The sequence below is a fragment of the Strigops habroptila genome, chromosome 7, assembly GCF_004027225.2.
Source record: "Strigops habroptila isolate Jane chromosome 7, bStrHab1.2.pri, whole genome shotgun sequence".
NCBI lineage: Eukaryota > Metazoa > Chordata > Aves > Psittaciformes > Psittacidae > Strigops > Strigops habroptila.
The window spans coordinates 33,022,368-33,094,456 of record NC_044283.2 but is presented as its reverse complement, the minus strand read 5'-3'; the positions used below and the strand labels follow the sequence as shown (position 1 = coordinate 33,094,456).

The following is a 72,089-nucleotide window of genomic DNA, read 5'->3' as shown; positions in this document are numbered from 1 at the left end:
GTTCTACATAAAAGTATGCTAAGGCATTTCAACAAATACCAGCAGGTAAATTCCATACACAAATCACCTTATACAATAGTAATTCCTGGATTGATTTACTTGCAGTTTAAATATATATGCACATTTTTCCTAGTGTTTTCTAATTGTCAACATTTAAAAGGAAGCCAACAGGGTGATACAAAGGGATAGGCAGGGATGAGTATACATTTACCTTGCAAGATTTTGCACTTGCTGCTGCAAAACCACAGCTTTCAGACACTGGACACTAGCAAATTTTAAATACAAACCAATAATAAACTACAGACTAAATATGGGTATACACATCAGCAATCTTACAAATGGAAGCATATATGATTTAATGTCCACAGATCTATGAAGAAAAGGGAAGCAATGGCACATTTGAATCAAATTGCGATATTGATTTTTCTGACCACAGCCACAGATCTATTTTCTTAGTATTACATCAGCTAAAGACATAACACTCACATTTAAAGTTAATAGTTGATGATCTCCATATAGAATACATCTTAGAGAAAGCATTTCAGAAAAATACTGTGTGGCCTTCAGAATGCTAATAATTTTTTCCACTTATCTCATTTTTTGGTTTGTTTGGTTTTTTTTTACCAAAACACAGAGCGTTTGGATTAAGAAGATGACTTGTCAGTTCTTTCTTCAAGGGATGGTGGTTATATATAATTTTTTTTCTATTTTAGACAGGATAACAATTTTAAACTGTTACTCTGTTTATGTGCACAAACTCAAACAGATTCTCTGTTCATGAGCATAAACTCAAACTGAGAAGGACAAAGTAAATGATCAGGCACAACTAAGATCAAGTGATAGCCCAGGCTTCCACTTGGGCTTTGAGAGACCTAATGTAAGTGAACCAGAACTTGCCCAAATTAGGCAAGATGGGTCTGCTGAACCAGACTTGTCAGCAGAGAGGTCAGGTGGAACAAACTTCATTTAGGTCAGCATGTAGCAGCAGCGTTTTATAAAAAGGGGCAACTGATAAGGCTGATGTCTCTGATGAAGGACTAATATCCCCGTAGTGACAGGTGATGAATTTTCAAGACTGGAAAGAAATATGGCTTATCTGCTGACACAGACTTTGAAGTAGGCAGACTTGGCCTGATGGCAGCTAAGGAGAATCGAATTTGGTGGTAGAAGCAGTCCAACTAAATTCATTAGGGAGTCCTGTCTGAGCAAACACTATATTTGAGCACTACTGTGAAGTAACTGAGCCAGCACAAACCATGCAAGCTGTCATCTTTATTTTTTAAGCCTTGGTGATTTCTTTTTATGAAAACAATTATTTACCTCCCACTCCTCAATGAAGTTATAATCTTCTAAGGAACTACTAAGTAGATCAAAAATGAGGAGAAAACATTAATTCTTTGGATTTAGAGTTGAAATTCCCAAGGCCTTAAAGTTTTGGGCTGAGCATTAAAACCCAAATATTTTGGTTTATTTAAAAGAAAAAAAAAAAAAAAAGAACTGCTAGACATCATACTTTAATTGATTCTTGATGACATCTAACAAAGAAAGGGTATAGATCATGGTTTGCTTGATTTCTTTTTACAGGAGGTTGCCAAACTCACTTCCCATGTTTATAGGAAACAGTTTCACTGGTGTATTTCTGCATAATCTGCTTTGGAAAACTACCCGTCCACCTATCTTAACTGAAACTGACAGTCAGAAGTTGTTTAGTTAGGTTTCAAGACCATTATTCTGGTATAGCAAATTGACATTTTCAAATCAATTTTACATATAGCTGTTAATTCAAGTATAGAATCTTGCTACATTTTTTGTACATTTTAATACATTTCACATTTTTATAAACCTCAAATGTACTGTGTATTTCAGAGAGAGAGAGAGACAGAGAGAGAAAGACAGAGCATAGTTTTTATATACCTCCTCCAGCCTTACTGAGCAAAGTATTATTGTAGAGAAAAAAAAGGTTCTGATTCTGGAGCCACACATCCTAGTGGAGGGTATACCATACCATGACTCTAATGTAGTGGTACATAGAGATGGTGCCTTCTCTCCATCATAATTTTTATCATCTCTTAAGTACCATGTTTGATAACAGTCATGCTGGTACATGGACACAAGTGATCCTGCAGTCTGATTGCTCTGTAGTTAGGCTTTGAATTTCAGTGAAGATTTTCTTAGGCACCACTGGTACTCATCACAAACCACTCAGCAAACAAAGAACATCTCTTCAAAAGGTAAGTAAGAAGGCTACCTCCAGACCTACCTAAGAAGGCAAGAGTTCATTTTTTTCTTCCAGAGAATGTTGCAGTAGTAATTTAACTTACAGAAAGTGAACCTGAGTTGACTTTCTTGACATTTCTTGAGGTAAAATGCACAACCCACACAAGCATAAGTTGCCATTGGTTTTGTAACATTTGAGAAAGCTCAGTCTGGTTGTTTTGAGAATTAGACCAGGAATTAGACCAGCGGCCATATGTCTTGGTTCTTTCTGCAGGGCAGGTGTAGAGAAGGTTGGAATCTGAGGGTGATGAAGAGGAAAGAAGGACATGGTGAAAATGACCTTTTAGAATCTGAGAGGGAAGATGGATTTGTGACAGCTTTGAAGATGGGAAAACAAGAAAATAAAAGCCTGCTTTAGGGTTTGCAAGGGAAATGGGTGATCATTTAACACTACGCAATTTGTATTTGGTTCCTGCTGTCTGATTTACAAAACATGTTTGCAATGTGATTCTCCTGCTTTGGGTGAAGAAATCAAAGCCTCTTGCATAATTCTAGTAGAGAAACACAGTGTTTAAATAAGCCAGACTGCTGGAAGCTGTCCAAAGAACCTGTGATAACTCTCTGCAACAAAAACGTGACTGACTCATGAAACACAATAAAGAGCAAGAGGAGTCCTAACATTTGTGGAAGCAAATGATCTGTTTTCTATTAATTAATTTTTCATTATCTTTCAGTATATTGACAGATAAACAACCTTTGATGTTCCTTTAAGACAAAAAAAAAAAAAAAGCTACTTTAAGTAGCTTCCTCTTTCTAACCTACGGCAGGCAGAAAAAATCCTACTGAGTATTGAGTTTATTGGATGGCAGGACTAAAACCTACTTTCAGATGGAAGTAAGGAATGTGAGCTTTTAGTCACATGCAGGGGCCATTTGACAGAATGACGCAATGGATACGTCCTTTAGTTGCTATGGTGATGGCTCATCTGCTTATATGTCCAAGAAATAGGGCTTTTCATTATTTCCTCTAAGAAGAAAAACTGCTAACTCATAATAACAAAGTGATTTTTTTACACTAAAGCACAGTTAATGCAAATACTATTACTCAGTTTTAATTTGGGCATGAAATTAATATCCTAAAGCAAATAATATGAACAAATAACTTTTCTATCCTCTATCTATTTACTCCAGTAGCATTTTTCATCACAGCAACTGCTTACCTTTTCTGTGAATCTCCAATATATCTGCATTAAATTGGATTTCTGGAGTAACTGACACAAGGTCCCAAAATAATGTGGTAACTTTAATGAATTTTATTTCAAAGTAGAATTTAATTTGGTTTTGTTTTTTTTTTTTTTTTTTATGCAAGTCACCCAGATCTTAGAGCTGAACAGATTTATCAGCACTTTCTATTAATAGTATTCTGAATACTTACATGAATTCTGTTCAGCTGTGGCCATATTCTATTTCCGTTTATTTTCTTCGAGTATCCTCTGACCAGTCTCCATTAGTGGGAATGTTTACAAGAAGCTCATAGAAAAAATGCACAGCTGAAACGCCTGAAAATAACATTTGTTAATGTACAAAGGGAATATTTTTTTTAGAATTGCCTGCATTCACAATCCAGGACCAACAACAATAAGATGTGACTAATCAGATCAATTTCATGCGTCAGCTGGAAGCAACTATTTCATAGCACTTGGTATTTTAACTATTTGATCTGAGATGCAATACTATGCTTCCTTTCAGCATTAGAAAAACCAGTAGAAGAATGTTAAGCAAAAAAGCCAGAGGTAATCATGTTCTCTCTGCAAGTATTCAAAAAAACAAACAACAAATCACCAGAATTCTGTTAAGATTCTTTGCAGATACACCAGCCATGCCATAATTAAATGTAACTGATGTTTCATTTTAGTAGTCCTCATGCTGTTTCAGAAATCCAGAGAAAATAAGTAGCAAGAACAACATGACATGGAAAGTGTTACCGAAATTACAGACATATCTGCAAGACATTGAAGCCATCCTCTCATTCAACTCATTCAAAATCAGAATGCATGACCATGTAATAATATCAAATGAAGTAAGGGACTCTATGTCCTCCAAAAAGTATTTTTGTAGATTAATATATTGTTAATTGTGCTGTGACACTTATTTCCAGATGTCGCCTTGTTAAGTATGCCAGATAGAGAAAGTAAGAAATCTGAAAATACATTTTAGGTGGCCTGCAGCCCCAAATCTGGATGTAGCTATTGCAGAATAAGCCTGTTTGCTTTGAATTAATTGATATTTGTTTTGAATTACTTTTCTCCCAGTTATATTGCATTACATAGCATATTACAAATGACATTGTTACAGTAGCGCACAGCTATACTTTTTGAGTAGCGAGTCTTCCCTGATATAACAGGTACTTTTTTTAAAGAAATGAGAATGCATGAATTCTTGCAAATGCCTGTGAACATGTACCTCCTAGTCATCATCTTAAAGGCATTCTTATGTGATTTCCACAGATGGTCCATTTTATTATAACGATAGTTCTGAGTTTGCAAAAAAACCAATGATAGCTTTATGCAAATAGTAATGGTGGCGACACATACACAATGAAGCAAAGATTCATTGAGGAGAATTTGTGGGACCAACTAAGGATATTCTTTCAGAGCCAGTCCCACTGCAGGGCATCTGTGCAAATTCTGTGACATGGTAGGCTCTCCTATGTGTTGGATAGCATCTCAACCTCTCTTCCTAGTTTATAAGTTATATTTAAAATAAATAATCTGTATATAAATTGAGGTGGTTTTGTCAAAATTTTTTCCCCTCCAATTTCTAACTGTTGGCATATGGCTAATAATACAACTATGCTGATTACATGTTTTTCTGCAGAAATAATCCAGATAAACCACAGGTGAACTAACCATCTGCTTTATGTTTGAGCAACTACATCTTACACTGCAGTTCCTACCAACTCACCCATTTTCCCCTCAGATTAACTTAATAGCAAAATTTAGGTAAACAAATGTAAAGACTTCAAGGTCCCTTGCCATCTAAACTGTCTCTCTCATGAAGGTTGAAGACTCTGCCAATATAGTTCTCAAGTCCACGTCCAGTCACCTTTTGTGTGTCATCATTCTCTAGCTAAATTTCACTTGGTAATCTTGAAGCAGGGTTTCCAATCTGGCAGGGAAGCTCTCCTAACTGCACAAAATACTGACACCCTCACCTTGGTGCTGACGTTAGCAGACATACGCTAGGGACATGAGGGCCATCCGCATGGGTCGTTCGCCAGTGCTGAGAGGTCGGTGCCAGGTTCCTGCTGGTGACATTTCTGTTTCTAATCTAGCCTCAGCCTCTGCTTTAGCAGAGGTGATGTCGGTCACAGCTGGCTCATCAGAGTGCCTCCAGCCTACAGAAGGAGCAGGCACTCTGCTTGGCCTGACGTGTTTTGCCTGAAAGAGTAGGCTGGACTGTAATTGAAAATCACCTTCCTTTTTGTCTTTCCATAACAGACTGACCTTATCCACTTTTTTCTGATCCACATTCTTGTCAAGCACCCACATGCACACCCAAACCCCTTTTTTATTCTATAAATAAGCCATTGCCTGGCCTGTGAGTTGGCTGAGCTGAACCCACTTCCTGGGCTGCGCTGCTCACCTACTGCTACTCTTCAGCAAATGCTTGTGGTACACACCATACTCTGGCTTTTGGGTAGTATGCACCTATTCCAGCACTCTGCAAAACAGCCTTGGTCTACATATCCTGATATTCATCTGCTTCATGCAAACAGTAGATGTACCGGGCACCACATCGGAATATTTTGCAGCCAGCTTGATCAAGGTAAAAGGCAAAGTCCTGGTGCAGAATCCTGGCATTGCTATCTGAAGCCCAAGTGTTTGACTGGATAGGGCAACCAGGCAGCTGGTCAAGGGGTGGTGAATTGCCTATACCTGGGCAAGGCTATGCGTGCTTGCTGGCACCCTCCTGCTGCTTTCTGAGGGCCTGAAGCCGCTCAGAATGCACTTTTGGCTCAGGTTATGGTAGGAGTTGGAGCCACATAGCTAATGCACCAGTTGCTGTCTGGAAAACAGCCCCAGGGCCAGACACCCCACAGTGGTTAGCAGAAGCTCTGGCACAGCCTTTAAAATCCTATAAACGCTTGTCGACTCCCATGCTCTGCGGCTGCAGTGGTCTATGTACTTACATTGGCAGGGTGTATATATTGTGGTGTATGTAATTATATTTATCTTGTGGTTCACTGTGTGAAAGTGGTGGGAAAGCTTAGTTAGGTTAAAGCCAAGATTTTATTCTCTGCTGGAGTAGAAAGAGCAGTTATCATCTACACAGTGAGTTAATTTGGCCCATGGGTCTGATTCATCATTCTGCTACCTCAGTGGTGCTTTGATGTAAAAGCAGGGGATGATTCAAAATACAGCTGAAGAGCATTCCTTCCTACTGTGTTTTATTATGGTGCTTCCTGAGGTTCCTTCAGTCATAAGGTGCTTCACCTTATGACTGAAAGTTCAGCAATAAATAAGTTACCATGAGATCTTACCAAAGTTTGGATTCCTTCAGACAGGCAAGCTCATCAAACCTTACTACTGTGCATATCTCAGATCCTGAAGCAAATGTATGCAGCTACAGGCAGACTGACAATGGCAACGCTGTCTGTGGCCTCCAAAAAAAGCTCTCTAACAGTTTAGATGGCTGGGATCTTTCCAGTGCTTTTCTGAAATTTGCTGCCTGGAATTAAAAAATAATACACAATATAATTGCTATCCATTAGGTAAAAGTGCTGTATGTATTCAAAATAACTCATCCCGAGACTGAAATAGAGTTGCACTGTTACTTCTGACTAGTGCTTTTCATTTTTACAGTACCTATACTTTTGTAAGAAATGACAACTGAACTATTTAAATTTTTTGAAGAATTTAAATTTTTGTTCAATGAATCTTAAAAAAAAGTCATTCATCTGTTCATTATTTAAGTTTAGCTAGTTTTCTTAGGCACTCCAACCCAGTAAATTTTTAACCTTTTGTTTTAAATTAAACAAGTACTCTGTCACAAAGCTTTTTGCTATAACTTAAATAATTTTAAATTACGACATATCTTTTGTTGCATTAAAAATATAATTAAGTCCAAATCCAAACTACATATACATTTAATTGTCCACTGCATTCTAGTCAGTATGTCATACTGTGATGGAAGTGTGGGTTATAAGTTTTATAATTGCATGCTGGCCAAACACATGGAAATTTTTAAAAACTCTCTTGAATTAAAACAAGCAATAGAAAACAAATTAAATTATAATTTTATTTTATTTAAATCTCAAATATAAATTTACAAAAAATTTATCAACTCCAATAAGTAAAATTTTTTCCACAAGGATGTCTCCACCCTTTTCTACATTAGGAATATTCAACTTACGGAGGCTCTATAAATTCCAGAAAGCTTTAAAAAATGTATTTTTTAAAAATACATTTAAAAAAATGCTTTCATGTAATCACAATGGTGTTTCACTAAGTTAAAAGTTTGTATTAACACTACTCAAATATAAACACGTGACAAACCTATGCCTCAGTTTTCACATAAACTGGCTTAGAATCCTGCATATTCTTGAATTCAGAAAATAAGAATTCAGAAAATAAAAAAATCATAATCATTCTATGACCTGTTACAGTGTGACATGACAAAAGATGGTTAATAATGGGTAAAGAAAAACCAAGATTGCAACAATTATAATATTAGGTTAATAATGAGTTTCAGAATTTCATTAGTTTTGTAAAGTTTTGAGTTAATGATGGATATCTTATATGGTAACAGCATGTGGATAGTTACAGATAAACAGATATTTTCAGATTGATGTTTTAGCAAAAAAGGGTAGGAGAATGATGTGCAAGCACCTTCATCTAATTACGCTGGGGAATGCAAAAGCTAATGAAAAAAAGAATAAGTCCTCTTTATTTTTATACCAGTAGGTCTAAGAACCACTTCCAGTTGTTGAGTTAGTTTAGAAGAGTTTAAACTTCCAAATAAGCAGCAGATTAATTATTCCACTCCTGTATATTGGATGTCTCCAGCATTAAGTTAATTTACGGTGCAAGAAGCTTACTCAGTTCAATGCTTATTGCATCATGTGAGTAGATATGCATTTGTCAGGTGAAAGAATGGCTGCACATGAGTAATATGAGAATTTCATGTGCAGTTCCATACTGGAGAAGCTGCAGTTACAGGCTACATGCCAGAACAATTTGCTTAGCATGTGGCTCACTCCTTTGTTATTTTTGGAAACGTCCTACACAAGAGCTCAGAGGCTTCTCACCTATTATATGCACAGGATGAATTATCCATGGGAATTTGAGTGGACAAAACTAGTAGTTAGTGCTTTTTATAAAGGAAAACAGAACTAGAGAAATTATCTGAAAGTTTGTTTAAGGCTAGAAAAAAATCATACTGGCTTCATGTATGCAGGTAGTTGCATTTAGTTCTCAAGGAGAAACCAAAATTGCGTATTTTAGACATGTTAGACTGCCCCAATAGCAGAATTAAGCTTTGTCAAAAATAGACTAAAATTGTAATTTTTATTCAAGAAGGCATGATGAGTTTGGGTTTGTGTTATTTTGTTTTGAATTCTTGCTTCAGTTCTAATATGCTCCTATTTCTTTTTTTATGTGTTTTTTTTTTTATGGGGTTTTTTTAAATGTGTATGAAAATGTGCAGGGTTTAGGATTGCAAAGTTTATCCAATAATTGTTATGCATATTTGAAATTACTGTGTATTATTGGGTTGTTTTGCTTTTGATTTTCAAAGCAAGAATTTGAAGACAATGTAAAGGCAGTGATAAGTTCACCCAAATCAAAACCAAGAGCTCTAAACCACAGAAACTTTTAGCAATAATTCCTAATCCTGGAACTGCTACGTGAGGAGAATGCAGATAAAATTTGTCAAGAGTTGTATGTGGCTGTAAAATCCTGAATGATTTTATTAAAACAAATGCACAAGAGTCTCTTATTATACTGGCACGTATGTCTTCTCTGCTGGTTGCTACTATAGGCTATTCCTATGTGGAGTCTTGAGGTATCCTCATGCTTCCACAGTTAGACTTCTGGATCTGACTATGCTGTCCACATGCTGGAGGGACCTTGACAAGCTTGAGAGGTAGGCCAGCATAAACCTCATGAAGTTCAACAAGGTCAAGTGCAAGGTCCTGCACCTTGGTCACAGCAATCCCAAGCACAACTACAGGCTGGGAGGAGAATGGATTTGGAGAAGGACTTGGGGTTGTTGGTTGATGAGAAGCTCAACATGAGCTGGCAGTGTGTGCTCACAGCCCAGAAACCGACCATATCCTGGGCTACATCAAAAGGGGCATGGCCTGCAGGTCAAGGGAGGTGATTCTATGATTCTCCCCTTCTACTCCCCTTCTACTCCACTCTTGTGAGACCCCACCTGCTGTACTGTGTTCAACTCTGGGGCCCTCAATACAAGAGGGATGTGGACCTGCTTGAGCAAGTACAGAGAGGGGCCACAAAGATGTTCAGGGGGCTGGACCACCTATCCTATGAAGACAGGCTGAGAGAGCTGGAGTTGTTCAGCCTGGAGAAGAGAAGGCTCAGGGCACACCTTATAACAATACCTAAAGTTCCGCAGTACCCAAAGGGAGCCTACAAGAAATATGCAGAGGCACTTTTCACAAGGGCATGTAGTGACAGGACAAGGGGGAATGGCTTTAAGCTGATGGAGGGCAGATTTAGATTAGGTAGTAAGAAGAAATTATTTACTGTGAGAGTGGTGAGACAGTGGCACAGGTTGTCCAGAGAATCTGTGGCTGCCCCATCCCTGGCAGTGTTCAAGGCCAGCTTGGATGGGGCTTTGAGCAACCTGATCTAGTGGAAGGTGTCCCTGCCTTTGGCAGGGGGATTGGAACTAGATGTTCTTTAAGGTCCCTTCCAACCCAAACCATTCTATGATTCTATGACTTGCACTAAATACTTCCTGAAAGGGAATTTCACCAGCTGTCACTAGTTGCTGGTCTTGATTTGTACAAATGGTTGTACAGACCTGTTTTGAGGACAGTACATCAGTATTTTGCTCATCCAAATGTGCATGTGCTGGATGTGATATATGAGCTAGGTGAACTTAAGCCTTTCCTCCGGGTCTTCCAGTTGTCACACACTCATGATGCCCTCCAAGCCTTATAAGATCTATAGGATCCATAATCAAAAAAACTTAATTTTCTTGTACAATTGTCTCTGTCAATTTTAATACTACAACTGTTCAGGGTGGAAAAAAAAGTGAGATTAGAAATTACTTAAGGGAAAAAAGACCCAAATAGTTGTAAAAATAACATCTGTTATTTATTTTTAAAATATATATAATGTACCTAATTCTTAGGTGACTATTTCAGTAATAGTGTTAAGTGTATTTTACTAGGTTTTTTATTGTATTTTAATATAGAAATTTTCCTTAGTACTACATAGTAATACAATTCTCAGTAAAGACCATACACATTCAGTTCATTCACTGCAGTTTCCTCACAACTGATCCTACGTAGGATCATTTGCAAATAAAATTAAAAGAATGACAGAGTAGAGATATTAAAAGATAATTGAGTGATTTATTTTATTGAGTGATTTTATTGAGTGACCCAACTGTTCACAAGCTATTTTGCATTCAAATGATAAAAGAACACTGAAGTTTATTGAAGCTTCTTATGATGTTGTGCATGGGAGATGTACATGGAGAGTGTTTTTCCTGAGATATTTTAGATATGTGTCTTAGAAGAGGTCTTCTGATTTCAACATGATTACCATATTTGGTGATTTTCACCTACAGTTACAGGACAATATCACTCTTCAGTGAAAAAGAAAAATTATAAGTCTAGTCCTCCAGGTTTTAAGGGAGGATTGAAAATATGAATAGGATCACATCTTAAAGACCTGAAAATGGAAGACAAACTGAAGTATTCTATTTTGATCATTATTTGAAATAACTTCTTTTTTTTAGTGCCATTCACAGGATTTTGTGTGCTTGATTCATGTTCTTTTTAAAGAATTATGGCTGGCAATCCCAATTTTCAAAGTGGCCCATGGGACCCATTGCAGTCTATTCCTTTTAATTCTGATTAAGTCTCACTCCTTTTTCCAGAAAGAAATCAAATTCATGATGTGTATTTGAGTAGGGAGAATTTATCTTACACTATTTCCAAGTAAAAGCATATATGTATTCGATGGCTGGTTAAAAGAACAGTTTGTGCTGTCTCTGTTTTGTGCTGCCTACTGAAATATAACCATCCCGAGAGTGTAATTCCTGTTGCAATGGAGTAGCAATGCATATCAATATTGAAAAAATTTTTAGTGAGTGAAAGGAAAATATACTAGGTTAGTTCTAAAACAGAGGAGCGACCTTGAGGCAGGGAGAATATAATAAGTCAGGCTTGAATTTGGATGTAACTTACCCATTCTTTCATTGCTTGTCCATTTAAAAAAAGACAAATAGTGAAGCCCTGATGATACATTTCATCTGAATGAGACCACAGTGTCCTTCAGTCTCCCATTATAAAAATGACTGTCATGACTGGATAATATTTGCTGGTAACACTTGAAAAGTTTTCATTCAGATGTACTGTTCAAATACCAACCAATTCAAATTTTCTTTATCTGTAAGATATGCTGACATAAATGTGAGACAGGAAATTTCAACAGAAGGAATGGTGTTAGTTTAGTATAAATTACTTATGTGCTACTTCAGTTCATCTCCAGAGTTAAAATACTTGCTTTTTAGGAGCAGCAAGTCAGAAAATTCCAAATTTTCATGCCTGAAAACTAAAGAAATTCTGCCAATTAGATTCACTTTCTGTTGCTGCAAGCCCTGAAAATCAGAAAAAATTCACAGGCTCTACTCTCACAACTGCATTAATCCCTTGATCCCTGGTGTTAGCAATTGTGCTCTCTGTTGCCCAGGAAAGGAAAGAACTGGGACTCGAAGGCAGTAAAATGAGACAGGAGTGGCTTTTACTAGGTGGTTAGTGAGGTGCATGTCTACCAGAACTTCATAAACACCAGCAAAACCTTTCAGAGTCGTTTCCCTCTTGCACTAGGTGTGCACTGTGCTTCTGCTAGCACCAAGCCCAGCAGTGCAGCACATTGGATCAGGAGGTATATCCTAGAATGGGAAGTCAGCTGTGTCTGCAGAGTAGCCGCAGTGGTGGTCACTTTGGCTCTCCTCAAGCTTGCAGAAACAAGCATGTAGAAAATCACACTGATAGAGAAGGAGATGCACAACAGGGTACAGCCATTCTTTCCTGCTTTTCTACATATAGCAGTTCACAATTCTTATTGGTAACAATGAGCAACCCTACTCGTTTAGTTTATAAGATATTGTTCTATCCCACCTCCATGGAGCACACATGAACACACACACACACACATACACACGTTCAAAGGCGACTCCAAAATTTTATGTTGATATCTCCACCAGCTAGAAAGCATGAAGGTTGAATGAAATGAAAAGTAGAATAACAGGTGAAATGCTAGTCCAATGGTTCAGTATAGCTCAGTTTGTCATTTGGTGTTGACAAAACAAATGTAATACATACGGTTTTCAAATGCTTTAGTCATTCTCTATGGCTGTTACTTATTCTTTACTGAATGTAAACTTAATTTCATAGCCGCCTACAATTATGTATACCCAGCTGTATCCAGACATACATGGAATGCATTATCAGCGTTCTCCTTGAACATTTTCTTCTTCCAAAATAAAAGGAAGAACTGAAACCAAAAATGTCACAGACATGCTGGATGACTGTTTTCAGTATCATGGAACGCTGCTCAAAAGTTGTGATGCTGAAGAAGAAAACTAAAGAATAATGTAACTGATGAAGCTGAAACAACTCCTCTTGAATGTTTTCATGTGGCTACAGACACTGCTCTGAGTTTCCTTATTTCTGTACTTCTACTATAAATGGAACTTTCTCATATCATCTGCCCACACTATCATCATTCTGCCCTTAACTATGATTAGATGATTAGTTTTTGATAACTAGTATTCGGTTTAAACGTAACCCAATGACACTCTGCAGAGCTATTTATGAGAATGTTCGACAGTCTCTTGACCTGCCCTCCTGAATATCCCATCTGTGAAAAACAGTGACAGTTGTTTTTTTGATCAGTGTATTACTGTTTATATGCAAGCAATGTCCTAAGTACGAAGAGTATGAAAAATTCTTCTAATTATTTGAAAATAATTTTGGATATTTGTTCATACTTTATTTCAAGTTTCAGTACAAATGTTAGTCAACTGCTTCTTTGACAACAAACTGGATTTTTTTGTTTTGAATTCTTCTGCTGCTGAGGAATAATTCATTAGGTAGTATTATCTGTATTATGAAAACACTTCTCAAACATTGAGGAAATATTCTTAGAAGATATGTTTACTAAAAAAATAGAAAGAATTGTTGCTTTTCTGTATTAATAAGGAAACTTCCTGATTAGCTAATTCTTTCAGGATACTGTCCTAATTGCTCTGAAAACAATTTCTAACAGCAGTGAAGTAATTGTATAAGATAGATTTTGTCTTTTGATTACTGTTTTCCCAGACAACAGTTTTCTAGCAACATGTGAATCAAATGCATGATCTGTCTTGAAGGAGTAAATCAGAAACAATAGAAGAAAAGAGACAGGAGAGTCCTATTCAGGACCAGACTGGCTGATCGACTGGCCCTTAGATTCTCAACTAATAGCAGATATCTGTGTAATAGACCTTTAAGTCTATTTGGGGTAACAAAATGTCTGCCATGTATCTTCATGCTCCCTGACAAAAAATACCCCAATAAACATAGGACTTTTCACCATGGGCTGTCACTGTTGAGTTTCAAATGCTGTCCCCTGTAGGATGAGGGAGTCACTATTCCATTACTCCTATCAGACATGCCGTTAAGAATCAAAACAAGAGTATTATAAACAAATATATGCACAGAGAAACTGCACCCATGCTGGTCCTTTCCTTCAGGCTTGGAGATTTCACTGGTGTTATCAGTTGCAAAAAACTTTATAGCCTCTTCTTCATCTCAACAGATGGGAGCACAAAGATGACCCAGAAGTACCGTGGAAGGGTGAGTGAAAAACCAGGAAAAAGGAGTAGAAGCTAGGATGTTTTGTGTATAAAACTATACTTAATGTGTACTCATAAACATGACTTGAATCATATAATCAGTAAGGATTTTCTATAATTGGATAGTCTGGACTTGAAGTGATATTTTAATTGTAACTGCACTAAGAATAACTTGTATTTTTTTATTAGACCATTAAAACATTTAGACTACCACTAAAATCTTGGTTTCATATACAAGATGGGCTCCCTTTTTCCATACCAGCCTTTTGATGGTAATATCAGGGATGATTCCTTACCATTTGTTATTGTTGAGCTTTTCCTGAAACAAGGTCTAATTTCTTTCTTTAAAATCTTAAGTAACAGACATTTTTTGTCAAACGATTCAATACTTCGTGGTATCTACTCTGAATTTGATTTCCCCTCCTGTCACTCACAGCTCATATGAGATTTCAAGTGCAACTTCTTCTAGGGATAACTCCTCCGTCAGTACAGAACCTGTGTTCTTGACATGTGGAGGAAAAGCTGGGGGCATTAGTGGGTTTCATGAGCATTTAAAAGAAATAAAATTATTTTTAAGATTATATAGCAAATATTTTTATGATTATATAGCAAATATTTTTAAGACTATATAGCAATATTATATTTAAAGAATGGAGTCTCATGGGGTTTTATTCATGTTAGAAATTGTTATGTTTGTATTAAACTATAGATTCTTGAGGATGAGTAGTACTGAAAATATTGCATTTAATTTGTCTGTAAGAGGGACTGTAACTGGTATCAAACTACTCTTAAAAACACAAGTGGTCATAATAGATCACAATAGGACAGAGACATTTCAGAGTCAAGAACATCAGAGCATGTGTTGACTGGTTTGGACAGATGGAATAGGGACAGCCAAGCTGATAGCATGGTCACAACTGAGGAACAAAAGCACATCATCTGGGGTTGGAAAGCAGAAAGGATTAGTTTGGGAAGGAGATTTACTTCTAGAAGCTGTCCTGGAAAATTGCAGACCAGAAATGGATAGGAAATAGGAAAGGGATGGGTCCCTGCAGGTGTGGTAGACTGCTAAGACTCATGTTTTAGAATTAAATCCATCCAGGAGTGATGACTGCTACAGGACAAGTACACTATCTAAAACTTCCAGATAGAATTCTAAATAAAGCTTTCATGCTATGCAAGCCTTTCATACAAGGGAAAATTCAATGTCATGTCATGGCTCATCCACTTGCAACAAAACAACTAATTTGGGGTAAGTTTCTAACTCTGTCTCCTTAGAACGGTTGGAAATCACAATCATTTTCATCAGACATTTCTATGCTGATCATGAAGAGTCTGATCTTGTAAGGTGCTTACTTACGTTGTCATGCTCTCTTTCAATGAGCAGTCGACAAGGCTGCTGATTGTCTTAAATGAATCACTTTGACTCCTTTGAAGCAATAGAATCTGATTAAAAGAAATCATCACTGCAGGGTTAAAGATCATTACTCTTTCACTTTTGCAATGAGTCGTTTTGCAAACCTTACCCAAAACATACTTCAGAATGGCAGTAAACGCAAAATTAATTTGAAGAGGGCAGCAGGTACTACCCAAATTTTTCATCCATATTCATTTAAACTAAATTCTAAAGACTAACAATCTTCCCTCCCCCCAGAAAAAAACAAGACAATAATTTCTTAAAATTATTGCTTTATTAGCAGCCCATAACATCATCAACATGCATATTTCTGTGATTTAGATTCAATACATATATTTCAAAATATCAGATCTGAAAAATGCTCTCCATTTTTATCATAGGCCTATTCAATAAAATATATACCTTTGGTGTAATATGTTTTATTGTATATAGCAAACCATTTTTACTATCATCAAAAATATATTTTAGCACTTGTGAATTACAGGGGACTTTGATTCCTCAGATAACCCACAGTATTGGATACAGTATCTTGAACTGGCTCATAAATATTTAGACATGTCAAATGTACATTTTCTGTTGGAAATGGCAAGTGAAAGATCTTCAAGATGTCTAAATTTACTAATAATTAAGCTACTTAAGCTATCTTTATGCTACTTTGTTAGATGCATCATAAGACATTATTTTCATTGAAAATATGCTTTAAATAAGGCAAGTTTTGTAAGAATTTAAACAGTGGTTTTTGTTACAAAGAAAAGCTTTTCTTATAAAGGTGGTCATGACTCCCTTGCTATTATGAAATCACTACACACAAAGCAATAAAATTACAGAGCTAAACATCCTCCGAGGATGAGATCACAGTGAAGAAAGCTGTGATATACTTTATGCTGTTAGTCATGTTGTATCATATCGCATCATATAATGATACCACAATAGAAGAGAGCTGGTTATTTACACAGTGGTTCTGACTGGCAAATGTAAACAGATATGAGTCAAGCACCTCAGCAGTGCATTGACTTGTTAGTTCACCTTTAGGGTTTTGCAATGTTGTTCATTAGTTCCGTTCTCAACTTGACATGAGGCACCTATTTTTCAGGTAAGAAACTGCTCAGTTGATGAAGTGTCAATGAGATTTTCAAGTCAATATGAATTTGTTCCCTTTTAGTTCATTATTAAGTCAAGCTATGATCCAAGAAAGATGAAATGCTGTTAGATTTGTATGCAGTTCAAGGAATTAAATGACATAGAGTGACTGTTGGTTTCTAAGACATATAAGCTCAAAAACATTTCCAGTACAGCAAGTAATAATTTAAGCAAACTGTTTAGGTAAAGACCACATTTTAATATAGATTAACAGAAGTCTGATGACTATTCAGAAACTCTTAGTCCAGTTGAAATGATTGAAATTGGCTTGAAAAAGCTGAAGTGTACTCAGTCAGTGAAGGTATGAACACTTTAGCATTAAAAGGTATGACAGTTGGAGTGTCTTTCCAGAAAAAATGCTCCTTCTTTTTAAGGTCAATTTGAAGGTGAATTCTGTTGTGAATCACTTTTCTCCACCAGAGGACTTCATTGTAAACAGGGATATATTGTTGCAGCAGACAGCTTGTGTAGCTATTCTTCCTCACGTCACAGTATACGCTTCCCCTCAGTGAAGAGGTGCCTGCTGTCTGTGGAAAGTCCACTTAGCAAGTCCTGTTCTAAGAGCCATGTGTTCCTCCTTGTACCAGGGTCATAAGTAGCATCTTCTCTCTTTTGCTCTTTAGAAGTGTCTAATTGTTCTAGATTATCACACTATGTTCACCATTGTGGTAAACTAATTATTATTTTGGAAAGCTTATCTGTGGCAGATTACGAAATAACTTATAGTCTCAGGCTATTCTCAGGTGAGAAGGATGTTAAATTCTCATTCTGCAAATATTCTTCATTTCCCAAGTTTTCATGAGGTTAAGATTCTACCAACCAGACAAAACTGTCATCCTCATGCACCATTTGTCTTAAATGCATTAATCTTCTTCTTACAGAGGTTTAGAACTTCTGTACTGTACACAAGTGAGAAATAACGGTTCTTCCTTGCTTATGTTTCTAAGAGGTGTTTCCCCAGAAACTCCTCAGGGGTACTTCCTGATTTCATGAATTACTGTCTCTTCAGAAAGAATGGTGGTTTGTATTTCTCTTCCCAACCTTCCTACACCTTTTTTCATGCCCAAATAGCTTGAGCTGATGAATCATGACTCTTTTCTTTCCTTGCTGTTTATCCTCCTTCCCTTGTAACTTTGAAGATAATCAGCCAGATATATTTCTCCTCCCAAAAGCTATTTTAAAATTGAAAAGTCAATTGAGAATGCCATTCCTAGGAGGGGTGGTGAGGTTTAATCTCAAAAAAAAATTAGTAATCATGTCCATGTTACGAACAAAGCAATATAGATAGAGGTGCTTGTCAAAAATCCTAATGAATTTTCAATTACCTTGATTTCTCACTTCACATTTCCTAATATATTTCTTAATATATTTCTAATTTCATCTTTTAAAAGAAGTCCTTGGAGGTTTTAGAATCAGGACCACACCTGGCCAGAAGAAGCAGCCTGAAAGTGGTAGGAATAGTTTTGTGATTTCTTTTATTGAGCCAGGTGATGTGGACTCTTCTGTTTCAATCTATTTCAAGTGGTTTATCTCCATTTAATGGGGGAAAAGAGGGGGTAGGAAGTATCCATGCATAATTTTGTAATTCCCTCAAGGATATCATTGTGTTATTATACAGGAGATGTCCCACTGTATAATAGGATCTGTATGTCAATGCTCTGTAACTTGAGTTTCTAAATACCATGCAAGAAATTTGATCAAAGTGTTTTCAGTGTAGGAGATATTTCACTATAATATTTAACCATAGGTCTAATAAAACAGATGTTTTATTTGAATGCTGTTGAGTGACAATAATAAGATCCCATTTTTATACAGAGTCCACCTTCACTTGATTGTTGTTTGTAATTAATGGAGAAGGTTTACTTTTTATCCTATCTCCCACATCATTAGAACTATCCTGGAAAAAATTTTTTGCTGTACAAAAAGTGACTATAATTCTCTTGTATTCTCTTCTGAAGTTCTGGTTCAGGAGTCCATATATGATAGCATTAAGGCAGCTGTTGAAATATGCCATGTAATAACTAGTTACAAACAACCACTCTGGAATCCTAGGGATTACAGTGGCTGGGTTGACAGCCACAGCAAGGCCAATAAAGTTCAAAGGAGCCCAGCAGACCGCAAACAGTACAAATACCACAAACATGGTTACAAAGTTTCTGAAGTCATGTGGTCTCAGCCTGGGGTTGTTATCTGGTTTAACCCTTCGCCTTACCTGAATAACAAGGATCCATATTCTCAAGTAACAGAAAGTAACAATGGCTATGGGAAGCAGGAAATGGAAAAACACAACTGCTATTGTGTATGCTGAGCTCACTGATTGTGCAAATGTACATGAGTAAATCCTGGGGTCATACTGAAGTGATCCCACAAACAGGTTGGGCACAATAGCAACAAATGTTAGGACCCAGATAAGAACAACATAGCACAATGAGTTCTTGTCACTGTACAGCTTGTCATATTTGAGACTGTGGCAGATATAGCAGTACCGATTGATAGCGATGCCTGTAATATTGAAGATTGATCCAATGACACTTAGGCCCATCAAGAAGCCACTAATCTGGCAGTGAAGGTATCCCAGATGCCATCCATTGTGAAATACAGATGTGAGCACCAGTGGATATGGGTAGATTGCTACAACCAAGTCTGCAACTGCCAGGCTTACAACAAACACATTTCCTGTAAAATAAATATAAAAGGCAAGTATTAGTTTTTCTTTTGCTCTTTTCTGTCACTTCTGCTCTCAACATGTTAATGAGTAGCCTTAGTGGAAATCTTTAAATGTAATTATTGTCTGCTTTCTAGATTAAAATTCATTGTCATATATCAGAAATAAGACACTCATTATTAATCTAAAGAGGAAGTACCTTAACTTAAAGATGCTCTTTTTAAAAGAAACTGTCTTTGATTTTAATTACCATGACCTAATATTTTTTATAGTCTCATTTGGATTCTTCCAATCACACAGACTCAGAATTCACATCAAATAAAAACATTCACAACTTCAAGCTTTGTTTAGCTTTTAAATTGTCTCTCTTGAAAAATCAGCACAAATAATATTACTACTAATAAATTGCAACTCACATTTACCTTCTATATTTAATTCCCTTTCCTTACAATATCCCTTAACTTTTCCAGTCCTGAAATTAAAACCTTTTTTTTTCCCCATTTGTATTTCAAGCTTCCATTACTTTAATGTGACTTTTAAAGTGATTCTTTTTGAATCTTATGGCTAGCACTTAATTAAATTTAACTTCTATGAGCCTAGCTGAACACACACTAAGTTCTTTTTCCTAAATTAAAAGACATGCTCTTCAGTAAAAGAAGTAGTGCTGGGCAGTGACCTTGACAGTTCCCAAACACTATTGATGCCATGTTCTTCCCTGCCTCCAAACTGGAAAATTAAGCAATGATCCATGATCTTGCTTCACTTTTTAATTAAAACAAAGGAAGATCATTTTAGACTGTGTTAGTTCTTGACAGAAGCCCTCTCTGTACTTCAAAGACAATGCAACCATCATAACTACATGTTTTGAGTTTATTTTTGAGCATAGCTTTTATGTTCTTTTTCTTAGTTGCTTAAATGGTAATTCATCTGAATGTCTCCAAACCACTCTAGCTTCTAAGAAGGTCACATGATACATTGATATAGCTTTTGTTCATTTTTTAAAACTAATTACTATGTGTTTTGGTCTAGTTATTCATGTCCATATCTGCAGAAAGCTATAAATGTATATATATACATGCATGTGTGTAGGGAGATAAATGAGTGTGTATACATAGGTATGTTTGTGTCTGAGATTATATTTTGGAATTCTGAGATTATTCACTGAAGATGAAATATGAGCTCCTATTGCAACCTGTAAGGAAACATATTGCTAGTTTTATATAACATAGAATTTCATTACTAGTAAAAAGTGGGCTTGGTGAACTGCTTTGTGGGCTTATTTTAAGCAGACAAAATACAAATAGATAAAAATAGGTTAAAAGAAAAGGTAAAAATATCTATGGACCAATAGGGCATTTTAGCTGTTATAATTCTCAAAACTACTTTTTCAATATATTATCACAAACATCTTAAAAGGCATATCCTTTCACTAATTTTATGCATAAGATGGCTACGTAGAGATTTCAAATCTGCAAACACCTACAGAGAAAAACATAGAAATTAATCTGGCTCAGGATGCTACATATTCTCTTTTGTTTAAATTTTGATACATGCACAAAGTACCACATTTGATATTTATACTAATAGCAGCTGGGAAAAATGGCATCAGTTAAAAAATTACTATGCTAGTTTTCATGGATTTTGTATTTATAAACCACTTTCTCTTCATAGTGTCTGTAGTTGTTTCTTCTTTTGCCTGGGAATTCACTGCCAGACTGAAATATGCTTATCCTTAAGGCTTTGGAAGATTTCAGGTCATTTCAGAACAAACAACAGAGGTTCTTTAAGCAGAAGATGACAAAAGAAAAAAACATCACTTTCAGAATTTACCCTTGACATAATGGCAAGTGATACAAGAATAAAGAGACTAGATGAAACTCAGAGCTCTGTGCTTGTCTTACGAATCGAGAAGTGGAAAGTGAATGAAAAGCTGCTGTTGGCAAGTTGTTTTCCCTGCCCGAAACGTTGTAGGTTTGATGAAATGGAACCATATTTATGTCTCCAGGTGGACACAGAACCGGGACACTTATTTAAACGTAATACTTCAAATTCCTATTTATATTTGTTTATAAATTTTCTGCTTAGCTGGAAACTGCTCATCCCAAGCTTCTCTCTTGGCCATCCACTGCAACATCTGCTAGTGCTCTCCATTAATATTGCTAATATTATTTACCCACTTGAGCCAAAAGATTCAGCTATAAGCACAAAGCTAAAAGGGGTTTTTCCCATTGCTGAAAGAAGACAGGTGGTATATGTTAGTTTTAGCAACCCTGTGCTTAAGAAACAACTGAGTCCAGGAAGAATAGGCATTCTCTCTGAATCAGACAAATTTCAGGCTTCCATAAACTGGTGTGCCATGGTTTTCTCATCTTCTCAGCTGGCTGCTGTAGAGCAACAAACTGAAAGTCTTAGAAATACAAACTGTTTCATGTGAAAATTGGAGGCTAGCAGGATAGCCTGGCAGCCTATATCTTATTAAAAAAATCATGACTTTGGAAACTAAGTTGCAGGCAGCCAGCTCATGGTTAGTGTGTCAGCTGGATGACCAAAGCATGGGCTAGAAAATGCCTGGAAACCAGATACTTGCTTGCAGAGAGGACTTTTAACCTGCCTTTCAGGAAGGGTTATCTTCAAACTTGAGTTCAGATACATTTTCCTTGTGAGCACAACAACTTTATCATTAAGATAAAATAGAAAATTTAAGTAAAAATTCATTTGGGATTCGTATGTTTGTTGTATGTTTTGAGGTTCATTTTTTCAGACTCTGGAGTCGGACGTGAAATTATTAAAAAAATCATAAGCCTTCATGTGTTATACAGTATACACAATTTTAAAATATGAGATTTAAAATATGTGATTTAGACACCCACCATTAGTGGAAAATAGTGATGTTTTATCAAATTCCCATATATTTAATGACATATTGTGAAATTAAACTCTTATCTTTGTGGAACACTTGGTATTGTAGAGGTGAGTACCATAAAAAAAGATATAGGAAAAAACTATTATCTTCAGGGTTGGATTTGAACAGAGTGCTATAAACAAAGCCTGAAGCTCCATATTGAACCCTCTAAAAAAGCCACAAAACCAAAATTAATAACTCTTCTTTGAATAAAAAGTATTCATTATCTTTGGAGAGTGAAAAAAAGTGTGATTTATAGAACTAAAGAATGCGTTACTGTGCATTAACAGCAGCTAGCTGAATTGAGGTTGAATTTCTTGACTTTGACATAAGTCAAATAAACTTGAATAAATTTAAGCAAATACTGTGCTATGAATGTATGTGGGAAGAAAGATAATCCACTGGTAATCAGCTTTAGCAGGCTATGCTTTTAGATGCAGTCTAAAGTAATGTTCCATTAAATATTTTTACCACCCTTACTGAAAAAGACACCTTTTTCTGCTATTGTCTGCTCAGCAAACACATAGCAACATCATACATTCCTGCTGAATAGAAAACTGCATTAAAGCAACAGAAAACAAACAAATGCTCTCTGAGACAATTAGACTTTTCCACAGAAAACAAACAAGTGCTCTCTGAGACAATTAGACTTTTCCAAGAACAAAGTACAACATAAATTGAGTGTAAAAATTGTGACCCTAACAGATTATCAACAAAATGCTTATGGGTTTAAGTGTCATGATGTCAAAATGACTATGAGAGCATCAAATAAGAACTACATGATGTAGTTGTATCAATAGCAACTTGTAGCTGCATAACATATAAAAATTAGTGTGGAGGTTGTTATTCCCTACAATTAGTGCTAAGTATGTCCTGAAGTTAATGGGAATTAGAAATTTTCCAGAAATTTCTAGCAATGTGAATAAGTGCAGAATATTAATGGGAAAAAAAAAATACTTAGCCTGAGTGGTGCTGAATGCCCCCCATAAATTTAGACTGAAGGGCTAAGCACTTTGTCAGCAGATCACAAAGGACTAGTTCTTTCTGCAATTTTAGGAGAACTGAGGGAGGTGTGGTCTAAAGACCTCTTTCCTCAAGCGCTGAGATTGAAGTATTTTAACTCTTCCAAACCTTTTAACCTGAGAAAAAAACTATATTGTAAAAAAGTATCCATAGATATCTATGGAACAAAATAATGCTTTAAAGCATTAAGGACTCCAGCTAGAATTTTTTGGTACTAAGGAAATCTGCATGAATTTTAGAGATCTCATTTTGCTGGCAACATTAGCCAGGCTTCTATTCCCCTTTTTTCCAAGATATTCCTATATCTTTTAATATTGGCTGCTAGGTCACTATTTCTGTTAAGCTATTTCAAATTATTTCCTGTATAAACAGTGTATTGGCTTCTTACAACAAATGCTTTCCAGACACCATCACATTTTCATCATGTTACTACATGTTGAAGCATATAATATTCATGCTTCCTGTTTATGCATTTGTGCCTCAGGTTGCACCATATTTAGCTAAGAGAGCTTTAAAGTCTTTATGCTAACTGGAGATGTTTTTGCTTTTAGATAAGACTGAACAGTACATGCAGCTATCATTTGAAGTCATGTACGAAGTTTTTGTTTCAGTGGCCATCAATTCAGTCTTTTAAAGTTCAGTTGGTAAGCATATCTTTAAGGAAGGAGGATAGTGTAAACATCTACAGTGTTGGACCAATTACAAGATCAAACTTAATTTCTAACTACTAGGTCCATGCTATTCTTATCTAATAAATTTTTATCGCCTGACAGATACTGCCAGATATGCTGGTCATTTCTGATTGTTTCCTAACAAGGCTTAACAGGATGCTTTGCTATAAATTTAGATCAACTTTTCTAGAACTCCGGAGGTATTCACATATAATATTGCTAAGATTATTATATATGCAGTTTTTATATATTTAATGGCACCAATTTGTTATTTAATATTTACTTAAAGTACTGATTTTTGATCACTCTAATACTTCTACTGATTTTCTTCAATGATAGCTTACAGATTTTTATTTTTTTTTTGGCATTTTGAAATGTGTCTGATTAATCCAATCCTTTCTCAGAATGTTAATCTGGGTGTTTACGCTATCTGAAAACAAGGCTAAGATTAGGCACATGCCACTGAGGGCCTGGAGCAGTAGAATAATTAAATGTGGTACTTTATAGTTATAACTGAGCACAGCATCACACTTTTACATGTAGCAAAAGTGACAGCACTGACAGGTAGATATTAAAACACCTGGTTTAGAAAACTAATAACTTCCATTCACAACTAAAAGGTAGGAGTGACTAAGTCTCTGGTTATAGAATATAAGACATCACATGAAATAAGGGCTAGTTTATGAAGAAAGCAGAATTAGAAGGCTAAGCATAATATTCAATATGATATGCTTCATTTTACCACTATAAGCTGAACTTCTTCCATAAAAAAGCATTTTCTTAGGCCTTTGCTTCTCTCATGGCTGTTTCCGTGCACAAAATAGTGTCTCAATGACAAATACACTATATCTATTTCATATTCCATGAACATTTTTGCCCTGAATGTTGTTCCATTAGCACTGGTATTTCACTTGCAAAACATCGGGGGGGGGGGGGGAAATCAAGGCATTAAAACTGTTTTTGTGAGTGCCTAATGTAAGTTTAATAAAATATCCTACTTCTTGTATCTGGAGACAGAGTTTAACACTACAGACTCAATAACTAGTCTCCCTGGGAACTTAACAAGTCATAATGTTTCAAGAAAAAGATCTGTCTTTAATCTTTCTAGAATTAACTTAATATTGGAAACTTGCTGTACCTGGCAGCACAGTTTGGGATTCCACAAAGGTCCTGTGCAATAAAAATTGTTGAATGAAAATACATGTAGTGAAGACAATGACCACTGTTTCTTAAGTAAAATTCCAAATCCAAGTAAGGTTACCTAGACAAGCAGTCATGCAGACAATCCCAACTTCACTGAAGACAGATTTGAAAGGTTTAAGAAACTAACAGTCCCTGCAGCTCAGCATCAAAATAGCACAAAACAGCTGAGCAAAAATGTAGGAATAAATATTACATAAGCTCCAGTTACTCCTGGGAGCTTCATTCACTTTACAGATCATAATATCAACTCCCCTAGATCTCAAAAACCTATTTTTAAACTAGAGGTACTATTTATAAACATGGCCTGAATCAAGAAGTCCATGTGCACATTAAATTTGAATAGCATGATAGGCCTGTGGGTTTTGCTTCTCATTAGCAAATTAACCCTGATGCTGCCCATGGCGATGCAGGGAAATTTTAACTGGCGTAAAGACCACAATGAGCTTTTTAGTTCTAAGCATAAGTAGGAAAAACTTTCCTTTTAAGCTGAAGAAACACCTTGTATTATTTAACAATTTTTTTAAAACCTCATTCAATTGTAAACCTCTGTCACATAATAGAAGAGATTTTCAGACCCTATATCATCTAGTTACGACACTAATGAAACCAGCTGTGCTAATTACATACAAGGCAATTACCTACAGCTGTAATGACGTCACACAGGTAGCTTGTGAGCACCAAGATACTGCAATGACCTAAATAATCTCAGCTTTTAACTGCAGTTAATAGAAATTCAGGTTGCTGAATCTCACAGATCAACAGCTGGAGAACTGCTTAACAGTATATTTGAGAGATGTGGAAGAATAGATTTGTTAAAGACCATGTTATCAGAATACTCCATATTGTAATACTTTATTCCAGTGTGCTGCAAGTTGAAGAAAATTTGACATAATCAGCACAGCATAAATGAAAGATCATACTGATATGCTCTGAAAAGGTTATACTGTATTTAGATTATAATATTTATCATACAGAAACTTTCAGCGAAGCTGCAGCAGCAATTTAATTTGAAATGCCTATGCCATCTTCTGGCCAAGAAAATTAGATGCATGAAATGGCAGTGAGGAATTATATAGTAAACAGAATAAAGGAATGGAGGATTCTGGTGTCAGTTCCAAGTTGAATATAGCCAAAAAATATGTGGATGTGTGTAATTTTGCAGATATGCCAAATGGCATACAGTTTTCTGTGACTTTATCACCTACTATCTTTTTCTGTAGTCCCATGGCACACCTGTGAGACAGCTACTGCTCTCCTTAAAGTCTAAAAATATTTGTCAGTGCTATTTTTGGTGGCTCAGTCATGAAAAGAAAGTGATGTGAGATTTACTGTAATGCAGACAAACGAATTGAATCCATATGCTGGATGAGTGGTACAGATTTGGAGATGTATCTTGCCTCTGGCAGCTTTGTATGACATTTCAGGGCTGCTTTGAAAATGTCTCTTGTATTGAACCTCCCATGATAGGAGTACTTAGTTTATACTAGGCAGTAGATTTGGTAAGTGCATGGGATATTGAATATCTCAGTTCTGGTAAGACTGAGGTATTTCTGCGTGTGCCAAGAAGGGCAGTGCTGGATGAATTTATGTGACATGAAATATAAAGCACCTGAGAACTCAAAGCAGCAGTAAAGAAAAGGTCTAGACTACCATTGCACATTTAAGCACCTAATGTAGTTGACGGGAGTTGACTGAAGATCTTTGTGGATCTAAACTTAAAAATCTACAGGTGATCAGAGTTTGGGTTGTTTTTAAAGATTTTTAAGAAGTGCAGTTTTAAAAATTACTTTAGATAATAGCAGTTGGAGCTGCCAGTGAACCTCAGGATACTCTCATCTTTCTATAACATTATGCAGTGCCATGAAATATTTTGCTTTGAGGCTTTACATAGTAGGTTCATGTCCAAGATATTTTGCTTTAGATGTAGCAGCAAATTGAACAAGACTTCTGTTCTTTTATGGAAACCTCTAAAATTTCATCACAGTAATATCTATCTGATACATATTTACTTTGGTAACAAGATTGTATTAAAGTGGTACTGTCATACAGTTTTGTAGTTTTGTAATATAGATATAATAGATGAGGGTGGCTCTTGTTAAAGAAGTAGTCATGAGATTTGTCAAATCTCCAGTAGATGTGAATAAAATAAATAGTTTAATTGCTATTTGACAAAAGTTTGAACTGCCATATGTATATTTCTGGATACTCAGAATACATATTTCTGTAGTTATGTGCCCCATTCAGAGTGCAAATATATGGGGGTTTTTCAGTTATATAGGTGTTTTTCACAAAATGTAAAGTCAGATGTAATTCTGTTTAAATCATTCCTAACTTAGGTTATGTTTGTCCACTCAGCCAAGGGTGAACTAAGACATAACATAAAATATCTAGAAAGCTTGTAATGGCATTGAAATGAATCAACAAACCCTGCTGTCTTGCAGATGGAAGTTAGAAACCAGGATAGCCAGATATAGTGGTGGATGTCACAAGTTCTGTGATCTTGGTTTTGGCTTTGGTATCTACCTGGACTGTTTTTTATACAGTTCACTGGGCAGGTGTATTTTCAAGGTCAGGACATCTATTCCCTTTGAACATCAGACACTGCTACTGTGACAGCAGTATTTCAGAGACCAAATCGATTTGCCTGAGTAACTTATCCACTTTTACAGAAGGGAATTAGATTACCACTTCTGATTTGATCTTTCTATCTCCAATTTCTATGATTCATTTGAGAAGAAAAAAAATCCTGCAAACAACCTGTTTTCCAACAAGGTATTGCCTAGATGTTACAGAACATGAAGATTGTCATCACAGTTCAGCAAGCTGTATGAAACCAATTAGAATAACAACACTGCTGATGCCAGAGAATTGCGCTACTGAGATGCATCGCAGCAGAATCAGCATAAGAGTACTTTTTTCCCCCTTCACCTGTGTTTGCATTAGACACTGGAAATAAATGGAAGGAGAAAAATGATACTATCACTGTTAATCACAGCTCACATAAAAAAAACCAATATTACAGTTCAGAGACTAAAATAAATGAAACAAAAAAGGCAGAGAGGGATGTTTCTGAAATATAATTATGTTTTGTATTTGTACAAAATCTCATAGATCAGGCAGAATCAGTGTCAGAAAATGTGAAGATACAGCCTATTCCCTTCCAAGTTTTAGTATGTATTTTGAGAAAACAAGTAAGAGAGAACAAAAGAGTGAAGGTGTACCACATAACTTCTGAACCCGAAGAGTAGTGGTGAATGGTGTCACATCTAGTTGGTGACCAGTCACTAGTGGTGTCCCCCAGGGCTCACTATTGGGCCAGTGTTTTTTATCTTTATTGATGATCTGGATGAGGAAATCAAGTGGTGCACCCCCAGTAAATTTGCAGATACCAAGTTGGGCATGAGTGTTGATCTGCTGGAGGGTAGGAAGGCTTCACAGAGGGAACTAGACAGGCTGGATTAATGGGTTGTAGCCAGCTGTATGAGGTTCAACAAGGCCAAGTGCCAGGTCCTGCACTTGGACCACAACAAACCATACAATGCTACAGGCTTGGGGATGAGTAGCTGGAAAGCTGCTCAGCAGAAAAGGGCCTGAGGGTGCTGATTGATGGCCAGCTGAACGCAAGCCAGCCATCTGTAACAGTGTGGTCAGCAGGGCCAGGGTAGCGATCTGCACTGGTGAGGCCACACCATGAATCCTGTGCTCAGTTCTGGGCCCCTCACTACAAGACAGACACTGAGGTGCTGGAGCGGGTCCAGAGAAGGGCAGTGAAGCTGCTGAAGGGCCTGGAGCACAGGTCTGATGAGGAATGGCCGATAGAACTGGGATTGTTTAGTCTAGAGAAGAGAAGGCCCAGGGGGGAATTTATCGCTCTCTACAACTACCTGAAAGGAGGTTGTAGTGAGGTGGGGTTGGTCTTTTCTCCCAAGTAACAAGCGATAGGACAAGAGGTAATGGTCTCAAGCTGCACCAGGAGAGGTTTAGATTGGATATTAAGAACAATTTCTTCACAGAGAGGGTGATCAGGTATTGGAAAATGGCTGCCCAGGGAAGAGGTGGAGTCACCATCCCTGGAAGTGTTCAAAAACTGTGTAGATGAGACCCCAGTGACATGGTTTAGTGGTGGTCTTGGCAGTGCTGGGGTTGGCTTGGCTTGGTGGTGGTCTTGGCTTGGCTGGACTTGATCTTAAAGATGTTTTCCAACCTAATTGATTCTATCATTCTATAATTGACAGGAGACTTCTATACTGTATATAATATTGCAAACATGAAATCCCTTTTCTGAATGTCTTCGAAAGTTACAGGTTTATGTAGCAGGATTTTGTGGCTGAATATTTCTACAGAATTATTCACTGGAAGAAAAAGAAGTTAAGAAAAACCTCTCAAGACTACAAAATAATCAATTTTCTTTCTGTTATGACTAATAGCAGTGTCAGTGATCATTCAGCAGATCCCACATTTAACTACAGAGTCCACAGTAGACAGTGAAGCTAATGAAATGAGTTCATAAAACAGTCTTCCCAGCTCTTTCTCCTAAAATCAGCAATAGTAGGACATTTGCCAGAAAACTGAAAAATAGCACTATAGAAAATATCACTTCAATATTAACACGTTTACTCTCCTTTCCTCTATCCATTCTGTATTTTAGTCCTTTTCCTCCTTCTCCTATTTATTCCATCACCACATCTTTTCTCTCCTTACTGCCTTATAACCCAAAATCTTTTATGTTTCTGACAGCTTTTCTTCCCTTCTTTCTTCTCCTTTCCTCTCGTTGTCCCAAGTTCCTTAAAACCTGAGAAGATTTTCATATTACACTCCCACCTTAATAGTTTGATGATTTTAGGGGGTATTCATTCTGTCATTAACAAAAACCCAGCTGTCTCCAGTTCTTCCTGCCTCCCTTTCCTTTCTTCATTTGCTCTACTGTGCTACAGCAAAAATCCAGAAGTTGAATGGTCGCAGACTACAGAGGAGTAAGTGAAATGGTATCAAGTATCATGGGAAATTCACTTCAAAAAGTGCTATTTTCATAGAATCATAGAATCATAGAATAGTTAGCATTGGAAAGGACCTTAAGATCATCTAGTTCCAACCCCCCTGCCATGGGCAGGGACACCTCGCACTAAACCATGTGGCCCAAGGCTCTGTCCAACATGGCCTTGAACACTGCCAGGGATGGAGCATTCACAATTTCCTTGGGCAACCCATTCCATTTCCCTCACAGTAAAGAACTTCCTCATGTCTAATCTAAACTTCCCCTGTTTAAGTTTGAAGCCATTACCCCTTGTCCTACCACTACAGTCCCTAAGGAAGAGTCCCTCTCCAGCATCCTTGTAGACCCCCTTCAGATACTGGAAGGCTGCTATGAGGTCTTCATGCAGCCTTCTCTTCTCCAGGCTGAACAGCCCCAACTCTCTCAGCCTGTCTGCATATGGGAGGTGCTCCAGCCCTCTTATCATCCTTGTGGCCCTCCTCTGGACTTGCTCCAACAGCTCCATGTCCTTTTTATGTTGAGGACACCAGAACTGTACACAGTACTCCAAGTGAGGTCTCACAAGAGCAGAGTAGAGGGGCAGGATCACCTCCTTTGACCTGCTGGTCACGCTTCTTTTGATGCAGCCCAGGATGCAGTTGGCTTATTGGGCTGCGAGCGCACACTGGAGCCGGCTCATGGTCAGTTTCTCATCAACCAACACCCCCAAGTCCTTCTCTGCAGGGCTGCTCTGAATCTCTTCTCCACCCAACCTGTAGCTGTGCCTGGGATTGCCTCGACCCAGGTGTAGGATCTTGCACTTGGCTTGGTTGAACTTCATGAGGTTGGCATTGGCCCACCTCACAAGCATGTCAAGGTCCCTCTGGGTGACCTCCCTTCCCTTCAGCGTATCAACCAAACCACACAGCTTGGTGTCGTCAGCAAACTTGCTGAGGGTGCGCTCTATCCCACTGTCCATGTTGCCAACAAAGATGTTGAACAGGACCGGTCCCAACACCGATCCCTGAAAGATACCACTCATTACCGTTTTCCATCTGGACACTGAGCTGTTGACCACAACTCTTTGCGTGCAGCCATCCAGCCAGTTCTTTGTCGACCGAGTGGTCCATCTATCAAATTGATGTCTCTCCAATTTAGAGACAAGGATGTTGTGTGGGACAGTGTTGAACGCTTTGCACAAGTCCAGGTAGATGATGTCAACTGCTCTGCCGCTGTCCATCAGTTCCATAGGCCCATCATAGAAAGCCACCAAATTGGTCAGGCAGGATTTCCCCTTAGTGAAGCCATGTTGGCTGTCACCAACCACCTCGTTGTTTTTCATGTGCCTTAGCATGCTTTCCAGGAGAATCTGCTCCAAGATTTTGCCAGGCACAGAGGTGAGACTGACTGGTCTGTATTTCCCTGGGTCTTCCATTTTCCCCTTCTTGAAAATGGGGCTTATATTACCCTTCTTCCAGTTGCCGGGAACTTCACCTGACTGCCAGGATTTTTCAAATATGATGGACAGTGGTTTAGCAACTTTATTCGCCAGCTCGTTCAGGACCCGTGGATGGATTTCATCAGGTCCCATGGACTTGTGCACATTCAGGTTCGTAAGATGGCCTCGAATCTGATCCTCTGCTACAGTGGGCCTAAGGTCTTCATTTTCACAGTCCCTGCATCTGCTTTCCAAGACTTGGGTTGTGTGGTCAGAGCATTTGCTAGTGAAGACTGAGGCAAAGAAGTCATTAAGAACCTCAGCCCTCTCCAAATCCAGAGCAGTCAGTTCTCCTGATAGCTTCCGGAGAGGGCCCATGTTGTCCCTACTCTGTCTTTTATTTGCTGCATACCTATAGAATCCTTTCCTGTTATCTTTCACATCCATTGCCAGATTTAATTCTAGCTGGACCTTAGCTTTCCTAACCTGGTTCGTAGCTTCCCAGACAATATCCCTGTATTCCTCCCAGGCTGCTTGTCCTTGCTTCCACCTTTTATAAGCTTCTTTTTTCTCTCTAAGTTTCCTCAGCAGCTCTTTGTCCATCCATGGAGGTCTCCTGGCCCTCCTGCTGCACTTCTTTCTAGTCCAGATTCAACACTCCTGAGCACGTAGCAGGTGATCCTTGAATATCAACCAGCAGTCTTGGGCCCCCTTGACCTCTAGGGCTATATCCCATCGAACCTCACTAAGCAGGCTCCTGAAGAGGCTGGAGTCTGCTCTCTTGAAGTTCAGGGCAGCGAGCTTGTTGCATGCTCTTCTCACTGTCCTGAAGATCTCAAACTCAACCATCTCGTGATCACTAGAGCCAAGGCTGCCCCGGAGCGTCACATTTCCAACCAGCCCCTCCCTGTTAGTGAGCACAAGGTCAAGCATAGCGCCTCTCCTTGTTGGCTCCTCTATTACTTGCAAGAGGAAGTTGTCTTCCACACAATCAAGGAACCTCCTGGATTGCTTGTGCTGGGCTGTACTGTCCCTCCAACAGATACCAGGATTGTTGAAGTCCCCCATAAGGGCAAGGGCCTAGGAGCATGAGACTGTTCCTATTTGTCTATAGAGCACTTAATCCACTGAGTCCTCTTGATCAGGCGGTCTGTAACAGATCTCCACACTAATGTCCCCCATTGCTGTTCTCCCTTTGACCCTGACCCACAAACACTCTGTTAACTCATCACCTGTCCTCGGACAGAGTTCCATACTCTCCAGCCTATCACTGACGTAAATAGCAATGCCCCTTCCCCGTCTGCCTGGCCTGATGTTTCTAAACAGCCTGTAACCTTCCATTCCAACACTCCAGTCATAGGAGCAATCCCACCATGTTTCTGTGATACCAATGACATCATATCCCTGTAGCCATGCACACATCTCTAATTCCTTTTGTTTTTCCCCATACGACAGGCATTTGTATAGAGGCATCTGAGCTAAGCTCCAAATGAAGCCAACTCAATGGCTGGAGCAGCTGAAATGTCTCTGCATCACTCCAAGCATTTATTACAGGTGCTGGCAACTGACCGGGTGTGTTGGGATGGATCAATGCCCCCCTCTCCCAACACATCTAGTTTAAAGCTTTCTTGACCAGCCTGGAAAGCCTCCTACCAAAACAGCTCTTCCCCTTCTTTGTCAGAGCAGCTCCACCTGCCTCCAGTAGACCTGGCCTCCCAAATTGAGACCTATGTTCTAAATACCCAAACCCCTGACTATGGCACCACCTGCCAAATCCACCTAGCTTTTTTAAGGTCCTCCCCTTTATCCTGGAGAATTGATGAAAAAACTATCTGAGCTCCAGAGCCCTTAAGCGCCTCTCCCAGGGTTCTGTAGTCCTTCTTAATGTTCTCCAGGCTACTGCTATCTATATCGCTAGCACCCACACGGATCACTTTAAGGGGGTAATAGTAGGACTTAGTAGACCAGGCAGCATGTCTGCAACATCCCAGATCCAAGCCCCCGGCAGGCAACACACCTCCCTCGAGACCAGATCAGGCCGACAGACAGGTGCCTCTGTGCCTTTCAAAGTGGAGTACCTTACTACTATGACCCGCTGCTTTTTTCTGGAGGCACCAGTAGTGATCCTCTCTAGTGGTGCCTCAGCTGGTTCTTCATTTGGTGAGGTGTGTGTTTCCTTGTTAGGCCCCTGCAGAACTGTGAAGCGGTTCTGGGTGGGGACGTCAGATTTAGGAGGAAGCCCCTTGCTGTTAATTGACCTCTTCCTCCTTATTTTCTTGGGTTTTTTTGTTACTATTTCCCAGCTTCCAGGGTTAATGCCTTCCTTCTTTCCTGTATGAGTTATGATGGACACTTTTGGCCCCTGCAGAGTTTGGGCCTGGAGCAAGCAGTCCAGCTCCCTCTCAGCTTCCTTGACATCTTTTATCTTACCAACAGTCTCCTGCAGCTCAGCCACCTGCTGCAGGAGGACCTCCACCAGGGCACACCGAGTGCAGCCCTGCCCATTGTGAACCGTCGCCTCAAGAGAAAAGTGGAAGCACCTACTACACTCTGAGGTCTGCACTGCAGCCTCCCCTCTCACCAGCTCTGTCTGGGTGCCTACGCTGGCACGTGTATATCTATATATATAAAATAGTCTACGCAATTTTAATTACAATATTAGTAGGTGACTGATGATATCAAGATCTGTTGCTTTTCCATAGCGTCAGAAATGCATTTAGCACTGGAAACTAAAAGGACAAAGAAGTGGAACTTATATATGCATGGCAGCAAGACCAAGAATCTTAATACCTGTCTCCTCTTATGTTTGTCTATTCCTCTTTATGGAAAGGAAATGGGAAAACAACTTTGAATTAAGAAAGAGTGAAGTCCCCATAATGTGTAGTTCCTGTCCTCTATCTAGAGTTTTATAAACCCTGAGAAATTTACTCCAGTTACTGGACCAGAATAGACTGTTTTAGTCCATCACTAGAATACCTGCAGTATCCTTGATGCCTGTGTATGTCCACAGCCTGCCAGGAGAATCCCTTTCTTAGCATGTGCCTTTGTAACTTGATGAGCACCCACACCAACTGCACATGGTTTTGCACCTGTCACGCTGGGGGAAAAATATGGAAAGAAATACAAATTAAACCTAAACTGGTTACACTGAGTGTCAAGCAAATTCAAAACATGACTATTTACTAAGAGCTCACTCACGTGGAGGCATGTAACTTAGCATGCTGATGAATTCCCCAAGCAATTTTGTCCTTAGAAGTAGACTTCTGACTAGAAGAAATCGGCTAAAATAGTGATTTAGCTACTTTACTGGCTTCAGACAAGTTGAAGAAGCTTAAGTGAGCAAATAAGTTGCTCTGTGTATTGAAAATATCTCATAATTTTATCACCGAATTATTATTCCTCTCCATCTTGTTTTAGTTATTTGTCTGTCCTCTGGGTTTTTCTTTCATGAAGAGTGGTGTGGAATTTTTCAGAAAGCATTTTTTTTTCCTATTGTTTTAGTCTAAACTGTTTAGCAATGAATGTAGTCGAAGGACAATGAGACTATGGCACTAGCTGATTGATAGGAAAGAAATATATAAATGTTGTTGACTTTCAGTACCTACATATGTCTTCAGAACTTATCACTCATGGTTCTTACTTAACCTGTAGCACCAGAAAATCTGTCTAGTGCAATAAAATAAATTGCTGAAACCAATACTTGCTGTCAAAAGCATTGGATTTTGTATTATGGTAATTTCAGCAAGGTAGCATTTAAAAGCAGTGTTATGATATCTCACCTGAAGTATTTGTACCCATCGATTTTTGTTATGACTTAGAAATATCCTAACTGCTCACCTTGAGAATGAAACACAATTTGTAAAATCAATTCAATACTTCCAGTGCAAAAAATGTGTGAAAACAAAATAGATTTTGAAAACTATACTACCAATATAATCTTTGTCTCATAATATTATGTATATAATATCTTGGATGTGGGAGCTCGTTTGCTTTTTTTAATGCCTATTTTTTTGTCTTATAGTCCTTTCTATCTTTGTTTAAAGTTTAGAGAGGATTCTAAAAAGAAAGCCTTTAAGCAAGATGAAAAGCTATATATAGACAGCTAAAGATAGTATCCTTTTAAATATTCAGTAAAACTTTGCCTGTTTTCCCTCTGAACCTTACTGCTGAGTTCTTAATCTTTTTTTAGGTACAGGTTTTTAGTGTGCCAACATACTTCATTATTTAATCAAATTTAACAAACCAGAAGTCAACAGTTATACTTAGGAAGCTAAAAATGAAGAAGGCACCCAAAGAATGGTGGGATAATTATCTCCATTAATATTAAAAAAAAAAAAATTATCCCTATGCTGAAAGAATGCCAGAAAGAAGAGGTTCAGTACTGTACAACCAGTGTATGTCAAAGAAACAGTATATTTATACTGTGTTGCAAAACCTGACGTGAAGTTTCTTATGAAAAGGATGGTGTGGTGAGGCAGCCCTAGCTTCAGACAGTTGCTGAATGATTCAGGTGACTGAATCCTAAAAAAGCTGGGGAGAAAACTCTTTCATATCTCATATAACGTCTCCTAGATTTTCTTACTTTAGTTTCAGAAACATTCGTATTTAACTTTGTAGGTGAAAAGATTCCTTCAACAGTTTTGAAAAATGGCTTGAGCTCCTCAGAGATCCACTTCTGCTGTTTCCATGTATGAACACAAAAATGTCTGCTTTAGCAGATTAATGTATTTTTTAAAGTAACAGCAGAAGGGCTTCCCCAAAAGATCCAAAACTCTTCACTCTTTCATAAAATATGTAAACCCAGACTAACAGCATTCATTTACGTGAAGTAAAACTGGTCAGTCCATGATGCAGAAGCAACTATTCTGGTCACATGTAAGAAAACTCCTTCAAACTCTTACTGAAATTGTGTGTATCAGTTGCAACCACTGATGGGTAATAGCAGTATCTGCTGTCACTATATTCATCTCCTGATAAACTTGAATTCAGATTTTAGGAAGTCCAAGAAGATCTATTTTTTTACAAATTCCAATACTTGGAATAGGACAGTTTCAGTTCTTCACAATATTTTTTAGACATATTTTATTAACAAGATCAAACTTCCTGAAATTTCTTGTGGCTGGATGTTGAGCTGGTCTGAGCTTTAAAACAGATCAATTAGCCTTCTCCTTACAGTGAGCTCAATGAAGGAAACCATCTAAGACAGGAGAATGAAAACAAACCAGGTTCCCCCTGACTTTTTTTGTACTTTCAAGGCAGATTCTTTATTCCAGGATTGATTTCAGTCAGTTCAAGCACTCTGATGATCTCTTGTGGTCGTCTTTTCCCCATTTCTTATGACTGATCTGTTTTCTGTTCTCGGCCATCTCAGTCCCTGCTTTAGCTGCAAGCTCTCTTCTTGATGCCTTCCTGTGCCTGGCCTTCCTCCTGGCCAGTGCTTGCTTTCATTGACCCTGCACAGCTTCTTCTGAGGGAAAGAGTCATCTCCCCTTTCTCGTGAGGGATAACCTCACCCAGATATGCCTTTACTAGAAGAACTTACCACACAGAGTGAGAAAAAAGGAAACACATCCCTTTAGTCAGACTTAAGGGAGAGAACAGTAGTTAAACTTCTCATCTTCAAGACAGTTCCTGAAAATGTCTCTTTTAAGTCTGCACAGAATTAAAAACATATACCAAACTACCCAATCAATCAAATGAACAGTCACATCCAACCTTTTTCTTCCAGGATAAGAAGAAACTTAGTTATATGAGATTTTCATTAGATATATAAAAGCCAGCAGATGTACAAAGCGGGAGTAGGTTCAGCAGTGCTGATGAAGCATCTACCCCAGCTTGGTCACCAAACTTTGCCTCTGGTTATTAATTGTCTGCACATCAGGCCAACTTGGAGACAATATCATTGACAAGCAAGCATTGCTCAGAATAAGAACTTGTTCCACACTGCTGAACAAGTCCCTAAAATGGGAATAGGCAGTAAAATAGATGGTAAAAGTGACACTATGGCAAAACTCCTTCTTATGGCTGGATACTGAGACAAATGAAAAAAACACTGGAAGATAATGAGAGTTCTAGTGTAGAGAGAAAAGATTTTGTCACAGAGGAATATGTTCTTCTGGAGTAAATACATTAAATTTAAATTACAGGTGTTAAAGGGGAAATAATATGTCACTTTTCCTTCATTATTGTTCCCTTTTAGTATGTCTTATCCTATAGGACATGGTACTCTTTGCTCCAAGACCTATTTGGAAAAGAAGAAAGCTGTTGGGATGCTAGCTGTTCAGTATCTTTAGGCCAGCAAAACTGAGGTTAGGAATCAGATGTTAGCTTCTTATTATTTCCCTCTACCAAAGAGAGAATTTGATTATATTCCATGGACAAAGGACACAATAGAGCCCAGTATTTTGTACCAAATTGCAGTGGTTTCTTTAATTCTTTAATGAAGTTTTAGTGCATAAATTTTCACAAATCTAATACTGTAGCTCCATGTTCCATACCAAGCTCTTAGTTTTCTTTGGATTAGACAAAATGAAGAAAAACGAAGACAGAAAAATGTGAGCACCTTAACATAAGTCTGACAAATTGCTCTATTTTTCTTTTATACAAGTCAGAGAATCTACTCCTTACTACATGTCTAGAAGGAAATGTAGCTCACCAGTTATTTACAATCTCGGGAGCAGCACTAAGTGGCAGACACAGAATTGTCTCATTGTGAACTTTATAATTCCTTTTTGTTCTATGAAACTATACTCTTGCCTAGCATTTTTCTTCCTCCTTTTCTCAACTGTTTTCCGTATTCCTCTTTTCCAATATCTATGTATTTTTATTTATAACCACTCTGTGGACAAAATCTGTATTCTCAGTGTTACATAGGCAATGGTATTTAACAGTATACAGTTAAGAAAAAACACTTTTTTTATTACTGTATTTCCATTGCTGTCTTCATATAGATAGTTAACATTTAATGTACAGAAAATGACATTTTTTGTGACAATGAAGGTCTTCTCCCTGTTCTGCCCATATCTGAGTGAGCAAAAATAGGCTAAAATGCACAGGATGCTAATCACCCAAGAATAATAAAATTATGTTCTCCTTAAAGGACATCAAAATTGTGTTTCTGCAGTTTGTGGTAACAATCAGGATTATAATACTAATGAATTGCATGAACATTTGTTCACCATCTTGTTTGCTGTTGAGAAATGCTAGAGTCCAAGCACTAGCAGCTGTCTTTTCACAGTGAACCTGGCTACATTTGCTCTACTCTTGTGGAGAGGCTTTCCAAAATGCAGTTCCCTGGGGCAGAAGGAAAGTGGAGAAGGTCTTTCTCCATCTTCCTATCACAAATGCATCCATGAGCTAAAGCTCAGCGTGGTAGTCTAATGTGTTTAACATGCTGACTTTGTTTTCTGTGAATACGTACATAGAGCGTGTAAGATTTTGATCTATATGTATTGCTTGTGTCACTGTACTTTCTAATGAGTTTATGAACAATAATTGACAAATATGGGCCATATAAGTTGGGAAATAATCTTGGCTATGTAGTGGAAACTAAGTATGGACTACCATGCATTTGTGGTTCAATAAATAGGGAAGATTATTTGAAATCACTGCTGCCTCTAATTCATAATAAAAATTTAAATTTTAATGTAAATTTGATTATAGCTAGCACAAGATTTAAGATTTAAAATTCATGTTATCTATGAGTCCAAATTACAAATCAACCTCACAGCAACTTCAGTTGTACAGAGTATTTAAACTATGGTTTGTAGTATTAAACGAAAGCATTTGCATTTTTAGTGATAAGCCTATTGTTCATACATAAAATGATTCACTGAGAACACCAATTCCTATATAGTGATCTTTTAGTGTTCCCTAAAGCACCTTGCTCATTGAGACTATTAATCTTCATAAAAATAGAGAGAGGGAATCCCAATCCCCAAAAAAGCCAATAACAGATGTCTAGTGAAATTCTCAGACCACTATGTATACATCCTCTATTTTGTATTTCTCATCCTCATTATTATTGCACACAATCAAGCCCTTCAAGTAAGACAGCTGCAAATTTCCATTAGCAGTACTTACTTCATTTTATTATTTTAGTCACTTCATCCCAATAAAAATAACTATAGAGTAGTGATTTTAAAGTAATTCTTTTCTAGAAGAAAAATCCAAGAAATAATAGAATTAAAATATTAGCTGTTTGCTGTTTAAAATATTGCTATAGTCAACCGATTTGGAAATTTTTAAACCAATTTCAGAAAAAGTAGCATGGTTACAAAAAACTTTAATGAGACTTGAATAGCTCTATTTTTCAAATCTCAACATAGTATCTTTTTAAATTTCAACATACTAATCTGCTATGATGCAGTCTCCAAAATTAACAAATCAGGCATAACCTGTTTCTTTGTGAAGTTAACTATTCTGCAAATGGAATCACTTATTTGCACTCAAGCTTGTTTAAAAGTGAATAAAAGTACCCAATATATTTAATTATATAAAGTTCTGAACAAACTTTTGAAGAAAATTCAAGGGTAAAAAACCCCCAGATATCTCAACTCCTTAGTTTTCCTGGCAACGGTTAAAGAAAATAAAAGTTGCTTTTTTACAGAGAGCAGAAATATTTCCCTTTCTAAGCTGAACTTTGCATGCAGAAAGAAATTGAAATTCTATGTGGAAAATGCTCACATAATACCTGAGAAATATATGATAGAGACCTGTCCCTCAGTCTGGAAGATATGTTTCAGAAAAAGTGCTGATTAAGTGCCCATTTTAAATGTCTTTTAGACACTATATACTGTTTGCTGATGGATGGTGCTTTGCCTTGCTCTACCGTAAAGTCAGTGCTTGCTGTAGAACTTCATCTGGTTTTCACAGTTTGTTTTCTGAGCAGAGGGATTATTTTTTAAAAAATCTTATGATTGCTAGGTTGGATCAAGAGGCTACTTTAAAAATCCAAACAGTTAGTACAGCCAACTTTGTATCTTGTAGATTTTGCTAAAAGGTGAGATTCCAACTCGACACACAAGGAAAATTTTTCACAATGAGAACAATCAGAATGGTGGCATTCATAACGACAGAGCTGTAACAAATTCTGGGCTTCCAGTAATCTTAAGAGAGCTGTAGCGCGGTCATGTTCAGCCTGACCTGACCCAGCAGAAGATCTTGAAGATATATCACTTCTGCAGACAGTAAATTAATGGATTGCTTCCAAAAACATGATGGTGTGTTTTTTCATTCTCCTGCTTCCTTCTCTGTTCTTTCATTTCTTCTCCCCTTCTCTTCCCGCAGTTTGAGGCACAAGTAGTGAAAAACATGTTAGCTCTAGAAGATAAGCTCTGCTTCCAGCGCACAGATACTCCAAAAACAAAAGGAAAGAGGCATTTGGAGTCACCTTAATCACACTAGGACCACCACTTTTGCTTCATTTCTTTCTCTGACTGATAAATTGCTGGTGGATGGTATATGGGAAAGACAGGCTCTGAAGAAAAATGTTTCATATTCCCTAGTCTAGTAGATATGTTAAAGGATATCACTGAGTGATGGACAGATTTTTGTCCTGAAGTTCTTCTGTTATGCAGTTAAGAAAAAATAGGTGCCTTTGCCAATGGCATGTGTCAAGCTAAAGTGAATTTGATCGTATTTCTTATATAGCTGCTGTAAATCTTCAGAAACTATTATATAAATAACCTGTACTGGTGATCTTGACATTGTAAACACATGGCAATGTCTCATAGAGATTGTACTAGAACTGCAATAAAAATATTATTGTTAAATATTTGAAAAAGTAAAAAAATCCCTATGTTGTCTAACAGAAGTTTACCATTAAACCTATTTCCAATCTTTCAGATATTTTTTCATTCTAACTGGCAACTTTGTATGTTATTCTCTTGTAAAGTTAACTGTTTTGTGCATAGAATTGACTTAGTTGCTCTCAATTGGGTTTAAGAACTAATACAAGTAACACAGTAGATTCACTAACCTGAGAGACTCTTCCAGTTATAGGCTTGTATTCTTATGGCACAGGGCAGCCATAAAAGAAAATAAAAAGTAAAAGAGCCAGTTTGTGCTAATATGCATTCATGTTACCATCTCTAAAAAGGGCTCCATGTTAGAGAGGAATTGTAACTGTGACGATCATTGCAGGAAATCTACTGCTATGGGATAAGTGTTCACCCTCTGGTATATTCAAGACAAACAGATGTGATTCTGTTACATGCCACTTCTGTGTATTTTCTTACCATTGTATTAGAGGAAAACTTTCAGGTCCAATTGGGTTTGCTTCAGTTAATCAACATAATCGCAGTAACCCTGAGGCAACCATACGGGTTTACAGGCACTGAGAATAAAGCTATTATGTAGTTTCTCAAATTTAAAGTCACATAAATTTGACAATGTGTTCTTATCAAGGCCTAAAACCAATCATTATTTTTCTCCCATAGACCTTCCAAAAAATAGACAGATATACTATACTTCTATTATATTGAAATCTATCCTATTATTTAGCACAATGCCTGGGTGAAAATGGAAACTTTTATTAAAAATTATGTTCTTTGACAAGTTTAACTTTAAACTTTAATTTAACAAATAAAATCAGTATAAATATCAAATAGTCAACAGGAGCATTTTTAGATCCATGCATGTTGCATTTTCAGAAAGTCAAGAGAATATAAATAATCCACTGCTTGTATGGCCTATTCCTCAGCTGTATTATTCTTTGTATGTGCAGACACCAGATGAGAATGTTCTTTAAATCCCCTCATCCATCATGATATGAGATATCCACATTTCTTGGTCCTTGACCATGTAAGAATATGCACAAACAAAAAAGGACTCAAAAATGAAGCATGTGTAATTCTTGATTCATAATAACCTATGCTACCTCCTGTAATAAGTATAACATCTGAGGTTGCAGTGTTTCACCATAGGAACAAATTCCTGTTCTATAACCTGAACAGATGTTCATTTTACGAAACATTGAGCTTTTAAAGGTCTATTTATTTCCAGTACTCACAAATCCCATGCTACTGGGAGCTTCAGCAGTTGAGCATATTTCTGGCCAGTTGTTTGAGCTACAGGTCTGTGAAATAATTCTTACTCATTTGCCACACACATAAAAATACTATAGCAATTCAGAGGATATTGTAATTATGACAACAGTTGGAATCTTGTTTCTTAGCAACATTTTATTTTGGCTCAGATCTTGCTCTGCGTATTTAAAATAAAATAACTTTTAAAAAAGCAACTGATCGCTTACATTATAATTTAGGAAAAATCTTTATTTTCCTATCAGTTAGCCATTATTGCTAATACCGAATACTTTTCTTGCTAGATGACTGTGAACTGGAACAAAGAGTTATACAGGGAAAATAATAAACAGTCCTTGTAGTCAACTAAATCAGAATGACTCAGTGTAAGAAGATCTGCATGGTCGGAAGAGATACACAGTAGAGTTAAGTTGTTTAGGGTCCTCAAAGTATATCTATTAGCCACAGCATGCCTAAATATTTGGTATAGACAGGGATTAAGATTGAAGGAACTTTAGTTAAGCTTCTAAACTCTTTCCTTCTACATTAAGCTAGAAAGTGTACAGTTAAAGGCTTTGGTTCAGGTCCAGATCATATGCAAAATATGTCTCTGGAATTACTCACATCCAAGAGATACTAACTCTTCGGGATCCTCAGTTAGTTTTTCTGATCAAATAAGTCTGAATTTGCATATTTGACAGCAGAATTCTGTCCACTGATCTTTTGAGACCTAATAGCATAATACTTGTGAAAAACTCTGCAAAGAGGCAGCCAGAGCGATCATTAGAAACATGTTTTGTTTAATTTAAGGATGCCATTAATTCAGTGAATAATTTTGCCATAAAGATTTCTGTTGCTTCATGAAGTTTAAATTTACATTTGTAATATGTTTTTTAAAAATTCTAGATAGCTTTCAAATGTAGATTAAAATATATGGGAAGACTTTATTCTGGCACTTCTTTTCTCATGCAATAAATTACACATAGCATTTACATACCTGCCAAGCTCCACTCATTTCAAGTGTGACTAATAACCAGCATGCTCCCAAAATTCAATGCTCAAAGAAAAGTATAAAGTAGTGACGATCTCTTAAAAAAAATTTGTTGGAAAAACAGGTGGGTGTCCAAGTTGAAGTCATGACTCTTTTCTTAGCCAATATCCTGTAAATTTAAATGTGCATCCATGAATAAGTCCTCAAAAAATATTGTTATGAAGTAATAACTTAATGACTGTGCAGCTCTCATAATACTTGAGTCTTTAGTTTAAATGCATTCTGTCTTCAAAAGATCACAGTCAGGAGAGATGACTTGTGAATATGCAGAAGTAAGTCGCTGTCAGTACAAAATACTTCCTCTCTTTCCCCCTCCCCCCCCCCCCCCCCCCCAAAAAATTACTATGGAAAAATATTAGTATTCCAAAACCGACCAAATAGGTGTAAAAGCAGCAAGCCAGTGTATGGTAGCACTGAATCTTTGTCATGACTTTTTAAACCAGGGTATTGTGAAAGCTGTGTGTAATATTTAACAGTGCTCAGTTTGCTATTCTAAGAAGTAAGCAAACATGATTTTTGCACTGTGAGCTGCAGGGGAAGATGGCTATACATCTGCTATAAAAGCAGAACTCTCCAAACTCTTTTCTAGTCAGGACATAGACATCACTATGATTCTTACTAGTCTGTGGGAACTGGCTGAAACAGAGTCTGCAGTCAATTCAACTGCATTTGAAAAGGCTCTAACTTACCATATAGAAAGGACCATCCAACTGTGCTAGGAATATGAATAATGTAGGCTTTAATTTTGTACATGCAGAACCAATTGAATAGGCTGGCTACACAATCAACATATAACATTTGCATAGTCGGTTTAGTAATGATTTGACAGTAAAGGCAACAGGGACAAGAATTTGCAAAACATTAAATCATAGCCCTTTTTATAACTTTAGTTCAGATTTTGAAAGCTACATTTAATATTTCAGCTCACATTGTCCATCATTTTTAACTGGAATTGGCCATCTAGCAGCTTGAAGTTGCTTTACAAATATTACCCATCAATTACTATTTTATTCTGCAGTAGCTTGTGTTAAACTCCTGTAGCTGCTGTATTAGACACTATCCTGAAATTGCTGAGTTAGAACCAAAATGACAGTACAAGAAAGAGAAGAGGAAAAAACATTTCTCCACCTATATGAAAAAAGCAAAGTAGAACTTTTCTGGAAAATTTTCATATTTTATGCCTATTTATAGTCTTGTTCTACAGACTATGATGAAAATCAAGATGAGGTTAAATTTATTGACAATACATAAGGGTGCAAGCAATCTAGATTTCTTGAGTGCATTGAAGACAACTTCCTGGCTTAATTCATTCAACTTCAAAGGATTCTGTGGTTCTGTGAATTTCTGTTACTTAACAAAAATCATTATCTCCTTGGTAATGAACACTCAGAAAACTGATAGCGGGTGGTCTTCAGTTCCTTAAACACAGGGATCTCATATCATTTCTGAGACCCTAGTGTACCCTAACTAGCCCTGTGCAGATATCTGTCTTAAACATCATATGGCACCTCAGATGGTACCTAGGTTTAAGTAACTCACCTGTAAATATCTTAAGAAAGTAAGATGAATGTCCAAACACATCCAGGAACAGACAGGGAGAAGAAAAATTAATAATTTAGAGAAAGCAATTAAATCTTTCTTTTTTATGTTCTTAATTGTCAGAAAATTAGTGTCACACCTTATCTGAGATAGCTTAAAGAAGTATGCCCTAAAAATACTGAAAAGATAAAAATGAACTAGGATCTTGGCAACCAAGTGGGTTTGTGCTTTACCTACTCAAAGGTGAGACTTTCTTGGAAAAATGAGATTGACTAGACTCAAACTTTCTCAAAATAGCAAGAAACAGCCTTCTTTGTACAAAGTATTTAAAATGGACAATAAGAATTGGTATTTCTGTATAAAATATGTATGTCCCATTACTGCATCAGAAAAGAAAGGAACACGGTAGTAGCAAAATGAAGAAACTAAGACTATGCCAGATCTTTCATTTATGCTTCTGTATTGATTCTCAGCTATTGTACTACTAATTCTCAGTAACATTTTGTGCCATGAAGGATAATCTGTAGTACTATGAAACAGGAGGCCTTACCCTGAGTACAGCAGAGTTCAATTTTGTGGAATGCATGTTAATCCAGTTTGAATTGCACTTAATCTTTGTTAGCAGATTAACAAAATATATTTTCCTCTTTCTTCTAGATTACATAGAAATGCTTGTAGAGATTAAGAACTGACATAGCTCTGAGCTCAATAATAAAAGCTTTACTGGTGAATTTCAACACTGAAAGAACGCTGTGTTTGCAGTAGACAAACTCTCTACGAAATAGGTGGAGGTAAAAAATCAGAAGCCACTGAACAAAATGCAGGTTTTCCTGGATACATATAGTAATTTCCATAAGTACCTCGCTTTTTGTTCCCTTCTAGGTTAATGAATTTGCAACTTCTACTTATAATTATGCAACTGCAGGAGAAAAATCTAAATCTTCAACTATACCTACATACACAATTATGCTTACATACACATACACAGGTTCATAATGCCAAACTGTCTCTGGTATAAATATAGCACAAGAAATAAAATGAAGCTAGCTGTGATAGATACCTCTATGAATATCAGAGAATTTCAAGTCAATATCAAGTTTATGGCAGAAACCTGACTCTATTACAAACCAATTTGAACTCTGTTAATTTTTTGAGGTGCATTTATTTGTTCATAACTCATAGCATAGTTAGAGTTGTTAAATAATAATGTTAGAAAACAACGTGATAGAATAGTAGAAAATTAAGCTATTTAACATATTCAGAAATCTCAGTGACATGTCTTATTCATTAGGGATATATTTTCCCCTTGATGAGCATACATCAGACTCAATATTAACTGGAGTGATTTATGCATGTTTAAAAGTGAAGATGACATTTAATAACTGCATCAGTAATTGCATAGAGATGTCTTCAGATAAGCTTACTACTTGCTTCTGGAAATCATTGTCTGGAACATTTCAGCCTTGCTAGGTAGTCATGTTTGCTATACATTATGTATGAAGCTGTCCAAAACACATGAAGTGCTCCCTTTTGTATATAATTCCACTATAGATATACTACTTCTACTAGATATATTACTTTTACATATGTGGTGCCTTGTTTTAATTTTGACTAATAATGAAGCCCTTTGTAAGAAGCACTGGAATTTTATTGCTAAGAGAGTTGTCAGAAAAATCTCTATAAAGTTATATTTGTAAAAGGATAAATATAAATAATAAATCTTCCCAATTGTTAAAAGTAGCTGTATAAAATCCTATCTAATTTTTGTATTTGACTATCTCTATACAAAATTATTTACTTCCAGATGACTAAACAAACAGATCTGTTTGAAGAGCTCATTTCCTTCATGTTCTGATACATTTACACTTCAGATTATAACCTCATCAAGAATTTGGGGACTTCTGAAAATCTTGCCATTCTTTCCTTTTTATATTTCTTCTTTAAAAAACTCTAAAAAACCACAAATCTTTTCGGGGAAAGGTGTCAGTCTTTTGCTTATTATGATTATATTTATCTGCCCCCAGACCCCCCAAATGTAGTTGCATCTTTGTCTTCTTACTTACCAAATAAGAATCAAAACAAAGTTCATCTTTTGTCACCTGATAGAACCAGCATAGCATCAGCTCTCACTGCACTGCAGCACTCAGACAAGGCGTAACCAATCACACTAAGTAATTCTCCTGGCCTACAATTCTATTTCTCTCTCCTCCCTTTTACTCTGTTGCTTGCATCTATCAATATGAAAAACAGATTAACATGCATCTCTGCCCTACATTAAATAATCCTGCACCTTTTCCTGAAACTAACCCACTGAGATGGTGTCAATCTAAGCAAAGAAATCAAAGTAGTAAGATAGCAGATGTCTTCATAGGAGAACCTTGGACTGAGGTTCTAAAATGTTCCTCAGGGACACGGATATCCAGTTCGCACTCAAGTTCAGTGAGAGCCAGAAATCTACTTTCTTTTTGCTTCTTTAAGAATCTCAATCACATTTTACAGCAGTACAAACAGCAGGTTGTATTCAGTAGTTGCAACAGAAGCAACCATAAGGACAGTAGATAAAACTGTAGCAATTATAAGGAATGAGCAAAGAAATGACTAGCAACTATGATTAAAAAATTTTGCTTCTGAAAACTCTGGAGATACTGGAACTTTAACATACAGTACATAGAGAAAGAGAGCAAATAATATCCCACTGCTTTTAACATTGTCTCATAATGCCATATGCCTTTCGTATTAGATGTTCCAACATCTGTGTTAGGGTGTTTTTTGGTTTATTTTGAGGCGTACGCTTGCATACATCTGTTGTGCTCCCTGTTACCCATGACTCTTACACACTTCTGCTATGTGTGCCTGTACGGGAAAAAAACATGACTGAATTTTCTAAAATCTCCAGATTATTCTACATAAAATATATTTGGATATATATTTGGATATATATTTGGATATAAATATTTGGATTCTGCAAAGTCCCTAGTATGACAAATCTTCATTTTTTCTTGTACTTTTTTTTTTTTTCCCCTTGGTGGAAAAGCAGAACATAGAGAGTATGGAGTTCAAGAAAAAACTAGGGGACTTGCTTAGAGAAAGCCAAGCATAAAGATAAAAAAAGTCTGAGCTCATGAAAATTAAGGTGCTTCCTGGCAAAGGTGAACTGCAGTTTCTGTGAGTGAACATGCCCCTGTTAAATCCTCATAAGAATTTAATCTGAAAATGAACCAGCTACTGCTACCTAGGCAAAATTGTTACTGTATTTTAATCCTTCTGTAAGGATTAAAAAATCAGACCGTATCACAACTTAATACCAGCTGATTGATGTTATGAATCCCATGTTGTCTCAGATCTGAGTGCTAATTCAATGACTCAATAACAATATTACTGCAGTATAACCAATCACTTCCTTCTACAACTATAAAATCTTTAACAAATGTTGTTATAAGCAACTGCATTCTTATTCTGAGAAGTGATGCATAAAATTGAATACATCACAGTTTGGTGTGCATTTTAGTGGTCTAAAAACCCGGAACATTTTTCCCTTCTAGTGTCAGGTAGTGGAAATTACAAGTAGTTGAATGCATTTTTGAATAATTACAATATCTCAGTTAATTTATAAAGTTTTTTTTAAGTATGAACATCTTAAAGTCTTAGTTAGAACTAATAGGTTATTTTGAAATAATTTCCTCGTGAAGAATTAATATCAGACCAAATCCTTATACTGAAATCAAGGAAAGTTTTACTGTTGATGTCAAAGGGCTTTAAATTCTTCTTTAAAATGAGAAACCGGGGAAAAGACATACCTTCAGAAATTTCAGATGAGTAGAAGTAACATCATACTACTGATTTAGAAGCAATTATAGCAAATATAGATTGGAACTCACAGTGAAAATGTGGATATTTAGCTTTTAGAAAAGTTCTACACCTTCAGATCTATCAATAGCATTTGCACCAGAAAGAAATGGTTTCTAGGAATAGCCAACATGTGTTAACTTTCAGTCAGAGCCTGATCTGCCCCGTCGAAGCTTGCCTTTATAGGATCTATAAATTTAATAGACTGGAGCCATAGATTGATACTGGCACTTACTAGAGCAGCTAAATTCAAGAAATCAAGAAAAGCAATTCAAAGGGACTGCTATCTGTATCTGTCATATGCGAGTCCTATAGAGCCATTAGAAACAAGCAGGCATGTAGTCTAGGAGCTTACAGTAGATGTTTTGCACATGGCATTTTCCTGTCTCTGTAGGGCACTTTGGACAATAGACAGTCGGAACCATTAGTTTTCGCTTTGAATGTCACTTGTAGTGACCAGATTTTCTCATAGGCCTGGAAATCTGTTCGCTGAATAGACCCAGTAAGTGGTAAATATTATTAAAAGAAATCAGACTAAACAATTGTATGTTTCGAGTCTTCTGCATGGAACATACATTCCCACAGATTTTACAATCTATTGCATAATTACATTAAACTAAAAGCTTTTCCGTGTAAATGGGACTTAGCCCGGATTTTGCTGCTTCCTCTCAGTGATTCAGGTATGTCATATGTTTATAAGAATGAGTAGTTATTCCAGTTAGAAAACTAAAAACCAGAAATAGTTACTAGTGGAATGGAGTTAAGAGCAGCCAGATGTTTGTTTAATGCGAAAAAGATGACTCTCAGAAAAGTCATAATGGTGCTCACTATTATCAACCATCTGTAAGGCACTCTTATGAACCTCTGAGACATTATGCAAAATCTTGATGGAGAATTTTATCTCAGCTGACCAGCTTTCTTGAGGTGTTTACACTGATTTTATAGAGGCCTCTGATTCTGTACTCCTAACTGAGGTGCTTCGGTTATAGGAGAAGACTTGAATGACACTTCAAAAAAGAGAGCAACTATGATATTAATCACAGATACATGAAAATAAGAATGCAAAATACTACCTATTCTTATTTAAGAAGTAGAGATATAAGAGTTTTAAATTAATAACAAATGAACAAATAAAACCAGTAAAAAAAGTTTAAGATTCCTACATTGCTGTTCAATCTCCGAAACATATTACTCCAATGTCAGAAGTTTGTAGCTGCCACACATCTATAGACTTTTTGGTGCCTAGCCCTTTGATACAACACTATATTTTCCCTGTTCAGGCAATTGCATAAAGATTTTCTGGACTAAAAAATATTTGTGGAGGAGGATACATTCAGAAGAAAGAACGCCTACATATGACAAATTGTTTTATTATGAGTCTCCTATGAAGGCAAGAAGGTGTACGATTTTTAGAGACATTTTATAAATAAACTGAAATACAATACTGAAGTCCATTAATGTTTAAAATGTTTAGCATTCTAATGTAAGAATGAAATCAAATAGCTAGTTTTCATTTAAAGCGGATGTTGGTCATCGTAATGGAGACATTCTTAGAAAAGTGTGTCAGGCTTAAAAAAAATGAGGAAATTGTATTCTAAGAGAAGAAAGTTTTGATGCCCTGTGGCAATTTCAGAAAAATATGTTTTATGTATATCAAGTAATTAATGTCTCTTACAGAACTTGCAAATTGAAAGATGCTGCAACTTGTTATTTTTAGTGTCCTTTAATGAAGATAATTTCCCTACAGGGAAAAAAGTTCTGAATAGTTTGAAACAATAATATATGAGATTTTTATTGTGGTATTTACCCACTGCCAAAATCACTACTAATGGATTACTGGCAAAATCTTGAGAAGCAAACAAATCTTACCAAGCTTGGGTGAGCTGTAAAAATCTGACATTTGTTGAACCTTTGGCTAAATAGTGCCAACGGAAGTATAAATCAAATACTTCACCTGAAATGTCTCTTTAACAAAATTCCTCAGAGCTTGCTGTAGATGAATTAACAAGCAATTGGTTGCAGAGGAAGTCCTCTGTAGATGGCAAGCTAATGAATTCTGACAGGTTGAAAGGTGCAAAGATAATGGGCTGAGATTTCCACTGACTGTAAAGCTGAAGCTGATTAGGGTTAAGACTTTAGGAAAACACCCCAGCAAAACTGGATCAAAATGAACAACTTATTTGATTTAAGGTTGAAATACAGGGGATCAGTTTCTTTACTAAAGATTGATGTGTTAGTCCACTTTGAACATTTTAAGTTTTACACTGGTATCACGACATGCTATGTAATTCACAGTTGTTCTGATATTACCATTCACTCATCCTTTCCAAATATGAAGGGTCACACAGAATTTACGTCATCATCTTAATACTGTTTTTGAAATAATTTCAGATTCAATTAGATATAAAGAATTATTAATGCAAAATCTGCTGGAAAACTTTGTCAAAATAAAGTACCTGAAATCAGATTTCAGCAGATGAAACAACATTAAATAATAGTAGGAGTTATTTACCAAAGAAAGTCTCATATGAAAAACATTCAAAGATAGGGTAAACTGGATACTAAAATTGTGGAACAAAGTCACCTAGAAATTAACTTTAAAACAACAAAGACAAACCCCAGAAAATATAGCACTGAAAGCTCCTTCTGAACTTTGGATTGCAATTGAATTGCACAGTTTTGGCCTGTCAGTACTCAAAGAACTGCATCACAAACTTTATTTTGATGAAAAGCAGCTGCCTCTATCAAGAAGACTTTTGTGACAATTCAGACAGCTAAGGATAAGCCAAAGCGGAATGTGGTGTGTTGGAACGGATTTTGATTTTAGATAAAACCATGGATTTGACTGACTGAAACATGGACATACTAGGCATGGAGATACAGTGACATAAGAAATCTTCCAGTTACCGTTGCTAAAAACATGTCTCCAGAACTTCACTTTAAATACTTTGTTTAGCAGAAGAGTCATTGAGCCATTTGAGCAGAAAGTGCCTTGAGCATCTGGATAGAAAATAAAATACATTTATCTCTTCTTCTCAAGTGTAACTGGCACTGAAGCTGTCTTTTTCCCCCCAGTTGTTTGATACATCAATCATGCCCTGCTTCTGTGGAGGTGTTGCAATAAGATGAAGACAGAACTATCTGAAGTAACTGAAGTATTCTTGGGACTTGTTGCAAATTCAGTGGCAGCATTTTGTGTGTCCTGAATATTATCTGCTCTCAAAAACTTTTGAATTCTAAGTCCAGTTTGGGGGGGTGAGGGGGGAGCAGAAAAGCAAAAAAGTCTTTATAATGGTTTTTAGTTCCAGTCATTCCAATAGTGACATATGCAGCTGATCCCAAGACCTGCAACATAGGTCAGCTTCAGGGATAAGCATTGTTTGAGGCATTCACATACTTGAAATGTTGGTGTTGGAATGGAATGGCACAGAAAAAGAAGACTGAAGAAACAACAGCAAAACAACCAGGAGAGACCACCTCCTCCCTTCTTCGCTTGTGTAAAATAGGTAATGTGAAAAAAGAAAAAGATACTTCATCAAAGTCCCCTGTGAGGTGACTATTTGAAAAACAACAGAAACCACGTTTCTAAAAAGGTGCTTAGCAAACTGCAAAGCCTTGCTAACATACCCTGTTTTTGTTGAAGTGGACAGAGTGGACTGTTCCCCAATCAGTAGTACTCACAACACAAAAAAAAACCCTCCATCTCTACTCATGCCTGAAACAGAACAGAAGGTATGTGGATTGCAAACCCTTCAGCTGGAAAATTTATCTCAAGATTACTCTTGTTGAGCTCAACTGTTGTGCCATTCTCTCCACTCTGTAGCTCTGGTACTTGCTTTCCATCTCTCAGTTCTTCTGAACTGCAGAGTTCTGGTGTATCAGGGACTTTGATAAGGGAATGGGGAGAGTAAAAGGTGATGCATAGCATGCATATGGATAACACATACTGCAAAGCTCCAGTTCCTGGTACACAACTTGGTGTTTTACCTCTAGCAGTTTCTCATGTGCATATCTTACTATGCACTAGGTTCTCATCCACCCTAGACAGCTTACAGCTGTAAACAAAGATGTCTAGAGGATTGCTTGGCCAATCCTAGTGTTCTCTCTGAAGCCTCTACAATGATGTAAAGCACACTAAAAAGTGTGTAAGGAGCTTTACTCAGCATTATATGGAAAAGCTGAAAATAAATACTTTTTGAATGGAGGCTACTTAATCTACCTGATAGTACCCAATGAAGTTCTGCTTTGGCTTGAGTAGACAGATGTCTTCTTGAATAAGAAAATACCACAGCTTCTTATGGCTTGAAATTGAATTTAAATAGGCGAAGATCATTACAAGGGGGTATGTAACATCAGCTACAGCTGACTGTCACAGCTGTAGGAGTTGAGAACAATAACACCTGTTAAAGATCTGTTTGTTTGATTTAAAATACATTAAGGAGGAAACTACCAAACTCTATGGTGGCACAGATGCCACACTTTCACACAACAAACTGGGGGCAATGCCACTGCTATCAAAATCTACTGTGAAACTCTCAACTCAATGTAAAAAATCAGCATAGCTGAATTCAGTGGGGCAGATGGCTCTTGATTTTCATAGAATCCTATAATGGCTTGGGTTGGAAAGGACCTTAAGGTCACCTAGTTCCAACCCCTCTGTCATGGGCAGGGACACCTCAACCTAGACCAGGCTGCTCAAGGCCCCATCTAGCCTGGCCTTGAACACTGCCAGGGATGGAGCATTTACCACTTTTTTGGGCAACCTGTTCCAGCCTCACCACCCTCACAGTAAAAAACTTCTTCCTTATATCTAACCTGAACTTCCCCTGTTTAAGTTTAAACCCATTACCCCTTGTCCTATCGTTATGGTCCTTGATGAAGAGTCCCTCTCCAGCATCCTTATAGGCCCCTTCAGATACTGGAAGGCTGCTATGAGGTCTTCACGCAGCCTTCTCTTCTCTAGGCTGAACAACCCCAATTTTCTTAGCCTGTCTTTGTATGTTAGATAAAATATGACACTGAAGTGAAAAGAACAGTTTGAGATACTTAGTCCATTTGAAATTAATTTTGAAGACAAATATATCAGTTCATGTATTCTCACATACTGAGAGCATAGAAAATCTAAACATATGCAGCCAAAGGTATGCGGGTGTGAATTAAAAATGAAATTAGTATTGTAAGAGGTGCTGCTCCAGGCAGTATAAAAGATATGATGTAACAGGGATATATATTTCCTTTAGTACATGATATGCATTGTATCTATACTTAGATATACACACTAAAAAGAATTTCAGTCTGCCACATCTCTTACCAAACCATAATACAACTTATAGCCGTGACATACATCTGGAATGAATGATGAGCAGAGAATTCCAGAATACTGCTGTGATCAGGCCTCAAATAATAAATAATTGCATGAACCCAATTCCTAATAACTTGACTATCCGTTTCAACAGGGACCTCTTTTCTCGTGCTTTTGCAACGCTTACTACATAGAAGCTCAATCCATGACAGTGGCAGTATAGATTAGCATGAAATTGGTAAATATTATTCCTATTGCTATGTAATTTCATTTCTGTTCTCATAAACATAAGTCTCTTTCATCTTTTTCCTATGGTGTAGAAAATACTTTTTCAAATTAGCAGATAAGATTCACGGAAATGAAAACAAGAGACTGTTTCCAAATTTGTGCTTTCCCCTTATACTGGTCATGACAGTTTCAATATTTAAACCATCGCATAACAACAGAGGAACCACTCTAAATGCTTTTTAGAAAATCTCTGTTTGCAGTTTACATCTGTATTAACAAACCTCTGAGTCATGTCAGCAGCTTGATTTGTGGTTTACCCTCATACGACCACAGTGTTTCTATTCAGTTTCTTAAAGGACAAGATTTTTTCAGGAGTCTGTCTGATTTGGCGTTGCTTTTATGAGAGAGAATATTTGGCTGCTAGTCCTAGACTAGTATTTTAATGTAAGAAGTGTTTTAATTCTATGATCATATGCTTTTAAGTCAGAGTATCTTGTTATGTCTTAAAATTAATGTCAAAGTGAAAAATGTGTCAGCAGAACAGAAACTTTTGAGAAAGTTTTGATGTCTGCAGTTTATACGGAAAAGACTGTAACTGTAGTAGCAAGAATTGCTAACTTTTCTTGTAGCGATTTTAAAGCTGTGCCATGCCTCTATTTTGTGACTACTATGAAGCTGTCGGTAGAATTTTCGCATGTGTATCACCACTGTCAGCTGGTATTTCAACTTGCTTACAAGGACATAAACAACTTCATTAGCAGTTAAAAATTACAAGCTAAAGACAACCTGAATTTCTTACTGTAAATTTATTCATAGATAACCTGCAGCCTTCTGAACATGGTCATCAGACATGCTGGTCTTGGGAGAAAACAAACGCGGTGTAGGCTTGCTCAGCAAGTACAGCAAAGTGATTTTTTTGGCCAAACAGAGGGAGTGATCCCTGATTTCACACACGTACACTTCAAAACAATGCTAACTTCATTGATGTGTGCAATCTTAGCAAGGAGAAAAATGCAGCTCAAGCCCAACTCCTGCTTTCAGCAAAGTCCAGTATCTTCAGTGAAGTTTCTGATTTCAACAGAAATACATGGAAAAGCTATGGAAATGTGGTGGAAGAGATGACAACACTTATTTCACCTGGTAAAATGGAGATTGTAGGGCCAGCTCTGTGAGAAACATCATGAACTTTCAGAACTTGTGCAAGAAATGAGACAAGATGCATGCTGGGGCATATTAGACATTATTTGAAGTGTCATTTGAGTAGAAATATCCAAAAGCTGTATTTTCACTGAAACTAGGCAATAGAAGACAGAAAAGTCAATTAAACAGCATGGCTAAAGGGGCTGACAGAAAGCTAAAAGAATTCACATGAGCTTTTGAGCTTTGTATTATTAGTGACTAACTTGTGTTTAATTCAATGTGATCTTCATGATGTACCTAGATCAAAAGATATATAAATGGAGATAACAGTTTTAAATGGAATTATAAGGAAATGCCAGGAATAAAGATTTCTTGAAGGGAGGCCACTTAATCTACCTGGTAGTATCCAATACCTGTAATCCAGTAACAGGTGTTTAGTTACAGTTCTACTGAAAAGACTACCCTGTAGTGGAACCCAGCATATCAGGTGAATTACAGTCTCATGAACTCCACTACTGCTGCAATCTAACTGATGGTATGTTCTGGAAAAATTCCAGAAAAAAATAAACCAAACATCTTCTAATGTTTATCTTCATTGTATCATCTCATCCAAAAACAGCTGTGAAAACTTCAGTAGGAAATTGCCTCAATACATGATCATAAAAGAAGATCTAATTACGCAGTTCATTTCAAGGTAATTTTTTGAAAGTGTGTTGGACATATTCTCTGAATAAAACACTTTTGTGAACATAAGATGTTTAAAAGGAAGGATATTTGGAGAAAAACTCAAGTGTTCTTGCTAAGCCTAAATTTGCTAAACTAGGCATGTTCTGAACAAATGCATCCATGACTGAAATAAATCTAATTGTGCAGTGTCTGAAACTCTTTGAGGGGCTAGGAGTTTTCCTGAGCATTGTACATTTGTAATGGTTCATATACTCTTTTAAAACACACAAGTTTCAGAAAAATTCACTTTGGTCACGATACACAATACACACAGAAAGGGAAGAATCATAACTAGTTTGAATTTGTCATGACAAAGATCAATAGCACAGTCCTAAGGCACCCTTCCAACTACAATTTGTATTGAAGATCCTAACATAACTATTAAGAAATAAGAAAAGCCTATGCTTAACCACAAACATTTAAGATAAAATAATCAAATAGGGGGTGAAAACATATTAACTATTCTTGATAAGGAAGATAGATATTGCCAAAAAAAGTTGAAGAATCAGATAAACTGGGGATACTAGAAACATGGTATTACACATTTTTTCATATTCTTTTGGGAAAAAATTTAGCTATGGGACAGTGAACACTTTGACAAAAGACCCAAGAAACTAATTCACGGACATTATAGGCATCCCTGTAATAGCTAAGGATATGATACAAACTCACAGTGAACATGAGGATGCACTGAAGAAAGCAGTGACAGAATAGCAAGTTGGATCAGATAACATCGAGGACACAGTGACAGAAATCAAATGCACTAAATATATGCTCTCTCCCTGGAAAACTAATCCAATTGACAGAAAAGCTGCAGTCATAATCTGGTACAAAGCTCCTATATGGCACAGAAGTGCTGTGGAAGATTAAATTCCCTGTACAGTTATTTCCAATGAAGAATCACTGACTGCCTTGCTGAGACAAAAGACTGTTCCAGAATGAAGCTGGGAAATGCACACAAGAACATAACAAAGTACTGGAAAAAGTAAATTCATCAGCAAACCTGGGATGCTACACACAAGCCAGTACCATTCAAACAGTGTAGTCCAAAAATGGCTTAGAAACTGCCTTTTACAAGACTACAACAGTAGGTGTGATGGGAGACAGAGAGTTGTCATAACATAAGATATCCTCACCTTAGAAGAAATTACTTATCATTGCATATGCTTCAAAGAAATGTCAACAAGTATATAAATAATTGGTCAAAACACAACAGACTGTACTAAATTCCAGACTATATTTAATTTTCTTGGAAAATTATTGGTCAGAAGCCTGGCGGAATCAAGATGTCTTGAACAAAAGAACGGTTTCTTCTGGAAAGCCTCCTTTTGATAAGGATTATGATGGGATCTAGCACCATGCATAAGCATCTCTCATGGGTGGTGCAGAGGTATCCTTGAATAGTTGTGCTGTACTGCATGGTGGATTAAGAGAATTCCAAGTTGGAGCTAAAATCTAAGTTAAATAATTTCAGGGCAAATAAGTCAGGGTACTTATCAAAATCAGGATACTTATCAAATGGCACTAACTACCAAAAAAATCAACCCCAAATCTTCTAGGCTCTTCTTTTCCAGAAGCAAGAGAAATAAGAGAAAGCAAGAAAGAGAGAGAACAGCACCATTTTGAGGCTGCTAGCTGAATGACACCCTTTGGACTCAAGTCACCTTGAATGACTGAAAGTTTGCAGTGAGGCCCTTTCTGTCCACCATTAGTACTGTAATTACTGCAGCTGTAATCACTGCGTGGGGTGTGGGGCTTTTAATCCTAAGTATGGTCTCCAGTAGGACAGACTCCAGCCCTAAGCAAACATGTAGGTACACATGCAAAGACAGTAGCTTACTTCTAATAACTCCACACTTACACCTGTTGCTTTTAGGATTACTGCCTAATTAATGCCCTACTATAGCTGACAGGAATCTAACTTATCCAGTTATAACTGCATTCCTCACTTGTCAGCTCATCTGACTCTTTTCTTACCTAAGTAGAGGGTCAAAGTTTCTGAATATAGAAGGTATAATATTATTTTAATTTACAGATAAACATTAGACAGTCCTTTACTTCCAGTAACATTCCAATGTACTAAAAATGTCCATTTTCTAGTGTTTCTAGAAAAACATATTGGTCACATACTATATTTGTACTTATCAGATGAACATGTAGAAATGCTCCTACAAAATAATTTATTGAAATAATGTTAAGAAATGTCTTCAGAATGGGTTTTAGCTTAAATTAAACATATACTGGAACTGCCACCCAGTGCTACTACTGGAAATTCCATTTAATTCATTGGAACACATGTATAAGAGAGTAGACTAAAAAACTACACAAACAAATTCATGTTTTGGAGGTTTATTTGAAACAAGCAAGTTTCATGTTTTTGCATAAAGTAAGCAAACATTCTCTCCAGTCATCACAAGGAATGGGCAGCAATTGAAAAGACAGAAGCAGGTAAAATCTCTATAACATTTCAATCTCATCAACAGTTTTCTAAGTAAATATGGGAACAGGAGATAATAACTGCATATAAGCAAAAGATCTTAGAAATCAATTCACTGCTCTGGTGGTAGTCTATGAAGCCATCTGCACAAAAAAAACCGCACTCAGGCAGCTAGAATCCAGTAAGCATTCTGGCAGCGAAGCCCTGTCCCTGAAACAGCTTGAGAAAAGTAAAAGAGAAGACCCACTAGAAAAGCTTACAATGAAGGGATGCATCACCACTGTGAAAAATGGGATACCCTGGTACAAAACAAGTACCAGCAACAAGCAGACTGCAAATTCTGTGTCCACTACATTGCTCCAACTTACCTCACTTGCTTCTTTTTTTTTTCATTCATGTTTACATGTTTGTCAGATTCTGTCAAATATTTAGGGCACATTTAGATACTGATTGCTGCAAGCAGTATTAACAAGGTACAAGTGCAAGCTTTGTACAACTGTACAATCTCCCCTAGATTGTCACTAAGTATGCATTAGAAATTCTTACCAGGAATAAATCCAAAAGCAGCACTCAACCTCATTTTAAAATGCTAGTATTAATGTCCCTAAGAACAGTGCAGCATCTCAGTATTCTATTATTACAGAGTGTATGAAAAAAGCTTTCACTGGATATGTAATGAATCCCATAAGGGAGAGACCCAAGTCAGTAACAACTCTAAAACAAGAGCTTTTCAGACAAAATCTGGCAAATCTACCCTCAATGGAAAAAAGAAAAACAAAACCAAGCCCAAATAACTTCTGCAGCAAAAAAAATAACAAGGATAGTGCAAAGTTATTCTTCAATACAGGAGTGTCCATCTTCATGCTATCTTCAGCATAACACCCAGTGAGTATGGATCATCCAAAGAAAAAGTGCAAATGTATGATGAACAGAAGTACAACAGATTCCTAGGAACATCCAAAAATAATTGAACAAAAATGGGGATATTAGGTAGATACAAAATACAGTTGGAGGAGAGTGTCTATGAACAAGGCAAGTACTATGCCATAAAAACTACAAAAATCAAGGCAGATTTCCAGCAACCAACAAATTGTTCGTAGTTGACAATCTTATCAAGCACTGCAGAGATTCCTAGTAGATACACTGAATGCGCAAGAGAAAAAGGAATCAGAATAGCTGCAAAAAAACAAGAGTTTACAAAATTGTAAAAGAAGCTGCAAAAGAAATGCCCAATTATTCATTAAAAGCAATGTTCAAAAACCTTTACTGCAAAAAAAGTGCAAGAACATCTGACTGCATTTTGAGCTCTACATTAGGTATTTAATATATGCTAAGACACAAACTTGGTTCTGCTTTCTTCTCCATACTTACCAGTTTACAGAGGAGATTAAAAGCTGTTTTATCCAGCCTGATGAGGATTACTGTATTCACTCTGTAGCCCTGGATGCTTACATACAGAATAGTTAGAATGAGCTTGGCCAGTGAAAGCTGTGTTAACGTTTTATATCAGTGTTAACTCACTGATACAAAAATCCCTGTAGGAGCTGTCTCAATAAGCATGAATTACAGAAACACTGAAAAAGTTCTCATTTATACCATGAACTAAACCCACCACCTATGTCTAGATGGAGGAAAGACAAGGAAACATTACTGTCCTTCCTTTCTGTCAGACATACTGAATGTTGTTCTCTTACATACGAGAGACTGTCATTTCTAGAGAGAGAGTGTATACTCACAAGCAATATACAAAAATATGAGGTACAATTTACCAGTGGATGCTGCATTAGGAGGAAAAAAAAAAGGGGGGGGGGAGGAGGCAGGGACATGACGAAAAAGTACTTTCTGCAAAAATACCCAAATAATTAGAGGAAATATTTCTAGATGCATCTGTATTTGTAAATTCATAAACCCAAAATATACAACAAAATGAAACACCCTTTAGTATCAATACCTTCTGCAACATGGTAAAAACCGGTAGGATTTACATATACTTTAATATAAATGTGTTTCTGATATACCCAAGGCACAGCCAATGCTAAGAAAATCCTTAGCAACAGGTATTGAAACATGTTACATTATCAAGAAGAGAGAGTAAGACAGGTTTATGAGGTACTGCAGAGATTCTCAACAGTACGGTTCTTTAGACAAGAAAACAAATCAAAAAGAGAGCTGAAAAGATAGTGGTTGGAGATAGTCAGATTAATAAGAGAAGTTTCCAAAGGAACATCATACATGTATAATAATAGCGTATTTCACAACAGAAAAACCTGACAATGAGGCTATAGCAGCAAAATCCTAATTCTGAAATTTATTCTGCTTAATGAACACATTAAAGAACTGTGAGTTCCTAGAAAACAGAAGAGGACAAAGATAATGGATAAGGAAAAGGATAAACTGGTGTGATCTGACCAGAAAACTCTAGTACAAGAAACTGTCCTTGATCTAAGTAATGTAATTTCCATTTGTTAAACAAGCAAACAAAATATGTAGACGACAGCACTGCAGTACCAGATGGTCTCTTGTGTTTTCTTTATTGCCAGGGGTGTTATTGAAGCATCAATTCTGACTTAATAGCTTGCATACATACTATACATGAAACTGTAAGTGGCTTTTCCATGATGCACCCACCTCAGGACATACAGATCAGGCACTTACGACCCTCTTCTGCAGTCAGCTTTATCACAAGGCTGTCAGTGACCCAAGAAAAATCCTGTTCTGACTCCAAAGTTATGGCAAAGACTTCTCTGCTTACCATGCGTTAGGTTTAAGGCTGTTAGCAGTATAGCAGTCTTCTCACTCTTGGGCAACCGTTGCAGCCAAAAAAAAAGTGAAAGGACACAAGCACTGACCTTGGTAAGAGGTTTGCTATTGATTTCAATAAAAAAAAAAAAAATTTCACTTTTAGGGAAGGTATTTCCAAAGATGAGGCATACTCCTGGGGGCAGTGCTCTCTCACAGAAGGAGAAAGATTATTTTGTGAATAGACTAATAAAATTTGATGTCCACCTATCCTGGACTAGCAAAATGACCACCAAGAGGTAATGCTCTTATTCTCACTCATTACAAGAATTGAGAGATGCTAAGTAATGTTAAGTAACATTGATACTAGCAAAACCGGCAATAGCAAAAGCCTTTAAACTGACAGAAAATTCTTTCAGTCAGTGAGAATACCCTTCTTGAGTTCGAATAAGTAGAAAAAGGTGTAACCTTAAGGTGAAAGGTGATTCTGAAAGGATTTATACAAACACCTACTACACCTGGAAATTGGATTTGATGACTAAGAAGGTCCCTTTCAATCCTAAGTGAGAATTAATTCAGTAACAGACATTCAGGAAAGGTTTGGAGGTGCAATCTGGCATAATGGAAATGTCGTAAGTTGCAATTATGTGAACCTGCATGTTAGGTGCAGGTGTTATGGTACATTACAATACTTGAATTACAGAAGGCAGACCCCAGAGTTACACAGCCACAGATAATCTGGAGACATACCTTTAACGTAAACAATTATTATAATTAAGTAGTAACATACTAATGCAAAATAGGCATAAGCTGTCAATAAAAACAGGTGTGTGGGGGTTTTTTATTTATAGGCCATTCATTCTTCATCCAAAATGAAACAAAAATGCAAATGAAGTAACTGAGTCATTCGCATTTATAAAAACTTTGATTGTTCATAATATGTAAGTCCCATATTTTCAACAATATCCAGTCTCAAAATAAGTCTGGGGATGCTATTACTTAGGAAAAAACACCCAAAGAATGCTGAAGGAGGATAAAAAGGCATTGCAATTCTTAATTTTACAAGTGATTTTGTGATGTCTTACTGAAGAGGCAAATAGTGGCTGTTAATGAGGTAAATTTACATAAAGAGGTACCTTCCTTCCAATATCTCTAAAGAAAAAATGCTATATCCTAACTGTATTGGGCTGAAAGAATACTCTTTCACCTCTGAAAATGAAATAACTTCTTTTCTCACAAACACAGACAGGGAGATGAATGTGTCCTTAAAAACCAAGTAAGACTAAGGATTAGAAGACTGTTCCTCACTCAGTCTGGAAAACAGGAACATCAAATTAAATCCATAGCTACTACCAGAGGGAAAGAAAATTCATGATTCTTCCCCAAAACACTCACAAATATACGTATCTGCTGAAACTTCACTATGATGTGACTGGATACCAATTTTCAAGGCTGATCCCTGTATTCATGCCTATTCACCACTTTGGCCAATGGCTATAGATTTGGCCATCTTGTTTGGCTAAATAACATAGTACTGGCAGTTGCACTATAACCAGACTAGGCTAATATTGGGGTGCTGCTGAAAAGGCCAACTAACAAAAGCAGTGTTACTGACTGACCTCACACAATACCAAGCAGCAAGGGAGGACCTGACCTCTGTCAGCACAGGGGCAGAGTACTTTTGCTTGGTAACCTATCTCTGAAGACTAATTACTTTTGCTAACCTTGCATCTGCAACCCAAAGTCAAGGTGATGCAATATAAATAGACGTTGTATTTCAGCATCACGCATACACATCATGTAGAATGGGGTTTCTCTAGGCCTAGATGGAAAAATTACATATCCTGCCCCACTTACACAAAGGTAGCGAAATATTCTGCTTAAAGGTGTGGACAGAAAAACAGAATATTATTAATCTGACATAATCCATAAACTTTTCCAGCCGCTTAGTAGATATTTGAATAGAGAATTCCAGTGCTTGGTCATACAGAACACAGTTTGAAATCAGTTGCTTCTGTTCTCTTTTGTGTTTCAGTGAGCAGGGGACCTTGGGAGTTAGGGGAGATTACAGAATCTGAGTGAAGCATTGAAGGACTTTCTTAGAACTCTAGCAGTGGAGAAGACAAGGAGTCCTCCATGATCAAGAAAATCTACCCCAACCTTCTCCCCAAAACCCAGACAACCTAATTCAAGTCCCTAATTCAAATAAAAGACTCTATGCAATAATCAAGAGCTGCATTTTCATGATCATCTGTAAGGCAATAACTACTCTACAAAAAGCCTATCTAACTGTATGACCTGATACTATAGTCAATCATTTATAAAATGAAAAGAATGAGCTGAAAAGTCTTTTACTTTTGGTGCAAGGTGTTTCTTCAAGGAAGAGATATAAGTCTGCACTCTCTTTATGAATAGCAAACTTCATTAAAAAAAACTATAGGACATGAAACTTTGAACACTTACTGGCCAGTTATTACAACAAAACTACATAACAACTACAGAAGTCACTAACTAAAAGCTGTAAATAGACTTAGTGATTATACCTTAGTTTCTGCTCTACTGGAAAAAGAAAAGATTAACAGGTTTGCAGGATGCTTATCATCTGAATTAACTGGTATTGATAAAGTTGTTTAGTATATTCTATCCATTCTTAAAACAAAGATAATCAGACCTTTATTCTGTCATCTAAGCTAGGAACCTTGATTATTTTGCAGAACTGTAATATTGTCCATCTTTGCGACTTCAGGAGGGCTAGATTTTGAAAAAGCACTTCTTTAGTAGCAGCATTTGTATTATAGTCCCAAACATTACTTAACTCCACCTTAAATACATGTTTACTTGTTCATTAAATAAGAAAACATTAAAGCATTAACAAATTGTGTTCTGTTATCCTGAAGAATTCTTAGTAAGACTTGTTCTCCTAAAACAGAGATTGGTAACTGTTTCTCATGAGTGGAAAGTATGCAATTTAAGGCAGTTAACAGATGTAAGTAGAAGAAAAACTGCCAACAGCTAGTGCTTATTGAAGTTTCAAAATGAAACTGTGATGCATAACATTGAATTGACACTGCAACATTTTTATTACCCTGGGAAAGCAAGCCTTGTTGTACAAACAGAACAGACATTGTCATATCAGCACCGGATGCCTATTGTTGGTAGCATTTTCTGTGACTAAAATAGACTTGCTGATGATGTCTTCTACTAGAAAGACATGAGAAATCTATGTTACAACAGGACAGAAAAGTGGATGGTGTAAAAAGAAATAGAAAAAAGAGTAGAAGCAGATCAGAAATTGCTAAGGAAAATATTAAAGACAAAAAATTTTAATGAGAAAGGGAGAACCCATCCAAAAAATAATAACCTAAAAGAGACAGCAAATAGCATATTGTAAGCGTATCAGTAACATTGCTGGCACCAGCCAACTAGAAAAAGCAGTGCCTCTAAACTTCAGAATGCAGAATCTTGCAGTAAGAATAAATAGATGAGTTTGACAGGCATATTAGTAAGAATAGAGTATTAGTTATTTGAAATACTTATCTCTATGTTTGGTCACTGACAGCACAGTACACTTAAGATTTCTGAAGTGAATCTTTGATTCAGTAAAGTATTCAATCAAAACCAGTCTGAGTAACAGCTTTATTGAAACTGTAAATTTATGTTCAGTTCTGTTCAACATTTGGCAAAGTTCAGCATCCCCACTAGACATTTTCCCTCCTCCCAAATGGCTTACCATTCTTAATATTGGAAGTTTTTCATTCTGAAATAATGTTCATTGCCATCAACATCTCAGTTTTCATCAGAACCCTGAATCTGTGCTACAACTTAATCTTCTACAAGTTATCTCCCTTGAGTCAAATATTTGTCGGGCTACCCATTGTCTCTCGGGGCACAACAGGATGTCCAGGGACCACCTGTGACAAAAACAATGATTCCATTAGTCTGAATTCACAACAGGAGATTCATTTATTAGATAAAACAATCTTTCATAGAGCATTTAACATTAGCATTTTAAAAATAAAAAAATAAAAAAATAAAAAACCAAAACATCATCAAGAACAATCTTTTCCTGAAAGCACTGATGAGATCTCTAAATCAATCACGATAGTTCCATTCTTATATTTTAAATTTATATTCTAAAAAATGCTCTAAGAGAGGAATGCTCTTAGATTCTTATACTGGATTCTTATACTGCTCAAACCAAAACCCAGGGCCAGTTTGAAAGGCCTCCAAAATAAAATTCTTACTGATAGATCCCATCTCCCAATTCTGCAATGGGTGTACTATTAACAACCATGGGATTTAAGAAAAAAAAAAAAAAAGTCAAACAGCTGTGTTCCTTATTTCTTCTATACGTGATTTCACTGATCTTACAGATTTTGGTCAGAGATTACTCTCAAGTTCATTATTCTTTTGAACACCCATAGAGCTGTCTTTACAGAATTGTCTGGACCTAATGCAGCCAAGGCAGACTTAGAATACAAACATTGATTTTTCCTTTTTTCATTGCAATCTCATTCAGAGAAGTGGTTAACACACATACAAACAGAAGTTTGGGCATGGGTGCAGTGCCAGTGAATATAACTGTATGTTGCTGCTCTAGGACTTTGGGGCCTCAGCAATGTCTGACTTATCTGGCTTCTTAGTAAGAAAAACAAGCGTTTTAGCAACAAAACATTTGAGCCAAGGACATCGGAAACTGGGAAAAAGTACAAAACCCCAAATGCATTTAGCACATAACAGAGATGGGCAAGAAGCTGAATGCAGCCTTCTGCCCTGATGTGGTAGGTGCTATTTACCAGCTTGGCACCAGTCCCTGTGTTATCCCAACTCATGTCAGGTGTTAACAGACAGGACAGGCACAGAAGAGTGGGGGTGAGACTGCGGGTGGCTCCCTTCCAGCAGAGGGATCTGTTGGAGGGGTACTCAGGGCACCTTTGGACCTCAGCACATAAAGCGCTCAGAAAAAAGCAGCCCACCAGGCCAAGAGAACAGTTGCAAGAGGAAGACAAAGAGCAAGAGGTTTCATAGCACTCCAAAGAGCTTTCTTCATTGACCTTAAGAATGCTCCAGTCCTGCAATCACTGAGTACCCAAATCCCCCTGTCAAAGTGACAGGTGCACATTAACTGACATTTTAATGTCACGAGCAGTAAACTAACCTCCATAGCCAGACTCACAACTGCAACCTCACCTTGTTCTCGATGCATTGTTTTTCTTAGTGTGGGTAACAACAAAGGCATAAGGATACTAGCAGTCACTGAATTTGTGTGTAATATTACATAAATCACATTAGATGATCTCTTCAGATTTCTGAGATGCTCCAGTGTTCATAGTTTCAAGTAAAAACTCCACCTGTTGCAAAAAGTACTAGTAGCTCTTTAATCCACCTTCCCCAAGGGTAGTTATTTCATCTTTACAGATTGGAATTGTTGAATGACCTTTTTTCTCATCAATGAGTGTTAGTGATGGAAAACAAGACACATTAGAATGACTTATGCCAAACTTCCTGAAGTGAGCTATTCTCACTCTTTTTAAAATTAGATATTAAAGAAAGCACATCAGTTTAAAGTCCAAGCTGCATGAATGTGCTACCAAAATATGGGCATTAAAATCCTTATGCCTTGATTGTTTCCCTTGAACTTTGTTTCAAAGTTAGAAGATCACAGACATCATAAACCAAATTCAGTCTTTGTGTAGGCCAGCATTAAGTTGCAGCTGTTCCTGTCAGGACTGAATTGGTGTCAGGCACCTGTTAAGCCACCATAAAAATATCCCAAACCAAAACAGACCAGAACTATGAAACTCATTACAAGTCAAGTACATTAAATAAAAGAGGATCCTACCAGTTGCATCATCAGCTTCTGTGTCTAGAAGAGCATCTACTGAAGCCATGCTTGTGACTATGAAGGAGTCTGTAGTATCAGACACTCCTCGCTTGCTGAGACAAACTTCTTTGAGATACTGACTTCTCTGCTTTGATCAGTGTCTTTAACTAACCTCCTGACTGTCAGGAAGGTTACACCACATGTTGGGAAGACTTCCTAGGCCTTCCTACTATTCCTCAATGCACTTTATTTAATCATAAGTCCACAGGTAAAATTTGTAGTTATCTTCAAAAATATTATGTAATAGAGAGTGGGACAGAGATGCAAGATGTTTTCCCCCACCAAATCCACCTTTTTGGTAAAGTGTTAAATATTCCTTATTTCTGTTAGTCCTTTCTTGCAAAGAAGGAAGAAAGTCTTCAGTGAGATATATTTTCTTCAGGAGGTATCTTCTGTTCCTCCCTGACCTTTTTCCAGTAGAATTTTCATCCTGTGTTCTTTTTCCTCAATAAATGTGCCAGCAAAATACTTAATATAGGTTGTTGTAAATTCAGAAGTTTTTTTCTTATTACAGTTCTGTAAAAAGCTGTAACTGTCTTTATAAATAGCAAGTTACAAATTAGTTGTATGTATAAATCAGGTTTTTTTCAATGTACACTCTTCCTGAATAATCTGAGTTAGTGTAAACAAGGCTTAGCAAACTTTCTTCTTCACAGTCAAAATATTAGGCCAGGATTTCCTAAATACTTATGCCTTGTCATAATTTACTTGCCTGAGTAACCCCTTCTTAATTCAATGCCAAATTTAATAGTGGTGCTCACATAAGTAAAGTTATGCCCAGGCACAGGTTTTTGCAGAATTAGTCAAAACCACTTTGCACATCTTTTTGTAGCTTATTAATTATGTTCTTTCCAAAGTTTTCTTTTATCCACATACTACATAAAATTTACTCTGAAAAAGACTTTAAAACTTTTTTTACTAAAACAGGCTATAAACTATTTCCTATCTTGTACCAAGTATCTCCTTGTTTTAAGTAAGCCTGAATTTCAGAGGGTAAACTAGTATCTAGTTCATTTGCCAGTCTAAAGTAATTTCTGTTCAGAAGAATGCTCTATTCTCCTAGCTGTAGGAGATAACTGTTGCCAGTTTGCTGCAGTTCTTAACAGCCACTATGACAGAAAAGGTAAGAACAAGAAATGCAGTAAGAGTAAGCCAGTGAGCATGTGTCAGGATTCAAGAGGGATTACATGAGATCCACAGCAGAGAATATGCACATGCGTAGAGCCCAACAATTCCCTTATGTTTCCAGAAAACAGGCACCGTGTTTATTTCAGACTTATTACCAGACACGTCTGTATTGCAAACTCCCCAGAGAAGTGCTAAAGTATATATTTAGTAATTAAGGGGGATGAGAGTATCACCCTGTCCCCCGGAGTAACCCCATTAATACGCCTATCTCAACCCTTTCTCCTTCCATCTGGAAACCTCCCAGGTAATAAAGGTGATCAAGTACTGGGTTGGAGTTACAGTCTGATTGTCCTCTCCAGTATATAACATTGCAGTGTGTAACCCTGCCAGCTCCAGTGAATGAAATTTCTGTCAATGAAAGGAGGAAGAGAATACAGCTTTTAGAATTTACGTAGGGAAAAAAAAAAAAAATCTATCAGTCTTTGTTTCTGTGTGTTGGCATGCCACTATGGCTGAATAAAACTGAAACGTACAATCCATTTTAATTACCTGACTTCCTGACCTTAGAAAGTTATGCATGCCACTGTTTGCCAGAGTTCAATACCAGCTACCTTTATTATGCTAGCTTACAAAGCGTGAGCTCAAGTTCCTCCTCAGATGAATTTTAAACCATTAGCTAGTGAACTTAGTGGAGTTGTAATGAAGAGCTTGACAGCCAGTTATGAAAAAAATAAAAGCAGCATCTCAATCATCACGGAGTGAAATTCTGCTTTCATTATAAATGCAGCTCCCCTCACATGCTCCTGTAGTTTTGTCAATGAAAGATGCACAGGCCTTTTACAGCACAGATCTTGTACACGTGCGCAGCAGCTGGTCTGACATGATATAGCAGAATGAATCTGAAGAAGTTCCTGCCTGTCTCACCAATAATCCATGAACTAAGAGGGATTTACTCAATAGACCACCACAGATTCTATCCTGTCAAAATTAGAGATTTTTTTTTTTTTAAGAATGTGCCTAAATCTGTGTTCTGTCGGATGTTTCCCATTCCCCAAAGACCTAGATAGGAAGTAGGAGGCGAACACAGAAAATTAAATGTCTTGATTTTTCTTGTTGTTGGGATTTTTGGGGGGATTTTTTTTTCTTATGAATCATGCATTGCCTATAACTTAATATTTGCTTGATTTGAACCTCCAACCACAGTACTAGTTACTGGAGACATTTCTGTAACTCAGAGAAAATCAGTCAGAGGAATAGCATGCAGCATGCGCAGGCACACACACTGTATGCCACAGCAGCATCCCCAGTGCCGTGTCTGAATTTCATTCTTCAGTAAGGCTTACTTGTCTCTTTTTCTAGGTGGGAACTGTCGGGAGCTAAAAATAGCACCACGATTCGGTGGCGGGCGCTAAAAATACCCTTACCGGCTCGATCACCGACTCGGAATGAAAGCTACAGCCCTTGGCGCCTGTCACAGCCCATAACCGCTGGCTGGGGATGGAGGCAAAGAGCGCCCAGGCCGGGAGTTCCGCGCCCAGGCAAAGTTTCACTGGCAGAGTCCCCAGCGCTATACCCCACAGCCACGGCCCCCGTCGCGGGCGGTCCCCCGACCCCCCACCGCCCCTTACCCGCGTTCCTCAGCTTCTTGTTGCGGTAGACGGAGAGGATGACCAGGAGGTTGCCCAACAGGTCCACCACGATGGTGAAGATGAGGATGGCAGCCAAGGTGGAGGTCACCCAGGGAGGGCGGCGCGGGGCGCCCTCGGACGGCGGGTCCCGCGGGAGGACGGAGCTGTTCAGTTCACTCCCGTTCACTCTCATCCTGCTGCCGAGCCACAGCCTCCCAGGGAAGGGCCGGGGTCAGGTCGGGGCGGGGGTCCCAGCGGGTGTCCCGGCCGCAGCCACCCGCCCACCCTATGACGGAGCGGGGCTGGCGGGAGCTAGCGCTCCCCCCTCGGCCATGGCCACAGCCGCGGCTGTCTGTCGGAAGTTCCAGTTCCGCTGGGGGACACTTTTATACCCTGCCCGCGCCTCCCGCCCCGCCCGCCGCCGCCACCGCTGCCGCCAGGTGACACCGGCCCGGCACGTGCGCGGCCGGGGGTTCCAGCTGCCGCCAGGGGGCGGCAGCGCAGCGCCACAGCGCCCCCCCGTGGCGCTCGCGCGGCGCGGCGGCCCCGTTCCATTCGCAGGTCTGCTCTGCTTCTTCCCCCCCATTCACAGTCCCGGCGCCCATTCACCGCCGGCCGCTCCATTCACGGGACCGCGAGGGGCATCGATGTGCTCTGCTGTCTGCGGTTATGTGACTCTCAGCGGTCGAGGCTATTTTTAGCTCGCCCGGTTAATGCCGTATCTTAATTAGGTGCGCGTTGAATTCTGCTCCCCCCTCTCCCTCCCCTTCCCCCGTCTTTATTTAACATCGCACTCGCACGGGAACGTGAGAGCGGCGAGAAGCCCCCTGCCGGGCAGCGGAGCGGGGCTGCTATAAAAAGCTCCTCGCGATGCCGCGCTCGCTGCGGGCGGGGGGCGGCTGAGGACTCGTGTCCCGGGAGCGCCACGTGCTGCCGCTGCACGGGATGGAAAAAGGCGGGGGGAACGCGCCACGCCGGTATCCCGCACCATTTCTCCACCCCTTTGGCAGCGTGGGGGAGCCGGCCGCCGCATCTGCGAGCCCTGTGGGGTCTGGCTCCGCGTTTCGCCCAAAAGCAGCGCAGAGGGAACAGGGAGCCATTGCCTGGCCGTGAGGAGGGACGGGCTGGGAGAGCGGGGACCACCCCTTCACCGCCTCGGACGGTGGGTGTTCCAGTAAAAAACCCCAAAGGCACTTTCTTCGGACTGTAATAACGTCACTGAATCTTCTCGCTGGTGTAGAGCTGTTTAAAACATCTGAGCAAACTGGGCGTAGGAATTACTCTTCCACTCAGGACGGCGGGCTGCCAGCGCAGAAGGCAATCCCCACTGTACCCAGCTACGCGCGGAGCTGTGGCCACCCGAATCACTGATTGGGATACTGCGGCTCGGGGTACACGAAACTACCGCGGCGGTGGGGGCTTGGGGCAGTCAGCAGTAGGAGCAAGGGGCTCGTCCCGGGGCGGCGCAGGTTCCGCGGGGCGCTGCGGAGCGCGGGACAAGGAGAGGCTCCTGCTGCTGCCGCCGCCAAGTCGCGATCCTCCACCTGCGCCGAACTGCTCGGCGGTTGCTGTGCGTGCTTGTAATGGCAGTCCTTGATGATGAATAATTAAAGCCACCGATATGAAGGCTTAAGAAACGTTATGGCCAACGGTGACTGCACCGGCCACGAT

General features: G+C 37.8%; 1 protein-coding gene across 1 annotated transcript; it reads right to left on the bottom strand.

Moving 5' to 3' along the window:
- Window positions 1-18,605: 18,605 nt before the first annotated feature.
- Window positions 18,606-70,759, bottom strand: MTNR1A (melatonin receptor 1A). Its single transcript, XM_030493003.1, has 2 exons — window positions 70,419-70,759; window positions 18,606-19,548 (listed from the first exon to the last, which is right to left on the bottom strand). The coding sequence occupies exons 1-2, from the start codon at window positions 70,609-70,611 to the stop codon at window positions 18,680-18,682; spliced, it is 1,062 nt and encodes a 353-aa protein (XP_030348863.1). The 5' UTR covers window positions 70,612-70,759; the 3' UTR covers window positions 18,606-18,679.
- Window positions 70,760-72,089: the final 1,330 nt, after the last annotated feature.

Excerpts from the sequence above, each read along its gene's own strand:
- MTNR1A (XM_030493003.1), bottom strand. The coding sequence starts at position 70,611 with ATGAGAGTGAACGGGAGTGAACTGAACAGCTCCGTCCTCCCGCGGGAC. Across the intron at positions 19,549-70,418 it reads CAAGAAGCTGAGGAACGCGG|GAAATGTGTTTGTTGTAAGC; the intron begins GTAAGGGGCGGT and ends TTTATTTTACAG.